At 46.5% G+C, this 72,089-nt stretch overlaps 1 protein-coding gene across 1 annotated transcript; it reads right to left on the reverse strand.

Annotated features, from left to right (window-relative positions):
* Window positions 1-18,836: 18,836 nt before the first annotated feature.
* Window positions 18,837-35,755, reverse strand: LOC119446234 (uncharacterized). The gene is made up of 5 exons (XM_037710611.2): window positions 35,586-35,755; window positions 34,302-34,380; window positions 32,012-32,193; window positions 20,213-20,464; window positions 18,837-19,153 (listed from the first exon to the last, which is right to left on the reverse strand). The coding sequence occupies exons 1-5, from the start codon at window positions 35,742-35,744 to the stop codon at window positions 19,085-19,087; spliced, it is 741 nt and encodes a 246-aa protein (XP_037566539.2). The 5' UTR covers window positions 35,745-35,755; the 3' UTR covers window positions 18,837-19,084.
* Between the last annotated feature and the right edge of the window lie 36,334 nt (window positions 35,756-72,089).

The raw sequence follows: 72,089 nt of genomic DNA on the forward strand, positions 1-72,089 counted from the left end.
TTCCGCTTATTGTGTCGCGAGTGTAAGCAAGCCAGACTAACCTGATGTCTCTTTCTTCCCCCGGTCAAGTGCATTCCCCTTGGCTAGCTTCTATCCCTCCGCGAGAGTGGCCGATAGACTCATTTTTACACAGTGGCAACAAAAGTGTTCCTGTGGCTCTTGTGCCTACAATTGGGGGGGATCTATACAGATGAAGAATCCGAAAGCGATTCAGATGTGTCGTGTTGTCGAGGGGTTCGAGGAAGATGGAGAGACGTCAGGTTTTACGAGCACGAACGAATGACACGTTTATTGTTACGCCATGTAAGTCTTTCTCCCCGTGAGCCCCTTGTAGCCGTCCCTGCCTTCCTAGCGGTGGGGGTCCAAGCAGGTATGTGGCGCCCTCTCTGGAAAGCGTTAAGAGTTCTCATGACACGACACCTTCCCCTTTTGAAAAGACAAGCCCTCAGCTTGCTCATAGGTTCAGGCGTTGCGGTGGTATATTGACTCGGTCACTGCGGGTGGTGTAGTTGGTTTCTTCTGCACAGCCCGTTCCTGCTTGGTTCGGTGGTGCAACTTCTGGCACCTCTTGCAGATGTGCTTTTGTGCGACGAACGCTTCCTTTGGCCGTTTGCACAACATAAGATCTCGGTGCATTTGACTCTCCAACGATGGTTCCTTGTTGTTGGCTCCCTTCTCTGATCTGGACAATTGTACCTGGCTGTAGCGGTGGCCTGTCTCTTGTTTTACGCCTCCTGTTGTATTGTTTGGCTTCTCGCTCACGAATGACCGCATTGTTTTGCCGGAACTTTTGCTGGTATTCCCACTTGGGCTCAAGTGTTCCAGGCAGAGTAGGGACGTTTGTTTTGAGCTTGCGGCCCATGAGAAGCTCAGCTGGCGAGTAACTCTCGGGTCCAGGTGTAGCTCTGTGGGCAAGAATGCTTTCCGCAACATTCGTGGATTTACGGTTGAAGTTCTTGGCAGTCTGAACAGCTCTCTCAGCTTCGCCATTGCTTTGCGCGTAATGCGGGCTGGAGGTCACATGTCTAACACCCCAACTGCTCACAAATTGCAGGAACTCGAGTGAGCTGTACTGCGGGCCATTGTCGGACCTCAATATGTCCGGAATGCCATAGCGAGAGAACAAATTACTAAGGAACTGCACAACATGTTTGGTTTGTGTTCCACAAAGCTCTTCCAGTTCAAAAACCTTGAGTAGTCAACAGCTACTATGTAGTTCCTCCCTTCGTGGTGGAACAAGTCTGTGCCGACCACTTGCCGCGGGCGTTCTGGGAGCGGTGTCTGAAGCAACTGTTCATTTGCCACAGGACGGTGCTTCGTGCAGGTTGGGCATCTCCTCACGTACGTTTCAACGTCCTGGCTGATTGCTGGCCACCAAGAAGACTCCCGTGCTCTTGCTCGGCATCTCACAACTACTTGGTGCCCTGTGTGTAGTCGCTGCAGAACTTTGCCTAATGAAGGGGGAAAGACTATCCTTGTGCCCCGAAGTAGGAGTCCCTGTACGACAAACAGTTCATCGGCCACACTTGCATACTTGCGCACCTCAGGTGCCAGCATTTCTGTTTTTGGCCATTTGCAAGTGCAGTAGTGCATGACCAGTGATGTCGTTGCATCTTTTTGCAGCTCGACCTTGGTCCTGCCCAGCATCTCAGTTGATGCTGGCAGCTGCTCAATGGTCAGAAGTTCATACTCTTCTATGACGGATGCAAGGCGTTTGCCGGAGCACTGCAGCGGTTTGCGCGACAAGACAACCGCTGCGTGCATGTCCTTTCCTGGTATGTGTGAAACTCAAGCACACGCATGCGAAAGCGCTGCAGTCGTGGTGTCATTTCGTCAATGCGTTTTGTTGAGAACAAAGGCACCAAGGGTTTGTGATCAGTCTCTATGCTGAACTGCAGACCGAGCACATACACCCTGAAACGTTCACACGCCCATGTTATGGCAAGTGCCTCCTTCTCCACCTGAGCATCCTTTAGTTCTCTCGGTGTCATTGCCCTGGAAGCATATGCCACTGGCTGCCGCTTGCCGTCATTTGTTTAGAGCAGAACAGCTCCCAAGCTATAGGAGGAGGCGTCAGCTGATATCGTCAGAGGCCTTTGTGGAACGCAGTAGCACAACACTGGTGTTGTTGTTAGGTCATCCTTGACCCGATCGAAGGCTTCTTGTTGAGTCTGATGCCAAACCCAAACTGCTTCATCCATCGGCAGGTCTCGCAAAGGTTTCGTCTTCTCGGCCAGTCCCGGGAGAAATTTTGCCAGCTGGTTGACCATGCCCAGGAACGACCTGAGCTCGGTGGTGTTCTCTGGCGGTGGCATCTTTCTGATGGCTTCAGTTTTCTCCTGGTCAGAAACGATACCCGCTTCATTCAAGATGTGCCCGAGAAACTTGACTCTTCTTTTGATGAATTAACACTTGCGTGCATTTAGAGTCATTGCTGCGTCCTTGAGCCTCTGAAGCACTGCTGTGAGGTTTGCGTTGTGCTCCGCCTGGTTCTTCCCAAAAACGACGACGTCGTCCTGGTAGCATGCTCTTCCAGGGAGTCCCTCAAGTATGCGAAGCATTTCTCGCGGAAAGAACTCTGGCGCTGTCGCAATGCCAAAAGGTAATCGCAGGAACTGAAATCTCCCAAACGGCGTGATAAATGTGGTCAAGTCCTGGGACACTGGTGCGAGGGGTGTCTGCCAGTAGCCAGAATTTGCATCAAGCTTGCTGAAAACTTTTGCATTGGCCAGTTTCGCCAAGTTTTCTTCAACTGTAAGCATGATGACTCTTTCCCGGATCAGCTGGCGGTTCAATTCAGTGTAGTCAATGTAGATTATGATCTCTCAATTCTGTTTCGATGTAATGAGCATAGTGCACACCATGGTGTCTCATGGTAAACCTGCCGGATCACTCCAAGATCCTTCATTATCTGTAGTTCTTGTACGACTTTAGGCTGGAGTGGAACAGCCACTCGTCGAGGCATTGTCACTGCATAAGGCGAAGCATTTGCTTTGAGTGTCACCTTGTAGACAGTTTACATTTTGCCAAGTCCTGTGAAGAGTTGGCATAACTCTGGTCTTGCCCTGTTTCTGGTCAATAAACATGATCTTGGCCATGTTTCTTGCTTCGCTTTGTTTGTTGGCCTCAACTGCCTCCAGGTGTGACAGTATGTCGAGAGCACGTATGGCTGGTTATCCCAATAGAGCTGTTTGCAAGCCTTCTACTACAAAAACCTGTTGCTGAACAGACTTGCCTTGCCATGCGATTGTTGCACTGAACATTCCCTTTGTTTCGATGGGTGTTATGCCCGGTCCGTAAAGTCTTTTGTCAGGAGTTTTCAGAGTCTGCATGCGGCTGCTGTCATACTGCGAAGCAGGGATTACACACACGTCCGCTCCTGCGCCGACTTTGAAGCAAACAGGACGACTTTTCACAAGTGCAATGATGAATCAAGGTTCCAGGGTGTCTGCCTCACTGACCTCACCAAGAAACACTTCCTCGGTGTTTGCTGTCCCTAATTTCCTTTTGCTGGATGCAAACGCCCTTTGCCCTGTCGGTTGCTGGCGTCCCGACAAGCATACTGTTGCATAGTGACCAGTTTTTCCACGGTTGTTGCACAGCTTTCCGAAGGCTGGACACTGCTTCTTGGAATGCTGCTGTGTGCTGCCGCACCACTTGCACAAATTTTGTCCCTTGAAGTTCACCGCTGGAGGTTTGGCTGGTTTCCGCGGCGCGCCTCCATGGTTGCGGCGTTCTTTTGACCGTCGCAGCTCCTCGACCGCAGCACCGCGTTCCGTTCCGTCGCGTAGCTCGTTCTGTTGCTTTTTGACGATTTCGGAGTTCCATGCAATTTTCACTGCAGACTGAAGTTTGACTTTCGAGTCTAGTTGCAGCTTTTCACTTAGACCGAGGTGCAAAAGTCCTACAACCAACCGGTCACGAATGAAGTCGTCTTTTAGTGAACCGTATTCACACGTTTCAGCGAGGTTGTGCAGGTCTGTGATAAACGATTCGAACGACTCATTCGCTTCCTACTTACGGCGATTGAACTTGGCCCTGTCGAAAATGACGTTTGTGCACGGTATGAAGTGTCCCTCGAACTTGCTTTTCACTCTTGCGGAGTCCGCGAGGTCGGCGTCTGTTACGCTTACTGACGCCAATACGTCTTTGGCTTCCTTCCGCATCGCGTACAAAAACGTGTTCACCTGTGTTTCTACATCACGAAGGCGAAGTCCTGACACAATGCGATAGCGTTCCCACCTCGCGATTCAACGTTTCCAGTCATTTGGGTCTCGGAAATCTAACTTCTCTGGCAGTTCGACGGCGAAAGGGTTGAAAAAGCTGGCGCCATTTTGCCGGCCCGCTGCCGCTGCTTGTTGAGCGTCGTTTTCCCTTCCGTCTGGCATGTTGGTCGTTTCGTGGCTTTCACCGGGTGCTAGGCGACCTCTTGTTCACCGCTGCCACCATGTCGTGTTGTCGAGGGGTTGGAGGAAGATTGAGAGACGTCAGGTTTTACGAGTACGAACGAATGACACGCTTATTGTTACGCCATGTTAGCCTTTCTGCCCGAGCCCCTTGTAGCCGTCCCAGCCTTCCTAGTGGTGGGTGTCCCAACTAGGGTGCCTCGATGCCAGCACCGCTGTTCAGGGTGGTGCCATCCTTTGACCGATCCCGCGCCGCCGCTTTCTCGCTGCGACGCGATCTTGAATCACATGAGCGGTTGCGATTGCTTGGTGCCGGTGATTAGTTCGAGACACAGTGCGCACGGATGCTTCGCTGACGCTTCTACTTGCTGGACAGTGTTCAGCCGCATGAATGACAAGCTTGTCAAGTGCATCAAGTCGATATGACGGGCTGTTGTGTTCCCAAGTGCACCGGATCGACGCGTAAAGGGCTTCGTTGTTTACGCTTCCCCGGGACCCAGAGCGAAGGAAGAGATCGGAAGCCCAAGTAAAGCGGTATCACTGGAAGGCAACGGATAGCTCCTACATTTGCGAGGTAAGTGTCAAGAAAGTTTAGACTATCGCACCGTGTTTTTCATTTAAACAACAAAGTATTCTCTGATCCTCGCTCACGTACCTACGTTCGCTCACGAACTAAGCACTGCACCGATGCTGTCTGAGCGAGCGCGCGTCGCATAGGCTTTTGCCGTTTTGAGCGGCGCCGTCTATACGAGTAGTACCCTTATTTTAAGGACTGACGAAAATGCTTCGCCGCCAAATACTCTTACATTAGCTACAAATCGTCATGTAAACCACCTATTTTACTTTTTCACGGGAAGCACACATCGCGTGTCTCTTGTTTCTTTTTTTTTCTCAGTTTCTTTTTTCGCTACTGGTTATTTGGGACTAAAGAACGCAGTGCTTCTTCTGGGGAGAGCGGCTGTTGTGTACGTGGTAAGCGAAGCATTGTGATTTTCTCTGATTTCTCAGCAGATATCTTGCGGATCTCAGGTTGTTACGTTATATAGCTGATTTTTTAGACGAATATATTTGTAGCGTGGTGCTCGTAAGCCGATGGTCATTCGTGCTCATTCCCGATCGTAGTGGGTACTGTGACGGTCTTTAAATGCCTGTGCACGGTATGCCCAGGTGTAGTAGAGTTAAGGGGCATCATGGGACCAAAATGTTTCGGCGCTTTCTGGCATGGTGTCTGTTGCAGCCTGTGCATTTCTTCGAAACGTGTGAAGCGAGGTAATACAGCTATACTTCTGCGAAAATGTATTTTTAAGCACTGTAATGGGTTCTCTGTATTTACAAGGGAAGTTTTCAAATCAATAATCACTTTTGTTGTTTTACTTCTACTTAGAAACACTTTGAAGAGGACCAGTACGAGGAAAAATCGACAGGATGGGCGCCGTCTGTTAAAGTCAACAGCCCTACATCATCATGGACTATATTTTCGAAGTGAAAAACATTGCTAATCTGTATTTGACTATCTTAGTTTCATTTAGGCTTTTTGTACGCGATATGTATGCAGTGTTGTTTATTTTTTCAATGTAGTTATCAGTGTTCTAATGGTTATTTATAGAATGTTCTGTACTCGCCATCGACGTGTTTGGCTGATGCGACGTATTCGACGGTAGCGGATGTATTCTGGCTGGATATCTTGATTAATATTACCCACGGTTGCCTTTTCTTTTTTGTATCCTTGTTTTCAATTTATATTGTGTGTAATAAGGTTGATGTACTCACTTGAACCCCCCCCCCCATGTAATGAATAAATAAAAAAAAACTCTCCCTATCCCGAATTGTTTGTGTCGAGCCTACCTTGCGAATTTTTTTTTTTTCATCTCGTCTTTCAACATAACCTTCAGGCGCCAAACAGTACATGTAATTTTTCATGTTTCATGATTGCCTGTACTAGACATTACTAAGTAAATGTATTTTGTGCATCGTTTGGTTTCTTGTGTGTACGACGCAAGATTAACACAGACAAGTTACGTTATATTTTTCTCTCCAGCACTAACTAAACCTTATTTTCACATCGCACTTATTTTTACACCAGCTTAATCCTGTAAGCACACAGTTTTGTGGGCAAAAAAAGCAAAATTGCGCGTAGATATCCTCAAATAATTGCAACGAACGCGAAGAGCACGCGCAACGCAAGGGAAGCTAACCGCCGTGCGTGCGTGGTTGGCTATGCTAAAGGAGGCGTGACGTGTAAACCAAAATACAACAGCGAAAAAGAAAAACTTCCACACACAGGGGGTCGCAAACCTTATATACCAAGCATCGAAGCGCAAAAAAATAGTGCGTATTTTAAACATACACACGGCATATTAAATGTGATTGAATTAGGCAACTTGGGGCATGTTCCCGGCGCCATACATTTACGTCTTCGACCTTCGACGAGCTAACGGCTATTGGTTATAAAGATGTGCAGATGCGATACCGATAAAAAAATCCTCATCAAGGCAAAGCACGTGGAAGTGCGCCGCGAGTAACACTATTTATGAACGCAAGCGTAGCTGAGTCTGAGCTCGTGTGATTCAATATGGCGGTGCCAGCGGGGTTGTCTCCACCCTGAACGGCGGCGCTGGCACCGAGGCACCCTAGTCCCAACAGGTATGTGGCGCCCTCTCTGGAAAGCGTCAAGAGTTCCCATGACACGACAAGGTGGAGCTTCGAAAGGCCTCCTCCCGGTTCCAAAAGATCACCGAGGTCAGCCAGTTTGGTCTCGGTTTTATTCTTTGCTGTTCATCGGACCAGGAGTGCATTGGAGACCTTCCAAACTGTTCTCAATTTGCATCGAATCCGGTGAGCCCGTTTATTCCACCACACCTTACATGCTCAAAAGGCTTAGTTCGTGGGGTCGACGCGAGCCTGCACCCCTCAGAAGTACTAGACATGTTTTCAGTTGCTGCAGCTGTATCCGTATACCGCTGTAGCCGAATTATTGAGAACAAGAAGTCACCTACGGAGTCGGTGATTGTTACCTTCGCGGGAACAGTTTGTCCAACTGAAATCAAGGCATGGCACCTGATATACACAGTAGAGCCACTCTCCCCAACACCACAACAGTGCTTGAAATATTGGTGCTACGGACACACTCTAAAAGGATGCAGGTCGATTACTCAATGCCGCCTATGCGGAGAGAATCACGACAGCACATTAAGCAAGTCTCAGGAAGAAAACTGTTGCCTATGTAATGAAGCACAACCTGCAGACTATTCGAACTGTTCTGCAAAGGAACGAGAATTAAGAATACTAGAAGTGGTGGAACGCAGGCGATGCTCATGTATGGATGCAGTTACAGAGGTTCAGGGATGATCCCAGGGCTACGCAGGCGTAGCAGCTCGTCACACCGTTAGTATGGATGTTTCTCTATCCAAGGCCATAGCAGAGGCAGTAGAGAAAGCTATGGAAAAGGCTATGGAACGACTTGCAACAACTCTTTTTGAGTCCTTGACACAAATAATGTCTAGTCAGATGGTGCAGGTCATTGGTTAAGCCTTTCCCCAAGTTCCTGCATCCCAGGTTGCAAACGTACTAAACCTAACTCAAAAACAAACATCGTCGTCAAACTCGTTAGCTGACTCCCCTTGCGCAGGACCTTCTACTCATGTAGAACGGAAGGAACCGGAACCCCTAACGGAAGATTATGAAGACTACCAGGATGTAGACATGGAACACAAAAGTCTAAAACGCACACGATCTCCTCCCCATAAAATTTCTTCAAAGTCAAAATCTAAAAAATACGAAAAAGTGAACCTCTCCAAGAAGGACTTCTTGAAAGAGACTATTTTAGATCAGGCGGTTTCCGTTACCGTACTATCTTCACCATAGGCTCTGTAAAAATCTTACAGTGGAATTGTGGTTCAATTCTTACTGCTACTACAGATCTATCGTATATTTCTTCCCAATTTTCCCCAGACATCATTATCTTACAAGAAACCTGGCTTTCAAATGGTCAAAAATATTCCCTAAAATATTATCGACTGTTTCGTTTGGATCGGCCTGCCAGAGGTGGTGGCATTGCTTTCTTGGTTTTAACTAAATTTAGTCACAAAGCAACGATATCGTATCAAAAAATGTCTACCGAATGTAAAATTGTAGCATTAGATATTTCGCTCCCAGACTGCTCCCCTTTTACTTAAGTTAATTTATATTTCCCAGCAGGAGTGCAGGATGCATTTTCTCTAGACACCGTATTACCTTCCTGCAGAAAAGACATAGTATTCGCTGGTGACTTTAATTTACACCATGTGTCTTGGGGTTTTAAAACTGATTCAGATGGAAAACGCCTGTGGGAATGGACTCTTGATAATAATCTATCTTGTCTAAATTCAAAAGTTACTACCTTTGTTCGCGCACAGTATCAATGGGCTATGGATCTCACTTTCTCCAGCTCATCTTTAGCTATATCATCGTGGAATACTATATACTGTGCTACGAACAGCGACCACCTTCCAATTATTTTTCAAATTGATTTCTCTGTGATTTCTCTTAGAAGGAAAAATAACTCATTTCTAAACTATGACAAACTTCAAAAAGACTCAAGTCTTTTTGAAGTCTACGATGCTTTCACGTACGGATATGCAAGAAAATATTAGGGCTCTGAACCTCCGTGCAGTTTTAAAGCGTTCCGCGAAGAATGCAACAGTTAATTCAACCTGCAACACAGATAAACCATTAAGCCCGTGGTGGAATTCAGATTGCGCGAGGGCCCACCGAAAGCGAAAAGCTGCCTGGAAGGAACTTCTTTGTAATCAATGTCCAAAGAATTGGAGTGATTACCAATTTGCTGCTGCATCTTTCAAGCGTACGATAGCTAAAGCCAAAGATTAGTATGATATGAATAAATTCAAGTATCTGTCTAAATCAAAAACCAAAAAGCCCTTTTTACGTTTTTATGCTCTCGAAAAATTATTCCAGTTCATGCAAATATTGACCCTTTTGTGCTTTCGCCACGTGAGTTACCCGAATTATTAGAAAATATTGGAAAACGACTGGAAGATAGGTTCACTTCAATCATTCCACCATACATAGTGAAACCGTTACCACTAGAGGAATTTAGGGAAGTCACAACACAAGAACTGGCGGATGTTGTTCGCTCTCCGCCTTCGTCCGCACCAGGACCAGATGGAGTTACCACAGCCATGATAAAAATTCTGTATGAATTGTCCCCACAAGAAATTTTGAATATGGTAAATTACTCTTTAAAAAATGCATGGGTACCTTCAGAATGGGAACTTACTAAGGTAAATCCGATACTTAAAAAACAGGGAGGTGAATATTAGTTAGATAATATTAGACCAATTTCCCTCACATCAAATTTAGTTAAACTAATAGAACGAATTTTGAATTGTCGAATTACGACCTATATTTCTGAAAACCTAATACTTAGCCCCTGTCAAATTGGTTTTAGATCTGGGTGCTCGATTTGGTGTGCGCACATAGAGAGTCGCATACAACTTGCTCGTCGCTAATTAGAATATTCATCATTAGTGAGCCTTGATCTAGCAAAAGCTTATGATTCCATGGAACATGGCATACTGATAAAGCAATTAGAGAATTACAGGTTTCCGAATTACATCACGGCGTGGCTGTCAGAATTTTTAAGGGAAAGAGAATTCTACTGTTTTCAAAACGGATGTTCGTCGTCTAGGTATAAGCAGCAGAGGGGAGTACCACAAGGATCAGTATTATCTCCTGTTTTATTTATTATATTTTTAAGCTCCTTTTCGCTGCTCCAGGACATTCTTGTATACGTTTATGCTGATGACATCGCGTTTTTTGCATCGAATGATGACCTACATTCACGTTATCATATGTTACAGAATTACTTATCTATTCTCGAAACTTGTATTGAGACCATACATATGTCTCTGAACGTTAGTAAAAGTGCTCTCCTTCTCTTTCCATTAGATGTTCCCGTTCACATTTCACTGATGTATCGTCAAGTGTTCATTCCCCAGGTGGATTCTCTTAAATATCTTGGAATTACATATAATGGAACACTAAACAGGAAAAGCCACATTGAAAACGTCGCGTTTAAGGCAACTCGGACTGTAGGATGGTTGCGCAAAATCAGTAACCGACGATAAGGGCTGCGAAGAAACACATTATGGTATATAAAATGTACGTCCGACCAATCATGCAATTTGGGTGCGTCTTGTTTTCTGGCTGTGCAGCTTATAAAATTAAGCCTTTGGTACTATTAGAAAGGGAAGCTCTGCGTTTGTGCCTTGGACTCCCTAAGTTTGTCGCGAACACCGTTCTGTATATGGAAGCGCGATTACCATGTTTAATTAGTAGGTTCAAAATCCTTACTGTCCAAACGTACCTAAAGTTTCACGATTCTCCTCAAAGAAGATCAATGTATGTTTTCATTATTGAACCAAGTACTTTTTAAATAATCATTGGTCCCGACTGCACACCCCTCAGATCGTATTCGTACAGGCACAGCTAACACCACTGAATGTACAAAATCAATGTATTCACCCAAAAAGTCAATCCAAGAAAATCCTCCAAGCTGAATTTGACGATATTTTCCCCTCGAATGCTAAACTAATGCCATTCCAATATTTAAATGACTAATTAGAAGATTACCTCTCTTACCAGGAAACAAACAATATAATAGCCACTGACGCTTCAATGTAAAACGAGAAGGATGGCGTAGGCATCTTCTTTCCTAATCTTAGTTGGTCCTTTTCTATTCGCCTTCCGGATTACTCGGCTATTTTCATAGCAGAATTATTGGCGATTGTTTTAGCACTGCGCAAACTACCCCCGAATCAATCATCAGCTGTCGTAACAGACTCTCGGTCGGTATGTGCGTCGCTTTCCTCGGCAACGAATACAACTACATTAAATCTGCTTGAAAATTTAGTGCCTACAACGTTACAAAAAATGAATTTGCTCTGGGTTTCTGGACACTATGTTTTATACATAAATGAAATGGCAGATTTATTAGCCAGAACATCTTTAATGTACCTGCGCTTCATATTTTACCGGATACAGCTTACGTCACTGTATCGAGATTCAGAACGGTTTGCATACGAAATGACTTAAGCAAATTATCGCTGATCCCATCTACAGACTTTCAGCATTTCGGTTTTGGCTTGAATAATCAGTGGTGTCCTTCTCGGCAGTTAGAAGTTACATTCTCCAAATTACGCTGCCACATCCCGGAATTGAATTTCTATTTACATAGAGCTTGTCTGACGATGTCCCCTCTGTGCCAAAATTGTAAGGAAATTGAAACAATAGACCACTACTTTTTATCATGCCGACGTTATTTAAACCAGAGAAAGATATTACTCGAAGCTCCACTCTGCAAAATTGGATTAAGATTAAATACACCAGTATTATTATCATTTGGGGTCTCCATCCTCGGCGATTGTCACGGAGACATTTGTTGCGCAGAGTTTGAATTTTCAACTGGAACAAGAGGATTACCCTGGTAATTATTGCAATTTTACTCGTATTATACCTACCAGATCAGTATTCACTTCACTGAAATTTGTTTATCCAAATTCGTTAGTATCATTGTATTTTTTCTGACCTTGATAGTTACCTCACTTTTCACCCTTCAGTTAGTCCGACAGCTCGTTGGCACACTATTCTAGTTATACCAAATTTTCTTTGTTTTTGTTTTTGCCTTCTTTGCGTTTCTCATTGTCAAAAAAAATTTTTTTAGCTACCTACTGCTGCGGGATTCTTGGCCTATCCCCCTCAGTGGGTGCGAGCCATGATAAAGGATCATCATCATCATCATAAATCTTTATTACGGTCCCTCGGAACGCGCGTCAGCACGTAGCGGGCCGCGCCCACGTCGGTACAGAAAGGCCGAGCCTCTCTGCTGCGTCGCGGGCCCGATGGACAGCCCATATAGCTGTGCTTCAAGATCGGGTATGCTTAGGGCAGCCTCCCATTTGGACGACGTGACATCGTCGCCATCGCGTAATGCGGCGCACCGCCAGAGCACATGTTCCAAGTCAGCTAGGTCTGAGCATAGCTCGCAAACATTGGGCGATTGTATCTCTCGATAGATTCTGTGTAACATTGCGGGGTTAGGGTATGCCCCGACCTGGAGTAGTATGAGTGTTAACGCCTGTGGTCTGCCTAGTTTCCTATGTGGCGGAGGATATCGTCTCCGTCTCATGTAAAAATGTTTGGTAAGTTCGTTATATGAGGAGGGAGGGTCCCGATTGTCCATAACCGATATTCTACACAAAATCGTACAGAGCCGTCTTTTTTTCGTAACAAGGATAACAGGAGATGCCCATGGACTGTTTGAGGGTCGGATCACTTGGCGGCGAAGCATTTCGTCCACTTGTTCATTAATCACACGATTCTGCGGCAGATAAGCGATATGGGCGTTGCTGCATTGGCGATTGGGAGCCAGTGTCAATATTTATTTATTTATTTATTTATTTATTTGTTTATTTATTTATTTATTTATTTATTTATTTATTATACCTCAAAGGCCCCAGAGATGGGGTATTACATGAGGGATGTGCTTAGTTTAACATGACAGTGATTCGAGAGCAGCCTTGAAGTGATGTGCGTCGGAGAGGTGCGTGACGTCGGCAGACATACCGTTCCCGTCCCTTGCGGTTTTCACAAAATTATCGCAGACGGGAGGTAGTCTGCGCCGGGGGAGGATACACAGCTTTTCTGTGGTTAATGCGGCTGGACTGACGATGAGCTGGTAATATAGCGGAAATCTGTAGTGGTGAATGATAGAATTTGTGAAAAAGACACAGTCTAAAAATATGACATCGTGATTCTTGATTAGTAAGGCCGGCACGGGTTTTTAGTTCAGAAACGATCGCATTATAAGAATATTCAGAGTAAATAAACCGGGATACACGGTTTTGAACTCATTCAAGTGTATTAGATAGCTTATGTTGATGAGGATCCCAGAGAGAGCATGCATATTGTAACTTATGGCGGACATATGTAACATAAGCTAATAATTTCACTGATGGAGGAGCAAGTCTTAGGTTCACGCGGAGAAAACCCAGGGTTCGATTCGAGGCACTGGCTATGTTAAAGACATGATGTGACCAAGTTAGGGTAGTTGAAAAGGTTATGGCGAGGTACTTATATGAGTCAACGGATGATATTTCGAAACCGTATATGGTGTATTTCCCTGATTGGGGATGCTTTCTCCGATCGAAAGAAACTAGTGAGGTTTTGTTTTAGTATTTAAAGACATCACCATAAGTTACACAATAATTCAATGCGTTGTAGGTCATTTTGAAGCAAATCCATGTCTGAAGTGTTAGTTATGCGTCGATAAACTACACAATCGTCTGCGAACAATCGAGTATTAGAAGATATCTCAGTAGGAAGGTCATTAATGTAAATTACAAAGAGTAGAATGCCAAGCAGAAGTGAGCGCAGGAAACGCTGCCTCGCATCCTCGACAACTACAAGGAGCCGGCGTATACAATGGCGACGAAACGGGGAGGTTTTTCCAGATGTTGCCCTCCAAGACGCGTGCACTGAAAGGAGACACGTGCAAGGGCGGCAAAAACAGCAAGCTGCGCCTCACTGTGTTTTTGTGCGCCAACATGGACGGGAGCGACAAGTGCTCCGCATTTGTCATAGGGCATTAAGAAAATCCCCATTCCTTTCGCGGTGCTGTCACAGAGGATTCAAGTACGCTACCGTAACAATCGCAAGGCATGTATGACGCGAGAGCTTTTTCGCGAGTCGCTGTTCGAGTTTGATGAGCGCATCGAGCGATCGAAGAGGAAGGTGGCGCTCTTCCTGGATAATTGTAGTGCCCACCACTCCATGTCCAAGCTCTCAAACGTGGAAGTTTTTTCCTGCCTCCGAACACGACGGCAGGCTTGCAGCACATGGACGCCGGCGTGATCACCAATTTTAAGGTGATGTATCGTCGCCACGTGCTGAGCACGTTAGTCTTGTTGATGGACATGGCCGCGCGGGCAAGCAGTCATTTGTAGGAAGGTGGTGGGGAGGAGCACTGGCCTTCCCGTCATTATAGTTATCTCACAACAGCTCTGCCAACCCCCTATTGTGCTTTTTTTTGGCGCAACCCATTTACAACAATTATCCGTTATAAAAATGCAATTTTCGTGGCACTTGAATATTGTTATAAGTGGAATCGACTGTATTACTGCAATGCATGCAGCAAGAAATTTACAATGTTGTGTCAAACAGCGAACAATCGTTTGCCCTCATTTCCGGGATGCCATTCGAAAGGAGTTGGCCGTTTTCGTGATCGCGAGAGCATTCTCAGTGATACATAATTGCTAATTTTGAGTTAAACGAAAAATACATGTGTGATATGAAGGGCAGAAAAATAATTTTATTCTTCCACTGCACGTGGCCTCTGAGATGGCAGCGGCATGCTGCGTAGCGTAGTCTACCACCACTGCCATGGGGTGCCTTGACTTTCACTGCCACGTCACTCAACTTTTGGCCAGAGCTTTGCCCTCTTGGATTCCAGAGTGCTAGCGGAGACGAAAAGAGAGAAAGTAGGGTATTATTGGTGTGATAACTGCACTTAAAGTTGAAGGATTCGAAAAATGTTTGCAGCATGAGGTTCGCGAGACATCCTTTATAGTGAAGCCATTCTATGATTAGTTGAAAAAACTTCTATGAATAGTTAAAAAAACTGCTTCAGGGCCGCTTTAAAGGTGCTGTAATTTTTCTTGGCACTCTTGAGGAATTGAGGCTTTGCGCTATAATCGTGGAGCAAAAAATTAGGACACAATATATTTGGGTCAGTACTCCTTTAACATGCCGAAACTGCAGAGACAGTTACCATGGGTGCTGTGTTGGAAGGCTTCAAAATAACGTGTTTATTTTATTATAAGGCGAGGTTTTTTGCCAGAATTTTTATCCTTTATGTCACCCCCCACCTTTACGTGAATTTTGCCTTTCAGTGTGGCTTCACGGCAGCACGCGCCTCGTTGTCGTGAAGCCACACTATAAAATGAAAGGCGCGCTGCTGTGAAGCTAAAGCTAAAGGCAAAATTCTTATGTAACCTGCACTTCGCGTGTTTCAGTTCATTTCATTTCATTTTATTTCGGCATTATGGTACATTATAACATGTACAAAAATGCTGGGGGCACAGACTAAAAGCCAAAAAAGGCTTGACGGGGTCTGTACCCGATAATTGCACTTTGACAGGGGCAAGAACAACAAAAACGTTCCTAGCTTACAATGGCACAATGGCAAAACTTACAATGCCAAAACTATACATCGGAAAATAAAACTAACAGTGTTGAAATTAACATTGAAAAGCAAATATATACTTTTCTGCACGACACCAAAATTTATGAAAACTTGGAGAAACTTTCCAGTACAAAATCAAAACTTGATAGCAGCTGCATTACAGAAAACAATGCTGGTTGTTTAAAAGAGCAGGCAATGTATATGCGATCATTTGTCGGCCATAATTAGTACGGGTCCGTGGCGTAAACCAAAAAGTGATTCCGCGCGTGTCATAAACATGCAATCTTTCAGTCAAATTAGCAAGTTCTTTCAAGCACAGATTGTTTGTTTTAATGCCTTGTTTGTAGCGTTTTATTAGTAAAGATTCGTACAAGTCGTCAACAGGTATTACGTTTAGATTTTTACAGAGGGGCCTTGTGTGCGCGTTATACGGAGCATTGACAATCAAACGGACAGCCCTTTTTTGTAATCTAGAAATCCTCAGAATGTTGGAAATTGTGGTGGTTCCCCAGACTAGGTAGCAATAGCACAGTTTTGAAAGGAAAAGTGAGTTATACAATAACAGTTTTACTTTCTCAGGCAAAAGAAAACGTGTGCGCGATAATATACCAACCGTGCGAGAAAGACCGGAACAAACAGAATCAGACTGCAAATCCCAGGACATGTTTTCATTAAAGAGTACACCAAGACATTTCACAGCAGGAACCACCTCAATTTTTGATGGACCAAGAAAAAGCGCTAAATCAAAGTTGACTTTCTTGCTTTTAGCTCTAAATAAAACCGCTTTTGTTTTTGACGTATTTATAGTTAGCGAGTTGTTCAAACTCCAGGTATGCAGTTTCGCGAGTACGTTATTTGCTCTGGTTTGAATTTCCGATAAATCTGATCCTAAAAAAAAAAAACTAGTATCGTCAGCATAAACTATAAATTGGGTATTTTCATCTATTCTTACTACGTCGTTAATATATACATTAAAAAGTAGAGGCCCTAGGATGCTTCCCTGCGGTACTCCGCTGTTTAGGGACCGAAAGCTTGATTTATAGTTATTAAGTTGTACCTGCTGCTTGCGATCACTCAAGTAGCTTTGCACAAGTGTAAAAAATGCCCCACGGAATCCGTAATGCTGTAGCTTTTTTAAAAGTGTGGTATGATTAATCCGGTCAAAGGCTTTTGAATAATCGATAAATATTCCAACTATGTAAAGTTGACGCTCAAAACCACCTAGTATGATTTCTTTTTGAAGAAGTAACGCGGATTCTGTGGAACGTTTTTTACTAAAGCCGAATTGAAACGGCGTTATGATGTTATGGCGACTCAAAAAACTATTCATTCTTATGTGTATTAACTTTTCAATAGCTTTGGAAAAAATGGGCAGTATGGAAATAGGCCTGTAGGTTGATACATTATTTTTGTCACCGCCTTTGAATATAACGGTAACTTTAGCAACTTGTAGCTGTCTCGGGAAATCGCCAGAAGAAAAGATTAGATTGATCACATGTGTTAGGGCTGGCGCAATGATGTCAAGTACGTACTTGACCGGTCGAATTTGTAGATCATCAGGGTCGGGGCAGTAGCTATTTTTGAGGGATAAGAACATTGCTACAACTTCTGGCTGGGAGACGGGAAACAAATACGCAGATTCACGTGTTCTCGAAGGCATATATTCCATGCAGGAAGTATTATGCACACTGCTTGCGACAGAGGCAAAAAAATTGTTAAAAAGGTCAGCTAGCTTACGGCCAGTGAATGTATCGTTATTTAATTTAATCTCAGTGGGGCCAGTGTTTTCTTTAGAATAACCTTCTAACAAAGAATTCAGCCTTTTCCAGACAAGTTCCGGTTTTCTAGATACTTCGTGATTAAACAAGTTATAAAAGTATCGCTCTTTTTGTCTGCGCAAAAGGTTATTTGTTTTATTCCTATGTTTCTTAAACGCTTGTAAATCGGAGGCGCTTTTTGACCTAAGGAACCTTTGAAACAGTGCATTTTTATTGATGACAGCCTTCAAGCATTCCGAAGTAAGCCACGGCTTTCTTGCCTTACGGGGACGGGTCTTTTTGATGTAAGGAAAACTTACGGTGAAGGCTGTTTTAATTTTGTCTATTAGTAGTTCATACGCGCGAGTTGCGTTATCACTGCTATAGATGGAGCGCCAGTCTGTAGCTAATAAAATTGAACGAAAACGCTGCAGCGTCTCCTGGTTTACGTTACGGTATGTGACAGACCTTTCATGATTGTTTTTTGAGTTTGGTTTGTTAAAGCTTTGTATTATGTATATGGGCAAATGGTCACTAATATGTGATCCGAGAACTCCTGAGTCAATTGTCTGATTTTGACAGTTTGTTACAAAAGCATCAATACATGTTGACGTACTTTACTGTATACGTGTCGGTTGTTTTATCACGTTTACCAACGCATTTACTACGAGCATTTCCGTAAGTTGAGCCTGTGGCGCTGAGTTGCTCAAGAAATCAATGTTAAGATCACCTCCCAAAATTAGTTTGTAATTATTGTCGTTAATCCAAGCAAGAAATTCGTCTAAAAAAGATAAAAATGAAGGTAGCGTCCCTCCAGGTGGGCGATACATAACTGATAAAATACCATATATGCACTTTACCGTAAGAATTTTGTAATCATCTGTAATTCGAGAATAATTCGAGAGCAGTTCGCTTTCAAATCTGTCTTGAACCATTAACGTAAGACCACCGCCTTTTTTTACCGCGTGTTGAAGCTCCCTTGCCCCCACCGCCTATTTCATGGCCACCATTTTGCATTTTGGCTGTGTTAATAATTTAGTACTTCAGGCGATCCCCGGCAAGTCTCAATAACCGTCGGCTACTCTGTATCGCCTTATATTGGTGTGCATTCTCCAAGTTCTTTTTCTTGGGTCTCCCCAATTGCACCCTCGCCCTATAATCAAATAAATATAGTAATTTGGACTATATTGGGTTCTTTATTGTATACTTAAAAACTAGTAATTAAACGTACGTCCTTGCGCTCAGCAGCAGACGCCATAGCCGGTGAGCTACTCGCACCAGGTGCATCATTCATATTTTTTCCACAGGAGAGATCTGCATGTGAATTTTAATAGGTTTGATTTGCCTCAATGCACAAGTCTGCACTCATACATTCAAAATAACACAAGCACAATGTACTGTGGCTCACAAGCGGGTTTTACTTTGCCATATGCAGTACAATGAGCCTGCTCACATGTCCTTTATTTACACTTACATCTTTAAAAGTTGGACGTGAAACAATTTGTTTGAAATAATTGCCCTAAAGTGCTGGTTGTTGCTGCCGTGTGGACTGTGCATTCACTGCTATCAAAATGTCCCAGCTTACATATTACACCACCATTAAAATGCCTAACCAAGAGGTCTGTCAGAAACATAAATTAGAATTAAAAAAGAATAGCAGCATTGGTTTTTGTAATCCTCACTCATTTTGGAGGACTGGGTGGCTCATCAATGGATTCGACAATTGAGCTGTTCACAGCCAGGTCCTTGGCCTGAAACAGAAAGCAATATTTTATGAAATAGCTGTTTCTGAACATCGAAATACAAAGTGGAAATTGGATACCTCTAGAAACACAATTCTCACATTCCACTATAATCAATATTGTGCATACAATAAGCACTTCTTGGTGGCATCACGCACTAGTTATCACCAAAACAGGCGCTGGTCACTTTGTGCAAGTAAGGGAATGGTGATACGCTCCATATATTGCAATCCTCTGTTCTTCTCTACATGTTCATGAGGATGACGAATAGGTCAAGCAGTACGCTGCTTCGCATTCTTAATTGACAACGCGTTTGACTGTAGACAGAGAATTCAAAAGTAGGAAACTTTTGATCCAAAAGGCAGAACAGTGCCTGTATGTAGATTATGAAATTGACACCAGTAAATGAAGCAAGGATGTTTGGAGCTCTACTTTTCACTGGCTGAAACTTACACTAAAGATTAACCCTAAACTGTTCACACAAGGTTCCATATCACGCGGGATTCGAACAAATTGTTGACATTATTTCTGGTATTGGGAGTACATACATAGGGATGGAGGGGGGATGAAATGTTGCAGTTATAACTAAATTATAGTACCCATGAATTAGTAGCTGTTCATTAAACTATTCACGGCTGAAACTTCAATCCAACATACCAAAAATACAACTATGGGCTTTGGCCAATAGTTTTCAATGCTTAAATAAGCATTTTCGGGCATCAAACTCAGCATAGCATATATGATATATTGGGCGTTACGGGGTAATTTTTGTACCACTTGCTGTTCCTTTGGCTGTAAGTTGATACCAGGCTTCGCTTCTAGTTTTGCGGTCACGATTGTAATAACGTTAACATCATTCTGAAAAAAAGTTTTCTGAAATGTGCAACACTAAAGCTCAATTTGCCTTCTCTTAGTAGCATTACAATGTATGTGTGCGTGGGAGTGAAGAAAATCAATGAGAGAAGGAGCAATTTCTAAAATGGAAAGCAGTACATGAGAGGGAACAGTGTTGCCAATCTTGAGATCACACAGTTCCACCAATTGACCTTGAACTCGCAGCAAACCTACCTCAGCAAAGATTCGGCTGAATTCTGCAATAGCCTGAGGCGAGCTGAAGGCGGCCTGGAAGTGGCGTCGAAGAATGGGGTCAATCGACATATCCACAGCGGACCAGTAGGCATGGAGGCGCTCTGTGCGCAGACACGTCTGCACTGCCACAATGGTGTCGCACAGCAGTGACCCATCATCAGCGATGACCCGGATACGTGCACCAAAGCACGAATTATCATACACCATCCTCAGGTTGCCCATCCCAAGGGACTGTGCACACATAGAAAAAGGCAAGGTACATAGGGAAACATGTTCAGGCTGGTAATACATATCAACATATAGGGCACAGCACAAAAAAGAAAGGCACAAAAGAAAGAAACAAACAATGGTCCCATGTTTGTTTCTCTGACGTTTTTGTCTGTGTGCTGCGCCAATTCATTGCCACATCACAACTGTCTGCAAGCTACAATGGTCCCATTATGTTTCAATTCAATGTTTCAATGTTTCCATTTAGGACTCGTACCAAACATGTTCCTTATTAGACAACCTGAAGGTTTGTCTAAGTTGGTTGCACAGGATGGAGACAATGACAAAAAAATAAAGCACAACACAAAGCAGAGTTATTGCTGCACTATGAACTTTGGAGATCATTTACCTATGCATATGAATTTCCACCCTTTTGCGAAATAACGCCATTCAAAACTTTATCATGATAAATGCCATACTTAAAATTTAACTGCACTAAGACAGAAACAAGCAATGTGAAATTACCTAAAGGCATAATTTGAGGCCAGTGCACATAATTGTACAAGTATATCTCACATCACACTCATGCCGAAGCATAGACGCCCTCTGCACACTATATGGCATGATAATTCTTCAATGCAGGGGAACGTATACGCAGAAACAATGCACACATAAATCATAGAATACATAACTTTTGCATTCTATGCAATTATTGATAGCATTCTGATGGCACAAAAAATTGGAGGACGCTTAAGCTTCACCTTTAAGAGTGGAACGCGATAGCATTATTGGGCGTTGTTCGCATCGCATTTTTCTTTATGAGTAAGCTTCACTGCAACACAGAACGTGGGAAAGCCAGCTTCACCTTTAAACAGAAATGCATTGCTGGGAAGACGTTTTTCTAGGGCCTATATAAGTCGTCCTACATTAAAATGTGAAGGCCCTAGGACTTTCTTATTATTTTAATAATTGCTTGCTATTGCCCCGACACGCGCGCGTGTCCAAGACACAGTAGGCAGGCTAAGTCCCAATTTGACCTGCCGAGCATGCGAGCGCCATCTGGATAGGATTTTAGCAAGTAACCTACCCGAGCGCGCCGCTGTTGATATGGTAGAAATGCTGAAAAGGGGTTTGTGTTTCAGTTTCCTCGTACCAGAATTATGTTAACTCGTGCATGCAAATTAAAATCCGACGCCACCATGACTGTGGTTTGTGGTTAAGTCGTACTTTACCATTTCTCTGAAGAATTTTACTGCGAGAAATGAAATTTTTGTGCACTAACACCTTGCGCCGCGGGGAGGGCCTGCGCGGTTGGGGTGGTTCAGGATGATTATCTCCGCGACGGATGCTGGCGCTTACGCCAACACCGACGCTGCATTTTCCGGTCACAGGCTCTTAACTCTTTCCGTACCGCGCCTATTGGGCATCCCTAGCAGTCTATCGATGGTTTGAAACGCCGCTTTCGAGACCTTCCGCGCCGCTCATGGACATACTGCACTATCGGACGTGAACGAGGAGAACCATATTTTAGTTTTCCAAGCACTTCGCTTTTTTCCCGGGAGGCGGTGATTTTTAAACGCGCTCCGAAGTTTCGCGATGGTCAAAGGAGTACGAAAAAAATGGCCGCCCGCTATCGATGGTTTGAAACGTTCGAGACCTTCCGCGCCGCTCACGGACACACTGCGCCATCGGACGTAAAAGAGGAGAAACTATATTTTTCTTTTATAAGCAGTTCGCTTTTTTCCCGCCTGGCGGCGATTTTTGAACACGCTCCGAAATTTCTTGATCGTCATAGCAGAAAGCAAATATGTTCCGCTCCAAAAACGGCACGCGCGCTTCAGGAGATCGTAGATATTGTGATTCCGCTGCCGCTGCGGTTGATATCATCGATACATCGAATAGCAGCGAGTCAGAGGACGCTGAATTTTCGTCGGACTTTAGTCTGAAAGCCACGACGACGCAAACCAGCCCGGAACATCGGCGGCCGCAGCCTGGCACACCCCACTGTAGTGATTGCAGTTAAATTTTTGTAGCGGAGTACCTGTTCAATTAAAAATTCAGATTTTTTTGGAGATAGTGCCTAATAGACGGCAATACGTTTTGTAGATCTCAGAATTTTATTAACATTTTTTTCTTTGTAGATTCAAGCTTGTCTTTACAAACTTAGTTGTTCAACATACAATTTTGATTTTAACAATTTATATCTTTTTTATGAAATCTCGTCAATAAAGCTTTTATTCGTGAAAAGTGCGTTAATTTTGCTTTCTCTTTATGTATTGTGTTATGTAAACCGCATCGTCGAACGCACCTCTCCGGTCAACTATGTCATAGAGCCGCTTACACCGACATCCGACAAGCGCCGCCGTGAATGGGATGTTGTCCACGTTCACCGCCTGAAACATTACTATGACCCGCTCGTCTCCACGTCATAAGTCACCAGGATGGCATCGCTTTTGCACCGGGGGCAATTGTAATGCAGAAGAGCACAGGTACAAAGCCAGCCAGATCGTCTGCTCAATGCCTGGAGTGCAACCAGCAGGCCAGCCGGATCGCCAGTGCTTAACACTGGTGTGAGCCGTTCGGGAAACCAGCCATTCGGGCAACCAGGGAACCAGGTGACCTGCTCTGCGTCACCTGACTTCTCTGTTACGAACAGACGCTACCATCTGAACTGTTCAGTACATCCCTTTAAAACTGAAATATTGAGTGCAGTAGTTCCTTAAAAAAAACATCTGCCATAACATACAAAAATACCTATTTTCTCTATGGTAGGGAAAGAGTTAACGCTGTCACGTTAAAAGAGGAGAGGGCAAAATAACTCCAAGACCTCCTCAGCAATAACGTGCAACACTTGCTGTGCTGCCCAGCAGGTAGCACTAACGACTCGCTTTAATAGAGTTGCTGTATAGGCTTGCCTATAGAGCGAGACTTCCAGAGTTGCATGTTTGTTTTTCACGCGCTGCTTGCGCCGCCTTTTGGCGAGTGCTGTCGTGTGGAAATCCAAAGGTTAGCAGGGAAACCAACTGAACAGATGCAATATATTTGCTATTCTGGTTTGAGTAGTGCTGAGAGCACCGACACATGAATTACTGTTCGTCATATTCACTTATGCCACAAAAATGTTGCCTTAGTGTTCGCAGTATTTTAGAAAAATGTCGCAGTTTCGCCCGAAAGGCGAAGCATCGATTGCGATAGCAAATTAGTAGAGCGCTATTCGGAGTAGGGATAGTAGTTTTATCGGCTGCATAAACTAGGACACATTGGCTTACTAACTGAATTAACAATCGTGGTGTCAGCGCGAACAAGCAAACATGAATAGATCACACTGAATGACCGCAGCCAACGACTGTCAAAACGCTGGCAGCAAGCGCAAGTGCGCGCGGCCTGTCGCTTCAACGGAAACTGAGCGGCAAATGCACAGCCCATACAAAGGTCAGAGCCGTGTGGAGATAAGAGACGGTGCGGACGACCGCCTGGCAGAGAAGTTGTTGGCAGAGGAGAAGCTGCCCCCCCCTCCCCCCTCTTCCCGTTTCTTGCTTGCGCGTGGGAGATTGAGTGGCAAGATACGCCTTTGGCGCCGGAGTACAGCGCCGCCCCGCCTCCCTCCCTCCCATACCCCAACGGCCTTTCGCGGGACGGTCGCGTTTGCTTTCCGCCGTCCGTTCGCCCTCCATGATAGCGCGCGTCCCCTGCGCGCTTTCGCTCGCGCCCTTGGAATCCATACGGAACCTCACGGCGACGGCGACGGCAGAAATCCGGTTGAAGTGTCCATATAATTGCTATCTCAATAAAATTACAATCCTCGTTGGATGCATTGCTGTCAGGGAAAGGCGTACATGTGTCTATCTAAACACTTTGCTTCACATAGTTCCATGTGCATTGGATTAGAATACTTATTACATTTACAGTCAGCTGATTTTTTGTACAAGCCGGATAATTCAGACGCCTTCGAGGGGCCGCCCCGTACCCCACCCCATAGAGATCAGAACGCCTGAAATTTCGGACGCAAGAAACGTTCGCCGTCCGATTGTATAAACTTTTTGCCTCGATAGCAGGTCCGAAACGGCATTAATCGCAGCCACCAGCACGGCCATTTTCATTATCTCACCACCTCGAACCGGCGCTGTTGCACACAGATCCGCTTGCAACCGTAGCCACCACCGACACAACGCTAGACCTAGCTACTTCGACGTTCGCTACCAATCATCTTTCTGTTCGGTGCTGTGCTTTTCATAGAGAAAATTCGCTGGTGTTGGTAATGGCACCGACTCCGCTTTTGTAATCCTCGCCAACGGCTTCGAAGCTCAGAAAGCGCAGCGCATTACATTGTGCTGGTTCCCGAAAGTCAACTTTGCCTTAATACAGCAATTTTTTGCGGTGAAGCATACCAAGAGTAGGAACGGGCAATTGTAACAGGAGACTGTATGTTTCCCTTAATTACACACGCGTGCACCCAGAGTCTCCTATCACAGTACGTGCACTGATATGCCTAATATGTTCATTGGCAGGCCTTTAGAGCTATTTCGGATGGGCCTGTAGCGATTTGAGCCCTTGGGTGCAATAAAAGGCGTGCATTCATTTTTTCAGACTGCGCGATTTCACTGACGTTTTCGCGGCCCCTAGGGAGTCTCAAAAATCGGACGTTGACTGTAGTTACAATGTTAAGCGTTCTGTTCAAAAGAAATTAGGCAGACCACTACGGGAAAGCATAACCAATAAAAATGTTGGCACCCTTGCGCCGACAAGTAAAGAGAGCATTTCTGCAGTTGATTATCTGTCTAGCATGTCTTATGTAGTCCCGTCTAGTCAAACACTGCTTCCTAAGCGGCGAATGAATAAGGGATTCGCACATTAGGAACGATAAATTTCCACTACTGTGCAACCTTTCAGATGATAGTCGGTGTTTGTGTTGCCCGTTTCTGTCTTCTTGTGTCCATGTCTGCACGCCCAACCTTTTTTACATGAATCCCTACGAACTAGCTCTACTCTCTGTCATTCTAAAGAAATGCTATCAAGCCTCATTGTAATAGCAGCAACAAGAATAAAGTGCTGAAGCAAGATCCTTTGGAAGCTTTTTAGCCTGGCTCCTGCAAGCCCAAGGAGTGGCTCACATAAAGAATCGCAATAGGGTGAACCTTCGTGCTATTCTGTTCCTTGCCAAAGCGTATACAGGAACAAAAGCTTCAAATTATATTAACGGAGAGCAGCAATAGTGGCGATTAAATTAATCCCATTGTGGCGTCTTACGTGGCAAAGTCATGGTCTGATTATGAGGCACGCTGTAATAGGGGTTCCGAATTTTGTCCACCTGGGGTTTTTTAACGTGTACTGTATATGAGAGTATTTGCATTGCATCTCCCGCAAAATACAGCTGCCGCGGCCGAAATGCAACCCGCGACGTTGAGCTCAGCAGCGCATTTCCATAGCCAGTGGGCTACCGCAGCGGGTGTAACTGACAAAGAATATTAAATGCGCAAATAAGCATGCGTCTTGTGCTGCACACAAGGCAGTCACAACGATGCGGAAGTGACACAAAGCTTTGGAACACAGCATATTTAACCACTGGAGATGCAATGATGCAACACTGAATTTCCACACAATCATGGACAAGCTGATTTATAGGCTGTCCTGTTAGCATTTCCACTTTCGCTCATGGCACAGAAGGCAAGACAAAAGTGGCTTCTGTGGAAAACGAGCACTGCCCTACAACCAAAAACGGCCTGTGTAGTTTGTGCTACACGTATAACTTGCTTGCACTAGCGATATTTACCGTATTTACTGGAATGTAACGGGTCTGCGATTGTAACGCGAGCGTCTACTTGCCAGTCACAGGAAATAAAAAGAAAACTGCGAATGTAACACAAGATAACGGAAGAACTGGAACCTTTATTCAAGAAATCACAATTCGGAAACACGTTCTCTTCATTTATCGTCGTCATCTGAGGTGGAGACAACCTTTGTTACGTGGTATTCTTGGGCGACCCCTTTTGGAGATAGTTTCCTTTTCACAAAATTTTGCGTGACTCGGCCCCAAAAGCGTTCCCGACAAGTGTTTTTGGTGCCGTGACGAGCTGAGACTGGTGAAAGAAAAACTATCTCTGTAAGTGATTGCGCGAGACCAGCTCATCTTCGAGCTTGTTCTAGAATAAGTATTTATTAAGAGGCCGCACAATCATATCGTAGGGGCCGTATCATCCCACTACGAGGTCCACACAATTTAGGTGGGCCTCCTGCTGGTCCTGCGATGCGCGAATCCTTCATGTCGAGCCACCGAGCCACGGTGGAGTTTCCCTCCTTCTCAGCCATCTAAATTGCCCGTCTCTCGAAGGGGGTGTCATATCGAATGCGCTACGTCATCTTAAAGTCACGAATAAGCCGAGTCGAAGCGCGAAAAACCAAAGGATAGTGCAGCACCGTAATCGTAACCCCAATCGCAAGTACAGCGGAAAATGGTGCTTTTTGTTGGAATCGACAAGTGTAGACTTCGGTCAACTTGCCTATGAATTGGATCTAGACATAAAGGCACAGGTTGCAAGCGTAACGCTAAAACCGCGGAATTTAGGACATTTGTTTTAATATTGCAAATTCTGCCGTCATTCGAATGTAACACGAGGGTAGAGTGCATGCAACAAAAATCAATAAAAGAACTTGTGTAAATTGAGGAAATATGGTAACTGCATTTGTTAGGAACTTAAGATCTTGGACATACAACTGCAATGATATAATGATTGCAAATAAAAACGTTTTAAAGTACGAACTAGCGCACTGGGGTGCTATGCAGGATGCGCTGAGTTTGGCGAAACTCGGGATCTTCACGAGCTCTGGCGACGCCCCAGATTAAAGAACTAATGATAACAAGACAAAGTTTGTCCGTCGGCAAGCCTCAAGTTTCATTGGTTTATCTAGATTCACTCTAGGTGGCTATCATCTCTTGGGCGTTGCCATATGGGCGGTCGACAAACTGGGGCTCACGTGATCATACGGTCGGTGCATGGTCGCACCTTCTTTCACTTGTCTGTCGTTCCACCGAGTGCATTATAGGCACAAGCATGTGATCAAATAAGTGTATTTAGTATGATAATATTAGTCACATTAATGTGGGTTATAAGCATTTTAAAATTTACAAGATGTGCACTGAACGTGTATTAGACTAATTTGCCGTTTAATACGTTTCGCGTTATACCACGAGGGGACGCTCGCCCTCCTCTTTCTTCCTCTGGATTCGATTGGCGCGGCTCGCTACGTGCTTGCGCTAGAATTTCTGAGCACAGATCGGTGTGCGCTGGTTTTCGCACTAGGCTTTTAAGAGATCGCTCGTTGCTCCTTCTCTTTCCTCTGGATTGAATTGCTGCGGCTCGCTACCTGCTTTCGCTCCCATTTCTGAGCACAGATTGGTGTGCGCCTGGTTTTCACATTGGGCTTTTAACAGATCTCTCGTTGCTCGCGCTAAAGTAAGGCTGCGAAACGAATGAGCGTCTGCTAGCGCAGTAGTGGTTTGCCACGGGCTTACCGTGTAAGCACTCACGAATGCCGGGAAGCACTCATACAAGGGTCAGAAAACTACGCTTTATTTTTTTTTACTTTGTGATGCACCTTCAGACGGGCTAGCACCGAGCGATGGTTTTGAACAACCGCAGGAAAGAGTCTTTGTACTGGGTTGCCCGAGCGATCCGTGGCTTCTAAGAAACGCAAGAAATGATCTTCGCAGCGTACGTGGCGGTTAATTGATTACCACGACATCTATGCCAGGAATGACTCCAGCAGCGGTGCAGTTACCCTGTCACCACCGCTGACGAGGTGGCGATTCACTTTTTGACAATAAATTTCTATTTTTTTGCGTTTGAACGCTCGTGATGAGGCCCACAAACTTCACGCTGTGGTTGACTGTCTCCCAGTGCAGATTGAGGCTCGCCTCGTTAGCATCCACTAAATTTGGAATACAGTTCTATGGGACTCATACGTTACTACAAATAAAGGCCCCTGCTTGAACATTGGCTGCAATAATGGCTTCGTCTCGTCGGTGGACCTTGAAAAGTCGCAGCACTCCTGTGGTAGCGCAGACCATGCCGAAGACCCATGGTGCACGATCGTTTAACATCGCCGTAATTTTGGCGACTTGGTGGAACGTTGTCGCCCTTCATCAGGAGGCCTCGGTTGTACTTTCGCTTGCCGCGAAGACGGCACTCGTGAAATTGCACTATCTTCCCGGGGCCCCCGAGTGGAGGTCGCGCCAGCAGCTCGTCCATCATGACCTCATGGTCGTAGTTCTTCCATTCGGCGATGGCATGCTTCGATAAAGGGAACAAGTAGCTGGCCATCTCCTTCAACAGCCACACATCTACGCTATTGCTCACGTAGTACGTAAGCCAAATCACTTGCCGCCTAAAGAGGTGGACGTTCGGACGGCCGAGGCGGTCCGTGTTGGCGAAGTAACTTCCTTCGCCTCTCTGCCCGTATAGTGCAGCGGTACCGTGTAACTGCAAAGACTGCTTTCGGCACCTTTTGCACCGGAAGGCAGCCTGGCGCCCATTCTGAGTATTCCTGTACAATGTGACCACTACAATGGGACCAACCAACCACAGCTTGGCTAGTCCGGTTGGAACCCTAGGTGCTTGCAGGTGCCCCAGTACTCCAATGATGCCGCCGGACCTGGCCTGGCGCTGGGACACGGTGGACGCACGGCGCTCGAAGCCGGAGAGAGCCGAAGCGATCGCACGAACTCTTCCTCTGCAGCCTAGTCACACCAATCTGTGCTCCGAAAGCATAATTTGCCCACCACGCTGTCTCCGCAGACGAGAGCTTTCGCCGAAGTCGCTACACAGCCAGCGCACTGACGTATTGGAAAGGCGAAAATGACGTTGAAACTCTACGTCCGTTATGTAGGTGAACGGGTCCAGACGGTCTATTGACGCTTTCTGTCGCTGGATACGATGACACAGGCTGCTGCTGCTGCCACTGCCATGTTCCCGAGTTCAACTCGGGGAGGGTTTCGCGATGTACGAGTTTGGCATGAGTTCGCCTGTCAATCAAAATCATAGGTCACGCCCCACGCGAAGCATGTAACTCTTGTGCGCGCACCCGCCACAGTCGAGCCAAGCCCAACTTATTGTTCGGCAACAGTGACCCGGTGCTGAGCAGAGAGGCATCAACAATCTTGACATGTCTTGACCGCCGAGATAAAACACGCACAACACACTGTCATCGGTGATGTACTGAGCGCCCACTATCGCTGGCTTATACATACGCGTATATCTTCTCGGGCTGTGATGGCCCCACAACATGGCTTCATTGCCTGCACTGTGGCGACGTAGCACACAGCAAATAATTATCGGCACGTCACTGTAGCTACTTGCAAGGTGTCGATGCGCCGTGGTGAACAATGATGCTGAGGAGTGCGTAGTGTTTTCCAACGACAACGTATCGCAGCTGTCATTTGAGATGACTGATCTGTCATCTGTACCGTCATGTATCGGAGCGGTCGTGTCGCTAACACGGTCAGCGTCGGGCATCGCCCGCTTTTCTAGACCCATTACGCTGACATTTCTTCATCACAAGCACTGCACACTAAACAGTTGCAACACTTTCCTGCATTCGAAGTCTCATTTCATAACTGCACACTAGAGCCCTCACATGCCAAACGCGATTGTTGCGGTGTCGTTACGATATCCATCTGCGATCGCTGTTAGCTCCAGCACAAAGAATAGGCAAGCACTTTGGTGTGCACAACACACTCAAAATACTGCGTATATGCGCACAGAGGCACCTTGACTGGGCAAGCAATGAAAAGCAATTAATTGTGACGCTGGGCAGCTCGCTCTTCACAATGCATCACGGAGGCTTCGCGCACAGAAATAAACATGGTACCGTACAGCCATTTTGCAGCGACAGCCGTTGCTCCCCTCTCTATGGCTAGTCTCGTTTTTCGTTGGTAAAGCGGCGGCCTTAATAGCTTCAGTGAAGGGCCTGCGGTGAACAGCCATGCCGCGGCGATGCGCTGCCCTTCCCCTAATAGACGGGGAATAGTCAGATCATTGTCATGACTGACTTTATGCGTCATTATCGCATCGATTTTATCGTTTTATCGACAATAGCACTGCAACGCCCCTGGCGACTTGTCACCGTATGAACTCCCTCGTGTGTGCGACCCTCTAGAATGTATCCGCTTGTAAGCTGTCGCCTCACTGTCGCCACTCACGGCAAAAAAGTGCACAATCTAATAATTCGTTCGATCTCCGTTTGCCATCAGAAATTTATAACATTCAAAACGAAAAACCGATACTTTAAGAAATAAATTGTTCGTTATATTATTTGTTGTATTTTAAAGTATTCGATTGAAGGAAAGTGTAGATGCAAGAATGCACAGCATGTGCCCTGTTCGCATTCGACGGAGGATAGAAAGATAATGCCCGAAAGAGGAGGCACGCCCTTGACGCGCCCGAGAAAGGCGTGGCAAGCGGCTCACGGCAAGTGTGCAGATAGACAGTGGGACAGTCACGGTATTGCTAAATTGTGATAATACGTTGATAACAATACGCGGCGCTGGCGCGTTTCGTTGCGCAGTCTTTTGTGCTTGAAACGCCGCGCAGGGTGCGCTCATGTTGTCATACGCGGCTTTATCTCGACATTTTTTTTAGCCCGTTGTTCTTGCGCTTTCCTTGCTATCTCCGTTCACTGACTGCCATCGAGCAAACTCGGGCAAAACTCGTGCGAATGAGAAACTCGGCACATCCTGCATAGCACCCCTGATCCACATATTCAAGACACTCATCAGGTAAATTGCACCTTGGGCCTTCAGAAAGAATTGGGTATTCCTACTACGCAGCAATGCATGTGCAGTTGAAACTCGATTTAACGAAGCGATGACCACGCTCAAATTATTTTGTTAAACTGGGAAGTTTGCGAAATCGAGAAAGAGATTTTTCGGTCCTTCGAAATCCAAAATTGTAACGTAGCGACACCCAAAAGCTACTGCAGCATTGTATTTGCCGCTAGCCAACGCATGTGAAAAGTTCACGAGGGTGGCCCGAATTCCTTGTGCGATGCAGGCCAGGCAGATGGTCACGTGAAGCTATGAAAGGCTGCCAATATGCATTAGTTTCATTAATTAGATTTGATCACAGCATTGAACCGTAAGGGTACCCGTCTGGGAAAGGAAATTTCTTCGTTAAATCAGGAATTTCGTAAAATCAGGTTTCGTTAGATTAAGTTTTCACAGTATGTGTATTGTATTCTAGGAGCTACATCTTCACGAAATACGCATGAAAGTAAAAAAAAAGTTTGCTGAATGTGGTAGCGATTAGCAGGAACTCAATGTTAACAGATGACGCCGTGACTGACTGGCAAGTCGCCATAAAAGCGAGTCCCAGTTTCTTTAATGCGTTAAATCTTCAGACTGTGCTCACATGTAAGCTTTCCTTCCAAGACAAATGTGCACTGATGCGTTGCAAGTAGGAATTTCTCGCTAGTCTGCTAAAGGACGAATTCAAATATGCTGTCTGAACCATAACAACTTCAAGTAACAGTCCTTCAATTTTACAAGAGTAATTGTGCCCTGGAGGCAAGGGAACTTACCTCATAGGCGCTTGTACCTGGTCTCTGTACAGACAGTGTGACCCTCCTTTCAAACATAATATCTTCCCCATGCTCATCATCTTCGTCATCATCCTCATCGTCTTCAACTACATCCTCTTCCTTCTTCCTTATCATGTCTTCAACTTGCTCTCGCTCCAGGTCACCGTTCCTTTCAGAGCCAGCTGTGCACACAATCACAACATGGTACAGTGCCGTAGTTCATTCAAATAGTTGCTTCCATTGATATGGTCACTTTCAGATAATGTCGAGCAAAATTCATTCTACAGTCGCCAACCAATAAATAGGACACCGATGCGCGAGCGTGCTTGATTATTCCGACAGCTCAATGGTACCTAGTAAATGTATAAGGAGGACCGAAATTTAAGACACCTCACAGCTCGCCATGTGCTAATTCTGACTGACTGTGCAGCTGTGTGCTAATTTGGCAACCGATTCGAGCAGAAATAGTGGTATTTTTGTTCTGATGTGTCGCTGGCAACGTAATCGACCATGCTTCCAGCACTCGAAACCGAACTAGAGAAGTCTGATCGATCTAGTAGTCACAGACCCTGCCCAAACCACAGGGAAAGCCAAGCCATTAACTTGTAAAGGCTGCATTTGCTGTTTATGCGATTTATAGTCACAGTTTCATTCTGCTCTTATGCACCGTTCGTGGCTGTCTGATCCCGTTGATAACGAAGGCAGAGTGTCGCTCTGACCTCTGACTTAGTGCGAAAAACGTCAGAAGAAATAGCATAAGAAGCATGCTTCGCTAGAAAATCTTGAGCACAGACTGTCACACAGGCAAGTGTATGTGCGCCTAGCATTGCATTGACAAAATTGGGCTGTATTCTCGAACAATCACTTTGGCGATATTTCGCGCGACTAGCGCAAGACACATCAATGGGCTGCATACTATCTGATAACATGGTGTGCTTGGCACTGTGCCAAAAATGCTATCGCTCGTGGACGCCGATGGATCTCGTGCTAGTAAGGCGAAATTGAACGTATACCCAAAAGTAACTTAGCTATAATACAGCACAGCTTTTTTTTGCCACTTGTGGGATAACGTCACTTATTTTCTGGCGAATCCGGTATTTCGGACTCCTGATTATTCAGACCTTTTCGCAGTCCTCGTCGAATCCAAATTATCGGTTGGCGACTATGTTTTTACGGTTGGCACTTTATGTTTTCATAAAATCTGTTAGTGATACTGTTAATGCATGATAATTCCTAAAATGTAAGTAATTTAGACATGATGCATTGTCGACTACAAGGTTCTCATGTCGTATCGATTACCATTTTCAGGAAACTGGACATACTGAAAACAAGATCGCCACAATATTTTGTTGCTACAAAGACTGACACTCAGAGGCTTATGTATGTTGGAACGTCAACACACAATTATCTGCAGTGTTGCTTGCCTTCATGTGCCCACAAACACTGTCACAGCCCAAATATTGGCAGAATACTTCCCCATGGTGCTGCGCCAACAAAACTCTATACGGCCCACGTTATGAACGAATAGCAACAAGAAAACGACTACTAAGCAGTTTTGCACTGCTCCCCAATGTTGGGATGATAACAGTGTCTTCATTCCCTTCTCCTGACGCTGTAGACATTCCTAAGTTGGTAAAATTTATAAGCAACAACTCAATTTAATGAGGTCAAAATTGTAATAACAAAGCGAAGAAGATGAACAAAACCATTCAGAGAGTGAAGGGACATGTACATTCTTTCCTGGCCACAGTGCAGGGATCATTGATGCAATAATGGTTGAAAACACCGGCACTGCTTTTCTAACAAGGGCAGGAGTGTTGCAGACTGTTTTCATACTACGTGCGCCAACGAAAACCACCAAAACGGCATTAAACTGCACTAGTGAAAGGAGTGTTAAAAACGCAACACAAAATGCTACTCAACAGCTGAAACAATGAGCTGCTTGAAATGCATACAAAAGCGGAAGGAATCCAAGCTCAGCATGAAGCACACTCTCTTAAAAACGATTGAAATTTCAATATGTTAAGAAACGCAAGGTCAGAATTGCAGTGTACACATTTCTTTGCCTTAGTACAACTTGCCACTGTTTTCCAACACTCATACAGGCACTGGCAGTCAAGAAATATCCCATACCTGTACCTCTGTGCATACAGGGTAAAAACGCCACTTCACTACTATGTAGGCATCACGCAACTTTAGCTCCACTCACAGCACATTGCTGACAGGACTCACAGCCTGAATTTAATGCAAGCTCATAGAAAAAATTAAGTATAGGAACAGTAGTTTTTACCTGGTTGGCTTCCCCTCTCCCCAACAGCCAGCCTGCACTCTTCAAACACTTTGGCAAACTTGTCCATAACTTCTGCATTCTACAAAGGCAGCAGTCAGAGGGAACAGGAATAAAGAAAGAGGAAGCAAAGATCAACTGTCTTATTTCTCGCCATGAAATATTAAAATTTATGAAATTGTTCATTTTCCAATCGAGGTTTCATTGAACACATTCAATTACACCGTGATATAATGTTGGTAAAATCGGCAATTTGTTCGTTATAACAAAATTCTGTTATACTGAAATTGGATTTTTTAATGCAGGTGAGTGGTCACCGAAATATTTTTATTACGCAGAAGGGGCTGCAAAATTTGCTAGATTATTGGGCAATTAGAAAAAAATTGAATGAGAAAAAAATAAATTTTCGTAAGTTGAGAGTCGGCGACAAAATATATGTATTCATGCCATACCGACGATATCTTCACATAAGCAGTACGAAGCAAAGCCAGCCACACTTTCGCGTCTACTCCACCATTTGGCTGATAGTGCCGTCCGCAGTGGGACACTATCACGAAGAGTGCCGGCAAAGAGGAGCAAATGCTTCGTTTGCCTCTCGCTTCAACACGTATCGGAAACTCGAAATTATGCAATCTCAAATACAAACGCGGGGAAAGAAAGCACACATGATGGTACTTCATCTCCGCACGCCCACTTTTTGCACACGTGGCAGATTACCTCTAAAACAGGGTGTGTGGCCAGCGCATGTGGTCAGCCACTAAAAAAAGGAGACGCGTCTCGTGACTGAGCAAACGACGTAATGTTATCAAGCGCACAATACAAGTGTTGAGTGAACCGCAGAATGCAGTGCTTCACTATCTCTTGTGCTGATATAAAACAATGCTGTGCAAGCACCATTCTCGCTAGCAGTCTCAAGGACATGCTCCAAAATATGTCAGTGGCCAGTTTGACAAGAAGACGTTAACTGGGTGCCAGCTTACCAGCATCTCGGGAACAACTATAGGAACATACACTGATAGTGCAGTTGCGCAGTGTCATAGTTGCAAAGAAATGTCGCAGAAAACATTAGAGGGATTTTGGCCTTGCAACTCTCTACATTGTTGTAAACAATATGGCAGCCATAGCATTGCTCAGCCATGACGATGACATAGAAGTACAATTAGGTCTGTCACAAGTGAAAATTGAAGTATAAGGTTTGTCTCCCAAATACACTAAGCAATTGAAGCAAGAGGAAAGTCAATTACTACCAGGTTGGCTTGTGAATACGGTAAGCACACAATTCTGTACCTTGAAGCGGACGGCAAAGGTTTCTGGAGAAGTCTCTCCTTCAGAGAAATCCAATGCGAGCCATGTAAGTGAGGTGGATGAAGTCGACATTGGAGACAACTTTGTGAACTCTGTGATGTAGTGATTGCAGGCAATTTTGTGCACCTGCTCTGTCCTCATGAGCACACGGAAACAGCCTAAAAAGAGGAAGAAGAAAGAAAAAAGGGCCAGTATGAGTGACTTACCAATCTCAGATACGATGGCTCGAAAGTGCATAGTTCAACATATATCTATAAAGTCCAAACTGCTCCATCGTGCTGAACATTTTATTACATAAAAGCTACAGCTGCCTTATATTCAGCTCTACTCATGAACACCTCAATCTCTAAGAAAATGACAGTTTATAATATTACTTTTACGTTATGTACCTTCCAAAATGCCCACAGCAACAGGACACATTGATTTGAAGAATAATTGAAATGGTTAACTGTGCAATAAAAAGAACTTATATATATATATATATATATATATATATATATGTGTGTGTGTGCGTGTGTGTGTGTGTCTGTATGTATATATATATATATATATATATATATATATATATATATATATATACATACTTATGGAACGAATCAGAATACAAAAAGTGAAGAGAATTTATGATTAATACCATGAACCCATTGCTAAGCTTTCCTGATACAAATCCCCACACTTGCCACACTTGCGTACCACTCACACTATCTGGTTGCAAAGTATGTGAAAGTATTTCAAAAGGTTCGTTTGCAGAAGAGCTATCGGCGTGCATGTCCATACCCTAATAGCGCCGTGTATGTGAGCGCACGCAAGAAAACTAGATGTTTGAGTGCTTGCCAGAAAAACCTAACGAGTCAGAAAATTGCAGTAATTCTTTGTTCCATTGCCAATGAGGGGCAATCAGTTGTCGCGAGTCTCCTAGAAAAGAAACAAGGCATGGCACCATCGTCCGCATACGGCGACATCGTCTGTATGTGCCAACACTACTGTGAGCAATAAACCAGCAAGCATGTAGCAGTGACCCTTTTAGAGATTTGAAACCTGATAGACATCAGTTTTTGCCAGCGCGACGAACGGAAACAGTCCACAAGACGAAACTACAACTAACCACTGCGTTCCTGCACACGCTCAGATCCTTGAGCAGTTGTCAAAATAATTCCTCTATCCACACAGGTGGCAGCGCTTGCTGGGCAACAGAGTTGAAAAATTGGCGCGATTTTCAAACATACAGATGGCACTGTAAATATACATCTACTATTTGGGACTTGTTTGTGGTGCCGTATATTTACGTCTTTGACTCTCGAAGGGTGCTGAAAAAAAAAGCTTCAATGTATTGGTGACCTTTTACGCCTTGAACTGTGTTAGGTGCAGTTTACAAAATGGAGGCTGCCTGCCTGTGCAATAATTCTTTTTAAATTCGAAAACCTTTATACGGCTATTACAAGCTATGTGAAGGCCCATACAAAAACAATGTTCCCACAAATAAGTATAATGTGATGCTTTCTTTCAAATGCGACAAATTTTGTTTGGGTGAGATGAGCAGTTTTCTAATGAATTCAAATGCACTGAATAATTGAATGTAAGGATGGCTCTTACATGGTCTTGTTTTGTGCTTCAGGATCTTGATGTCACCTATCGCTCGCTCCTTCCAGTGCTTCACCTGGCTATCAAACACAAACAACTTAGCCCTGTGACAAAACAGTTGCTCCTCATCTTCTTCCCCAGAGCGCAGCTCCACGAGTTCTGGCAAAGGTACCACAGGCTGGAAGTATATGTCTACACTCGGCGCCACATCATCTGCACCTGTCACCACAAAAACATCAAACAGACAAATCCTTAAATTGCACTCAAATTCCCAACTTCGTGGCCAACATACAAGCATACAAGGAGAAAAATAAACAACACAAGAGAGGTTACCAATCTTCATGAACATGGACCATCAGTTGTGTGTTGGCCTTGTAAGGCACAACTACTTGAGACATTAGGCACAGTCAATGCTTAGCGCATCACAAATATCGCTGTCATGCAAAATTTTGTTTGCCTGTCAAGAATAAACACTAAGATTATGATGTACCAACTAAACACTAAATGAACTAAACAGCAACATTACATCTCCGAATTGCTGTCATCTCGAGTAGTCAAGATCGCAAAAATTGTGAGTTTTGCGTTGACATTTTGCAATCGACAATTTCGGCAGCTCTTACTGTACTGTAACATCGGCCCTGTCACTCAACAACAGGTATCAAGCCTGTGATTTTCTACGATCGGCAAAGCTTAGCTGAAAAAGCAGGGTGATCCATGTCAGGCCACCTAAAGCTAGCGTACAGTGCTAGAAAATAGAAAACTGGCATATGTGGCATATTTATAGTGGCGGAAAATGAACACGGAGCAAGAAGACATAGTGGGTACTATCTTGTGCTTGTCAGCCAGTACGTTTTCCGAGTGCTGTATTTATGTCATACTACTATTCAAACCAAAGACACAGGGCATGTTGCCGTAAAGTCTTTGTTTCAACTGCTGGCAAAGCACAAAGTGCATGAGACTGCTCTATGACTGCGACAATAAAGGCCACCTGACGACGGTGGGCTTTAATGTCAGGTGTAAGGAAAACAACAAGTTTCTGTAACATCAAGCAACTGTTGTGGTTGCTGGCCACACAAAGTTACGTTCAGCTAAATTTGCTCGTGTTCAAAAGCGCAATGCTATAGCCACTTAACTACTGTGACGACTGAGAATCAGATCACCACATACTATACTCCATCTTAGAAGTTCCCTTCAGCACTGTAAGCCTGCTGCTAGAAGCGCTAGCTAGTTTAATTGCTGCTCGGAGGGCTTAAGATGGTTCTTTTTCTTCAACCTGGTCTCGCGGAACGAAAGGGATAGCACTTTGTCAATGATCGTCGCTTGACCAGCGAAATACAATGGGAGGATTAAGGGCCAGTGGTGGGCGCCCATCACGGCGACGGTGCCGAGATTAGGCAGAGGTGCAGCTCATGACATGCCAAATACCTGACACGTGGTGAGGCGAGTAGAGCCGGCTGGCACTGAGCAAATGTAGAGGGTGCGTGACGACGCATTAGCACCCAAGGGTACACAAAGTGACCTAAAGAAGAGGCAATATCGGTGATTCGTCACGTACATCGCGTGCAGGCGACCTGATAGCAAAAGCTTCGATGTCCATGACTGTCGCTGGCTCCTGATGTGTGCGTGCCGGGCGGGTAATGGGCACGGAGAGCGTGAACGCAGTGTGCATTATTCACCACGTGCACATTTTGCGTGGTAACCGCCTTTGACAACCCGTTTCGGAGACCGTGGCCAATTGACCATTGTGAAAAAGTTTCTCCGAGCAAGCATTTTACAAAGGAGGGGTACGTGAGCCCAAAGTGTCGGTTGACAGGTTTCATTGACGTATGCCCGCAGCTACTGCGCTATCATTCTTTCTAGTAAGTGCGAGCGGGGAAGGGGTCACACCAAAGGTCAAGCACTTTGGCTTGCATGAGCTGCCGACTTGTTAGGATTTTATTGAGCCCATTGTGCTGGCCGCTGTGGCTTTCCCAGGGAGCACGCATGCTATGCACCTGTCACCCCCCCCCCCCCTTTCTTGGAACGTTGTTGTTATTTGTATGTTGTTTTGGGGGATAGTGAGAAAGATACCGTAAAAGGCGGTAGAGGAAAGGGCGCTTGGAAGAAGCGCAATGCTGGAAGCGCCGGCGAACAAGACTATCCTAGTACAGGATTAGTGATTGGTGCGTCGGCGGACCACTCACAGCCACTCCGTGGCAATTGGGTGGTAAATGCTTGGGGCGGGGCACCGAAGGGTAGAAAACGTGGCCCCACTGCCCCGTCCAGGCGTTCTGGACAAACTGCGGTGCTATGCACCATCGACTATGTCGATATAGGGTCGCCCTATGTGTACCAGTTCCGTCTTATATGTGTACTTGTAACTTCATGTAAAGTCTTGTAAATCATTCTAAATAGAAAGTGTGTTTTGTTTTCGTCATCTCTGCCTATTCAATCTCGGAAGAAGCACCCAGCGAACCCGTCACCGCTATTCGTAGCGGCAGAACTCCTCACTTACGTACATCGTCTCTGGCGGTGCGTCTCGGACGCCCAAGTAGAGGAGTGGAACCAAGAAGAACCGGAACTTAACTAGCACTCTGGAGGCTACCGGGTCCTCAGCTGATAAGAAGGACTACAAGCCCCTGCACATGTATTCCTCCGCGCTGCGCCGTCTGCTCAGCGTCTCCACGGCGTCTGCTCGCCGTGCGGTCGATACACGTTCATTGCAGTTATTGTGGCTGGCTTATTAATGTAAAAATATACTAGCAAACAATGAAACAAGCAACTACGTCAGGTATTCGAGGAGGTGTGTAATCTTAAACGTCGTGCCTCATAATCAGAACTGGTTTTGGCATGTAAAACCCCAGAAAGAAGAAGAAGAATCTTAAACGTTACTAATTATGTAGCAACATTACAACTTGACATTTCCTGCAAAAAAATGCAGTGCATGCTCAGTGTGATTTATGCGCTGCCGAAGATGGCTAAGCGCTCATTGCGGATAACCTAATTCTTGTGTGCTTCACTTTGCGCCTTCCAAAGCATCTGAGCAGATATTTAGAAAACATGTTAAAATATTTATATAACTCGAATTCACGTTGTAAATTTTCATGTGCGTCCAAAAAGCACCGCATATTTTAGGACACGTGCCCTAATTCACAACTATCCCTGGCACCCACAGTCTTCCTCGTTCATGCTAGCATCCTGATAGGAGATTCTGTCCTCCCCGTGGCTGACAACGACCGGTTGCTGGTTGTCGATAAATTCGTCAAGAATGTGGTCCATTTCCCTGACCTTGTCCTCTTCGTCGATGACATGCATAATTTTTCCACTTCTGTGCAGTGACTTGTGAGGTGGCGTCCACAATAAGCTTTTTAAGTGCTTTCAGTTTGTAGACTTGGTTTGTGGAAGCTACAAACCGCTTAATATCACTCCCAACCAGTTTTGTTGGGTTTAGCTGGCAGTGATATGGTGGCAGTCTCAAAGCAAGATATCCAGCAGTGATAGCAATGCAGTCAATATGGAAGTTGTTGCAGTCAACTTTCACTGCGTCGATTAGCTGCATCAACTCTACTTTCACCATATCTTCATTCCAAGGAATGCCATTTTGGGAAAGCATGCTTGCATTTCTGTTTTCAGGCAGCTCATGCGCGGCACTTTTTATTGTCTGACCGAGTGGCAGGGAGCACTGTCGAGGACAATCGCACTGCCTGAGGGCAGGCGCGGAAGCCGCGTTTCCTGAAACCACTTCCCATAGTGGTGCCCGTCCATCTCTTCGTGGCAGTCTCCTGTGCTATTTTTTGCTTGAAATACTTCTCCTGCCCCTTGAACAAAACCGTTCTCGTTTCCGCAGTGCGTCACAATCATTCGGTTCCCCTTACCGCTGGGATTCTGCAGGCCAACAGACAGTCCACACCTCTTGGCTTGCTCTGCCATTGTCACACTCTCGTCGACACACACCCGATTCGTCGTGTATCAGACGTTAGCCCATGTTTCGTCTGTGTAGAAAATGGGCCTACCTTGGCGACGCACTTCTCTGATTTGACGCAAGTACTTGTGGCGCCACTGAATGACGTGTGTAGCTTCAATAAGAAGCGCATGACAGTACCGTTTTTAAAATCGGGACCCGATCTTCCAGAGCATGCGATGCATTTTCGATGATGACAGTGAAGGAAGCGTTTCATCTGCGTTAGAGTGGTCGGTAAGCTTCTTCACTGTAGGTATTTCATTTCTCTTGAAATAGAAATGGACCACTCTTCACAGGACACCCAAATCGAACTTGCCGACATTTGTTTTCCTATCGGGACCTTTGCCGCCATGACGTAACTTTGTTGGGGATGTCACTTTGCCATTTCTGCAAAGTTCAGTGACCCACTTGTAAAGGGAGCGTTCGCTGACGTTTGTCAGGAGTGCAGTTCTCTTTATAACCGCGTTAACGCTGGTGCACTTACCGAGTTGTCTGCGGACCACACAAAACACAGTTACGGCCACCAACTTTGCCTCCTTCGAAAGATACGATAACTTTGAGATGCAACGCCCCGCGGGTGACTCACTGGACGCCATTTGTGGTGTACACACGTGACGGACGACACAGCGCACACGGATTCAGGCGTCCATCTGGGTGTGAAGAGCATCTAGACGACGAAGGAAGAGTGCACATTGGAGCAGTCATCAGTGCAGATTGGAGCAGTCAAATTGGTCATCGCGTAGCGCCATCTGTCGAGGCGCGTGGAAAACACTCAACAGATTGCTTCCATGTGCGCATGCGCTGAGTGGCGGAGGCCGGTAGCGACGGCAGCGCGGAACCGGCAAGGCGGGACGCATAGAGCTTTTCGTCTGCTAGAAACGTGGGCCCTCGTCCGCCTCAATGTGACAACAATGAAACAGAAAAAATATATGCGCAGAAATAATAAAAGCGCAAATAAACACGCGGTATCGCTTTTATGCACGTATGCGAAACATTTTTACATGTCTTTAGAGGAAACAGACCACAAATGATGCTGTAGAAAAAGACACAACAGAAGTACTTGTTTTTCACTCCTCAACATCTGTGCAGCTGTGCAACAGCTGTGCAACAGGACAGTGTTTTGTTCCCGGCTGTAAATCTGGGTACGGCAAAGGACGCGAGTAGTTATCGCTCTTCGCGGCGCCATCTGACAACTACTGCACCAGTGGCGTCAAAAAATTCCTCAAGTAAGCGAGTGCTTAAAGCAATGGAAAAGGTATGTGGGCGACACTTCGAGAAGCAGCTTATTTTTGATAGTTACTTCAGCAAAGAGAAAGGCGATGTCCTGCTATATGTAAAGAAAGTGCCTCGACTTGGAAGCGGAGCCGTTCCTTCAATTTGTTTAGCGAAGCCTGGCGTAGCTCAATGATCCTGAATGCCAGGAGGAACCATAAGATGCCAATGCGGAAGGACGAGAGGAGCTCAATTTAAATTTGTCTACAACTACACACAGTGCAGGTGCCTTTCCTTGTCCAGAGCCATGCCGTAATGAAGACAGAGAGAAAGAAAGGGAAAGAAAGGCAAGGAGGTTAGCCAGTGTAAATACCGGCTGGCTACCCTGTAAATTCTCAGCCTTGCCTTCCAGATGATTGCCCCAGTTATGCAGACACATAATCAGAGCTTCTCTTGTGAAATTATGAGCAGGAAACACTGGCAGGAATTCCCAATTATTAGGTTTAATGAGAATGTGGTGATTCTGCTCGCAACAGAACCGGGTGACACGAAAAGCACCGCGAGAAACAAAGAAACAAGCGAAGCATCTTAGCACTTGATGTGTGCTCAGATAAAAAAGAGTGATAAACGTCAGCTTTTGCATAAAAGCTTCTTTTCGCGGTCGTCTGTCATTGCTTGAGACCACCCGAACTGCCGCTATATCGCCTTACCATTTGATATAGTTTTCTTTCCGTCTTAGTTTCCGTAATTTGTTTATTTTCTGTTCCTGTGCCTTGTAAAGTTCCATGTAGGCCACCTGACAAATGCCCTGCATTTGGCCTGTATGAAATAAATAAAATAAAATGATACATGACTTGTTTCTCCAGCTAACGTCACTCCGTGAACCGCAAGAGCTATGCGCGCTACAGGCGTCAGGGCGTGCGTGGAGCAGGCGACAAAACGGATAGGCAAGCAGGCGCCGCGAGAGTCCCGAGCTTGTTATGTTTTTATGGCTTAGCTCAACCGCGCCTTTGCTCCCTCGATTTGTTGGGCCCGCCTCTCCGTTCCAGGGTTTTTGTTCATTCGTAGCGCCATCTGGCGAACACGCTGTAAAGCAGGAACCGGCGTTTCAGAAGGTGGCCCTTCCAGACGAGCGGAATCGGCGATCCTGTCTTATCTTACTCCGTGTATGGGACACATAGAAAATATCAGCATTCACACGAAGAGGTCAAAAATCAAGTGAATTCATATGAGGCGCGCATATAGGTATAGTTTTTTGTTTGGGGGTCTTTTATGGGCTGAGGCAGCCAATAGTTCTCAGTTCGTATAATTAAACATCATTGTGGTTGGAGACATCGTCTTGCAGACGGTAGTTGCGTGACGATGTTGCATGACGAAGCTGGAAGAGGCAGCCGAAGCTGCACTCTAGTGCCTCGAGTTTGTTATAGCCATTCCAATTGGCGCTGTAAAGGACTGGTTCATGGTTTGAATTTTACGTTGTAGTAAACGGAAGGGTTTCGCGAACAATGCATGCCTCGTCATAACTACATAATGATTGTCGGTTGCTTCCGTTGCGGGAGGTGTCACCATATTTTCCATATAGACCACTTCAGCCCACTATGTAACATTGCATGGTATGCAATTGCTTGGCTCATGATCTTAACCACGAAGCTTTTCTTTCAGGTAACTGCTATACTTACATGAAGCGCACTCGTGTTAACAGCCATGTAGGTTGCTTTTTCTGGGTGGCTGTTTCGGAAAAAGGTGAAAGTAGTAGCAAATGTTTTTCTTTGAGCATGCGCGCCTAACTCTTGTTTTTACGCATTACTGCAGCATCCACTTTGAGTAGAACAACTCTACAGAGCGATAGGAAGCTTGACGAAAGCGTCGCAGGCAGTATCCTATTCTAACATACTGATTTTTATATAATATTGGCACCAAATACTAATATTGCTGTTCCGTGTAAAACGGTATGTCTGCTATAACTAAGTACTAAAGGAATCTTAAGTTTGAAGCGAAGTGTCGTACAATTAAAATTTTTGCAAACTGAATTTTCAGACAGTGTTTTGACGCAATATTTATGAATAGACACGGCGCACCTCTGCGTTGCAAAAGCAGTAACCCCTGCAACTCTCTCTCTCTCTCTCTCTCTCTCTATATATATATATATATATATATATATATATATATATATCGTCTATATGCAACCAGCACATTTGCACGATTCACGCAGTTTCGAAAAAGAGACTGCACTTTAGGCGTGACAGAAAAAAACTGTCACAGTTTCGCCCTAGGGGCGAAGCAATGAAAGCAATGTCATACGAAGTAAGGTGAGCGGCTTTGGTAGCAATATGAATGGTAGTAAACATGAGCTTATTAAGTAAGCAGGTGTGCTGCGGCGTAAGTAGACCAACATGAAGAGACTCGATCACCACGAGAAGGCGCATGTGAAACGGTGGTGTTGATGAGAAGCACTTCCCGTGGGCAGCGCGTGCGAAGGGACACACCTGTAGCGCTGCACTGCCGATCCGGGCAGCATTGCATGTGTAGCGTGCGTTGGAAAATGTGACCCGACTATTACTAGCTGAATGAACAAGCGTGGTGTGAGCGCGCACAAACAAACACGAATCGATCACACTGAATGACTGCAGACAACGACTGTCAAAACGCTGGCAGCAAGCATACGCCGCAGCGGGCGAAGGTACGTGCGGTCTATCGCTTCAACGGAAACTGAGCGGCGAATGCACGGCGCATAAAGGTCAGAGCCGTGTGGAGATAAGAGACGGTGCGGACGAGCGACAAGCGCGGTTGTTGGCAGAGTAGAAGTGCGCCCCCCCCCCCCCCGCTCCCTCCGGCGCTGGCTTCCTGCTTCCTTGCTTGCGCGTGGGAGATTGAGTGCGTTCACTCTCCGTGATAGCGCGCGTCCCCGCACGCTTCCGCTCGGGCATACGGCGCGCGGCGAAGATTTTATCTATAGGGAACCTCACGGCGACGGCGACGCCGACGGAAGAAATCCGGTTGAAGTGTCCATATAATTGCTATCGCAATAAAAGCAGCCGAAACATGATTCAGGAAGTACGGCTGGTACGCCCTGTACACCCAGCATGCACGAAGCGAACGAGCGCGCGCGGCCGGCGAGTGAGCCGGAGCGACCGGCGTCCTGGCCGTGACGTCACTCGGATAGAGGGCGCCACTCCAGCTTCTCGCCGGTAATAGGCACAAACTGTGTCGCTTGAGATGAAGCTAGAAATTTTGCAAGACTCATGAAGTACGTGCTCGCGCTACCGCGCAGTCGACGATATCGACAATTCTAAAAACCGGGAGCGCCACTATCATGAAGGCTAGAACCAGTGGCCATGCCGATCAATGTAAAAAGTAGGTTTTGTGCGCCAGGGCGAAACCCCCAATCCGTGAACCGACACAGTGGAAGCTGCTGATATTACCAAACACTGGGAGCATGTCGCTACCCACTCGATCGAGGAGTTTCTGAGTTCAGATAGCGCTGCCTCGTTCTGCGAAGAGATCTTCGACGGTGCGATTGTTGTCGCGACAGTCGGCGGCATTGAGCGACTGAGGCGACGACAGCAGTGGAGGGTGGTGGTGAGATTCAGAATGATTCGTCTTTGACGCCGACCTCGATGCTCACTCAAGGCTCACTGTCGTCGATCGAGTCGCTCATTGATTTCATGCACGCTAAATTATAGCCGCCAGTGTTCGCGCAGGAGCTGGACGCGATGCCCACCGCAGTTGTGAACCTGAAACTTCCGCGAAAGCAAGCGCAGATTTCTATTTCGGCGCGCCTAACGCTTGAGACATTGTTTAGAGGTATAAATAAACATTTATGTTTCACAGCCTACTTTCTACAACGTAGATTTGTTATCGCAAGTGGCAAATTTGGTTTCAGAGCTACAAAGGTATGTTCGGCAGCTTCTTATTGCGATAGCAATTATATGGACATTCCATGCGGATTTCTGCCGTCGGCGTCTTCATCGCCGTGATGTTCCGTATGAAGTCCAACGGCGATGAAATCGTCGCCGTGCGCCGTTTGCTCTATGTGCGAGTGAAAGCGCGCGAGGGACCTGCGCTTTCACGGGGAGCGAACGCACGGCAGAGAGCAAACGCGCCTTCTTCCATCGCGCGAAAGGCTGTGGGGGGACGGGAAGGAGGAAGGGGAGGCGACGTTTAGCTGTGGCACCAAATGCTTGTTATATAAAAACGCTGTGATGCGAGAAGGTGGTAATGCCTTCCGACGCTAATCGACGAGTGTCCCATTCTGATCTCGTAGAAAACCTCCGAGCCGACCCCAGAGGCACCGGCAATAGTCACCAACGCCGTGCGCGTTCGGTGTGAACGCGGGCAAAACGCCGACGGCGTCGACAACTGTTCAGCGCATTGCTGGTGCTGTTGCATGTCCAAGTTTATACAGCTGATAAAACTACTATCCTTACTCCGTATAGCTCTCTACTAATTGGCTATCACAATTGATGATTCGCCTTTTGGGTGAAACTGCGACATTTTTTACAGCAGTCCATAAATAGGGATGATCGGTTATAACGACTGAATTTATCATTCTTCTTCATATCGTAATAAGTGGACTGGACTGTGGTTGATGTTCTCATATGTAATGTTCCTGTAGTGAGTCTTCACATGGAGTCCACGTTCTGCCAACTTGACAAAACTCACTAAAGAATTGAAAATTCTTAATATATTCTGCAGCTGTTATGCTTTTTATGAGACTGAGTATGCAAGAAATGAGGTGAAAGTTTTCAGTAAACAGAATTAATTGGTTTCTGAAAGGGTTAACATTGGCCTTCTCGAGATAATTAAAACAGGTCTGGCTAACATGCACGCATGCACTTGACCCCCCTCTGGTGACCCCTCTAATCACAGGGTGCCTTGGCAAAGGTTCAGATGCGCGCCATCCTTGCAGAAAATGCCTATTTTCAGACTGCCATAGGAAGATTTTCAAGCAAAAATGGTAGCTCACAATAAATGATTAAAGTATTTCCAATATAAACATGTGCACCTTTTTATTTCTTCTCAATGAAATCCAAAAATTACCTGTGCGGTGGAATCGAATACTAAAACAAAATCACATTCGTTGTGCAACAAGGTGTATCAAGATGCAGAGCTAGCATAGCCGGCGTTATTGCCATCACAAGATGGCGACAGACGTGTCGCTTTCAGTATTTGATGAAAGGTAATTGAAAATAAGTTTTTACATGCCAAGCTAGTGGCGACAATGTTTTTTTGTTTTGTTTTTTTTTTGGGGGGGGGGGTGGGGGAGTTCAGCGGACATCAAAATTTGCAAATACGAATTGAATTCAAATACCTAGCTTCAAATATTGAATGATATTGTTGCAGGAAGAAAGCAGGCCCACGAGTGTAGAAGAATACCTATTTACAAGGGGAGTATATGGCGTTGAGGCAACGGCCAGAGTCTTCGTCTTCCTCTCGTTCGCGTCACCTTCTTCTTTCCCTTCACCGTAACATCACCCTCCCGGTGGGGTTAGCTCCGTCCCGGTGCAGGTTATGGAGCGTCGCTTAATGGGGGGACATAGGGCTTGATCCTAGCGACGTGAACAACATCGCTGATGACGTTGGGAGGCACTGAAGGCTGACCGACTGGGGCGATCTCGTATGTCACGTTGGACAGTTGTCCTAAGGTCTGGTATGGACCAGAACAACGGGAAAGTAGTTTTTCCGACAAGCCGACGCGACGTGAAGGCGTCCAGGTGAGGACATGGGAACCAGATGAAAAATGGTGGTCTCGGTGCCGAAGTTCATAGCGTCGTTTTTTGAGAAGCTTGCGAGACTGTGAGGCGATGACAGGCGACCTCTCGGGCCTGGGCGGATAAGGCAATAGCATCGCGGGCGTAACCAGTGCTGGGTGATTGTACTGCGGAAGGTAGCAACGTGTCGAAGGGCAACGTGGGCTCGCGGCCATACAAAAGGGAAAATGGGGAGAATCCGGCAGTATCGTGACGGGACGAGTTGTAAGCGAAAGTGATGTACGGTAAAGCGCCGTCCCAGTCGCGGTGATCGTCGGAAACGTACAGGGCCAGCATTTCAGTTAGTGTGCGGTTGAGTCGTTCGGTGAGGCCGTTCGTATGAGGGTCGTATGCGGTATTGAGCTGGTGTTCTGTAAAACAGGAGCGGAGCAGATCATCGACGACCTTCGAGAGAAAGTAGCGGCCGCGATCCGTGAGTAACTGGCGAGGGGCGCCATGGTGCAGGATGACGTCGTATAGTAGGAAGTCGGCGACATCTGTAGCGCAGCTGGTTGGCATCGCTCGTGTAATGGCATATCTCGTGGCATAATCTGTTGCTACAGCAATCCATTTGTTTCCTTTCATAAAAATAGGAAAGGGGCCAAGGAGGTCGAGGCCCACACGGAAGAAGGGCTCTGTAGGGATAGCAATTGGTTGAAGCAAACCAGCAGGAGGCATAGCAGGCGTCTTGCGGCGCTGACACAGGTCGCAAGGAGTGACATAACGGCGCACAGAGCGATTAATGCCGGGCCTGAAGTAGCGGCGCCGCAGGCGGTCGTAAGTACGAGTGATGCCCAGATGTCCAGCAGTAGGAGCGTCGTGAAGTTGCTGGAGCACGGCCAGTCGAAAGTGCTTTGGGACAACTAGGAGGAGCTCCGGGCCATCAGGACGAACACTACGGCGGTATAAAGTTCCATCGCGCAAGGTGAACATCCGCAGAGACGGCTCATTAGGCGAGGAGCTTAGGCGTTCCACAAGTGTTCGAAGAACAGGATCTTGGCGTTGCTCTTCGCCAATATGGAGAAAGCCGGAGAGGGACAGAATACTGATGTCCGAGTCTGCATCGGTATCGTCCGGTTGATCCACGGGATTGCGGGACAGGCAGTCAGCGTCTTTATGCAGGCGCCCTGACTTATACATAATAGAAAATGTATATTCTTGTAGACGCAATGCCCAACGTGCAAGTCGTCCAGTTGGGTCCTTCAAAGAGGAGAGCCAGCAGAGGGCGTTATGATCGGTTACGACGCAGAAGCTCCGATCGAAAAGGTACGGCCGAAATTGCGCGACCGCCCATACGAGCGCGAGACATTCCCTCTCAGTGATGGAGTAATTTCGCTCGGGCATGGAAAGTAGGCGGCTGGCATAAACGATGACACTGTCGTGGCCCTGTTGACGTTGAGCGAGGACAGCGCCGATGCCATAACCACTCGCGTCAGTTCGTACTTCAGTAGGCGCAGAAGGGTCAAAGTGTGACCAAATCGGGAAGGTTGAAAGCCGCGCGATCAGGGCAGAGAAGGCTTACTCCTGCAGTGGTCCCCAAGAGAAAGAGATATCTTTCTTAAGAAGGTCAGTGAGAGGGTGAGCGATGTCGGCAAAGTGTTTCACAAATCGCCGGAAATAAGAGCATAAGCCCAGAAAACTACGGACATCGTTTGTTGAACAAGGTACAGGAAAATTGTACACGGCGTGGACTTTCTGTGGATTAGGTTGGATTCCGGCGGCGTTTAAGAGATGGCCAAACATGGTAATTTCACGGCGACCCAAGTGGCACTTGGAGGAGTTTAGCTGAAGGCCTGCCCTGCAAAACACGGAGAGTTTGGTCGTGAGGCGCCTCAGGTGACTCTCAAAGAAAGACGAAAACACAATCACATCGTCGAGGTAACAGAGCATGTAGACCACTTCAAGCCGCGCAGCAGAGAGTCCGTCATGCGCTCGAATGTAGCTGGCACATTGCATAATCCAAAGGGCATGACTTTAAATTGGTACAGACCGTCCGGTGTGACGAAGGCGGTTTTCTCGCCGTCCATCTCCTCGACGCTGATCTGCCAATAGCCGGAGCGGAGGTCAATTGATGAAAAGTATTGGGATCCGTGAAGGCAGTCAAGAGCGTCGTCAATGCGAGGCAGGGGATAAACATCCCTCTTTGTTATCTTGTTGAGGTGACGGTAGTCAACGCAGAAGCGCCATGAGTTGTCTTTTTTCTTTACTAAGACAACCGGTGATGCCCACGGGCTACTGAAAGGTTCAATGATGTCCTTGTCCATCATCTTGTCGACCTCTTTCTGGATAATGGCCCTTTCTGTTGCGGAGACACGATATGGCCGCCTATGAATGGGGCTGGCGTCACCGGTGTTGATGCGATGCGTGACAACAGATGTCTGACCAAGTGGACGGTCATCCAAATCAAAGATATCCCGATAAGATGACAGGAGGTGACGAAGAGCTGTTGTTTGCTCGGAAGGAAGGTCAGGGGCGATCATCTTACAAACATCGTCCGCAGGCGTCGAGCACAAAGGAATGGGTGACAAAGGTGCGCTAGTACTCAGGAAGGATTCAGAGGCCAAAGAAGAAATCTCAAATTATTCCAAAGGAGTGATAAGTGCGACGGCAATACTGTGTGGCAGCACATGCGTCGAAAATCCAACATTGAGGATGGGTACCCGAGCGCAGTTTTCGAGGATCCGGATTAAGGTGCTCGGCAGGGCAATATGGCGTGACACGTCAGTAAGCGGGGACACGACGTACTCGCCATCAGGTACGGGAGGATAGGGCGTCAAGAGGACATTGGTAGCCGCCTGTGGAGACAGCCTTGCAAACTCAGCAGAACATAAGCGGGGTGAAGCACAAGTTGTTGCGTCTGCGTCGGCAGGAAGCGGCAGATCCAGCTGTACAACACCTGCGGAGCAGTCAATTTGGGCAGAGTGTTTCGAAAGGAAGTCGAGGCCGAGAATTAGGCAGTGTGGACAGTGCTCAAGGACGATAAATAAAACAACGCTATAATGGCCCGCAATGGTCACACGTGCTGTGCACATTGCAAGAACAGGGGAAGTATTCCCATCGGCGATTCGCACAGTGCACGGTACGGCGGGCGTCAGAACCTTTTTGAGCCTTCGGCGGAGAGCAGCGCTCATAACTGAAATCTGCGCTCCTGTGTCAACGAGAGATGTAACAGGAACACCCTCAACTTCAATGTTCAGTAGGTTTCCACGTGTAGGTAGGGTCAACAGAGGATTTGTGGGCCGGGTCGGAGTTGCAGCTTCACTTCTGGGAGCTGCACCGCCTAGTTTCCCGAAGAGAAGCGACCGGTTGCAGATGGGGACGAAGAGCGGTGAACGAGAGGCGAACGGTACCGACGGCCTTGCGGAGCAGGGGAGCGGCTGGATCTTGGTGGAGCACTGTCGGCGTTGATGTTCCTAGGCGGCGTGTAGGGCGAGAAAGTGCGATTGTCTGTTACTTGGTGGTAGTGATTCGGAGACGACCACCGAGGAGACGACGACCAGCGGTTACGGCAATGACGGGCTATGTGTCCAATACCGGAACAATTAAAACAGATGGGTCTGTCATCCGCTGTGCGCCAGTCGGTGTGGGGTTGCGGCGGAGTGGCGGAAAGCTTTGCGTCTGGGAGCGAGCGGCCGGAGAAATCTGGTAGGTCTTCGTATGGCGGACCGAGCAGAGAGATGGAATGCCCAAACTCGCTATTTCTTCCCGAACGACCGCTTGTATAAGCGAGATAGCGGGCACATTTTCCCGACAGTCGGAACGAAGTGGAGCCGGAGCCATGGCCTCAAGCTCGCGGCGAACGATACGCGTTATATCTTCTGATCCTGTCGGCTGAACGAACAGCGGCGTGTCTTCGCACGAAGATGTCGCGGCAGTATTGGGCAGTATGTCAAAATATGGAGCGACGCGGCGGCCTTTTGCTGGTTCGAAGCGCCGGCACTCCCTCTATAATTGCATCCACAGTGGTACAATCCTTACACATCAGGAGATTGAAGGCCTCGTCTGCAATACCTTTTAGTATGTGACCAATCTTGTCCGCCTCGGTCATGGTGTTATCAGCCTTGCGGCAGAGCCAGCAATTCCTGTGTATGTACACGACATAGGATTCTGTGGACGTCAGAGCGCGGCATGCAAATTCTTTTTTTGCTGCCAACTGACGACCGACAGGACTGCCAAACAGGTCTCGCATTTTTTCTTTGCAGACATCCCAGCTTGTTAGGTCAGCTTCATGCGTATCGTACCATTGCTTCGCATTTCCTTTCAGATAAAACATCAGGTTTGCTAGCATCATTGTTGGATCCCACCTGTTGTTGTCGCACACTCGTTCGTACATCGCAAGCCAGTCCTCGTTGTTAGCGTTGTCCGTGCCACAAAATGTCCCCGGGTCCCGCAGAGGAAGTGAGGATGACCGTTGGAGTGGACTGCTGAGGCGTTGCCGGTTGTGTCGGTTGATCTGCCATTGTGGCGGCAGGTAGATGACGTCCACTGCGAAGTTCCGTGATTGTACCCAGCACCTCCCACCAAAACGTTGCAGCAAGAAAGCAGGCCCACGAGGGTAGGAGAATGCCTATTTACAAGCGAAGCATATGGCGTTCAGGCAAGGGCCAGAGTCTTCCTCTCGTTCGCGTCACCTTCTTCGTTCCCTTCACCGTAACAATATGCGAATGCATTTATCAGCAAGTTTGGTTCTTTTAACATGTTGAAACATCGCAATTACATTTTTAAAAACCGAATTAGACTAGTAAGCCGTTAAGACTCAGAGTGTATTTGGCTCATGTTAACTTGGAAAATTGAGTATTTCCCACTAGCTGTCTGTTCTCGCCAACCTGTGCCTTATTAATAATATAACATCAAGTGGCCATAAACCCAAGAGGCATCTGACCCTGTATATCACACATCACTGCCGTCACTCATCGCATTTTCTGTCAAGCAATAAAGCTCAGATTGGGGATGGTGCTGTAAAAGAGTGCACCCTTAATGTTCGCAAACAAAAGCCCCTTGCTATTGAGAAGCTGGCTTTCCCGCAAAGCTTGGATGTCCAGTACCTAAGCGTGCACAAAATTATCCCACTATCTTTCCGTCTGCTACAGCTGTTTAGCTCCAGCTCTTGCTACTAAAGACGTGCTCCCGGTTTCAGATTACAGTAAAACCTCGTTAATTCGACCCTCGTTAATTCGAAAAATCAGATAATTCGGACTCGTCCTCTGGTCCCGGCCGGCGTATGCCTCTACCGATGCAATCAAACTCTCATTAAGTCGGACGCATTTGGCCGCACATTGATTAATTCGGACAACTATCGGAGATCGGCGACCGAGGAGCGGTGCAAAAGAGCAAGAACAGCGCTAGCGTCCAACCGAAACGAAGCGGCGGAGTCCGCATTGCCATAGTCATCGGAGTAAATCGTACGTAAATGACAGCAACGCCGCAACGATTCTTGCCTATTTGTGTCTTTAACGGTGGTTCCACTCCGGCGGCACGAGCCCCCCGTTTTCAGTACTTTTGGAGCAACGGTGGCGGCTCTTCTACTTAGGATATGAAGTTGTCGTATAAACCATAAAAAGCTTAATTCTTGTAGATTCCAACTATATATAATATAAAGAAATTGATTGGTGTGATTTAGAAATAAATGTTCAAGAACAAGCATGAGATACATGGTTTTTGCGAACTGTGTCTCAGTTGTGACCATATTTAGAAGAAACTACCGCACTTACTGCATTTCGGCTTGCTCTGTAGCTTTAGGACATATTTATCTAGTTCCTAGACGTAGCAAATTAATTTTTAATTTTTACTTTTTGGATAATTTGCTTTTGAAAATTGCCAAATATTGCAATCTTCTGTTGTAAACAGCCCGGCAACTACATGCTCAAGGAAGCTAAATTTTGGATAAAGTAGAGTTCAAAAAATTGCCATTTAGGAGGAAAAATTTCATTTGTGTAACTTTATTAGTTTTCCTAATAATGCGGCCGAAAATAAGCAGTATATAGAATTCTGGTTTTATTTTTGCCCAGTTTTGCGGGAAGGTAATAAAGCTGCGAAGCTGCGCTTTAAAACTAATAAAGTTACATGAATGAAATTTTGTGTCCTAAATTGAAATTCCTTGAACTCTACTTTATCCAAAATTTAGCTTCCTTGAGCTTGTAGTTGCCGGGCTGTTTACAACAGAAGATTGCAATATTTGGAAATTTTCAAAAGCAAATTATCCAAAAAGTAAAAATTAAAAATTAATTTGCTACGTCTAGGAACTAGATAAATAAGTCCTAAAGCTACAGAGCAAGCCGAAATGCAGTAAGTGCGGTAGTTTCTTCTAAATATGGTCACAACTGAGACACAGTTCGCAAAAACCATGTATCTCATGCTCGTTCTTGAGCATTTATTTCTAAATCACTTTAATCAATTTCCTTATATTATATATAGTTGGAATCTACAAGAATTAGGCTTTTTATGGTATATACCACAACTTTATATCCTAAGTAAAAGAGCCGCCACGGTTACTCCAAAAGTACTGAAAACGGGGGGCTCGTGCCGCCGGAGTGGGACCACCGCCTTAAAGGCTTATTCTTGCGTTTGCGGCCGCGCATAACACCGTGTTGGCCGCGGGCTTTGATAGTTCCGTAGTCGTCATCTACGATCGCGTCGATAGCGACCGCGGTTTTCTCCGTCGCGGTTGCGGCAAACAGTAGTTTCGTTTTTTATTCGGTACGCGTGTTGGCCGCGTGCCTAAAAAAACTGCGCAGTCATCGGTGATCGCATAGATAGCGACCATGGTTTCATTCGCACTTGTTCCAGCGTACGGTGGTTTCGTTTTAACTCGGTGCGTGCGTCGCCTGCGTGCCTTGAGCACCACCAAGTCGCCATTCATAATCGTGTCGATAGTGGCCGCGGTTTTCTTCGCAGCAGTTGCGACAAAGACTTGTTTCGTTTTGACTCGGTGCAAAGCTGTCGAGGAAGAAGAGCACCGGCTATCTCACGATTATGTTTTCGCCAGCTCACTGGCGAAAACATAATCAGGATATGCGCGCGATAGTGCAAAGCGTGTCGCAAATGAAGGCGCCCGCCGCGGCCGTACTGCAAAGGAAGTCACGAGGCCTCAATGGCCACTGTGACTCATTCAGATGACGAGAAATTCAGCTTCCGCTCTGCTTTTGTGCAAAATAGCAACCGGAGTTGCTCACTCATTTATTAAATAAAAGCGCGTTGACTTAGTAAGCATTTGCTTATTGTTTTCTGGATACCCTCGATAATTCGACATTCGGTTAATTTGGACATTTCTTTCGGTCTTGTGAAATCCTAATTAACAAGGTTTTACTACATCACAAGTGTTGCGCTTTCTAACATGGCAGGCCTGATGTTACCAAATGCTCACAATGCATGTAAAATAGTCCAAAACTGTCGCAGACCATCAGTTGATCCAAACAGATGATGTCACCCTATGTCCCACTGCTAGCCACATTATATTTGATGCCTGCCAAGTAATTTCTACCACCAAGTTTTTTCTTTCCACCTACAAATTTGCCTCAAAACAAGTTTTCTTCACATACGTCTCCCATCTTTCTGCCTGATCTCTACGCCATCAGTTTCAAGTAACATCACTCGTTACGGATTGGCTATAAACAAATCTCTAAAGCATGGGTTCTCAAAGGTTCCGCAGGCCCCTCCTCGGGGTTCCGCGACCACTAAGTTTTCCCTGGTTCCGTGCTCGCCAACTGGCTAACCGACGTGCGCTCAATCCATAGAGCCTCCATTACCCATTCCCGAGTGTGAAAAAGCACCATCACAGTGCGTAACAGAAACGCGCGCGCAATAAATCCGCCAGCAGCTTGTGGCCTCCCAGCCTCCGGAAACGGGCAGCGCGCCTAAGCTTTTGCGCTCTCGGAGGTCGTAACTTACCACCATGCGCATTTCTCCGGTTGGTAAATCGGGCCGATATCGTGCGCGCTGATGTATACGTCGAAGGATTACAAAAATAAATGCGCGGAACACAGCATATGCGCGACGCAAAAGAGAAAAAACGGTGCTAGCGTCCAACGTAAACGAGGCGGCGGAGTCCGCATCCGTCTGCATCACCTTTTGTCGTCAGCGGAAATCGGACGTGAAACGTGTCTTGGAGCAACGCCGGAACGCTTCGTGCCTAATTGTGCCCTTAAAGCCTTTATTCTTGCGTTTATCGCCGCGCATAGCACCCCGTTGGCGGCGGGCCACGTGCCTTCATAATTGCGTAGTCGCCATCCGTGGTCACGTCGATAGCCACCACGGTTTCATCCGCAGCGGTTGCGGAAAACAGTAGTTTCGTTTTGACTCGGTGCGCGCGTCGGCGGCGTGCTTCAGAACTGCGTAGTCACCATCCATGGTCGCGTCGATAGTGACCGTTGTGTTGTGTGCACTTGTTTCAGCAAACGGTAGTTTTATTTTGACTTGATGTGTGCATCGACCGCCTGCCTTCAGAACCGCAAGGTCGCGGTCCATGATCGCGTCGATAACGGCCGCGGTTTCGTCAGCAGTGGTTGCGGCAAACAGTACTCTCGCTTTGATTCAGTGCAAAGCTGACGAAGATGAAGCGCGCCGGCTACATCGCGACGGACGGACTATTTGTTGGTGACCACGGCAACAAAATAATCGGGATGTGTGCGTGGCAGTGAAAAGCGTGCCTCAGATAAAGACACGCGCAGCGCTATATATCAGTCAAAGACGCGGAGCGCTATATATCAGTCACGCATATCACTCACGATATTACTAGAATGGCATCTTCCGCACGGCTCTTGTGCAAAATAGAAACATGATTTGCCGATTCATTTAGTAAATAAACGCGTGTTGAAATACGAGGGCGATCCGATAAGTACTTAGCCTCACCGCGAGAGCGCGACGTTATCGCATGAGACATATACTGACGTTGAGTACCCTCTTAGAGGGACACATGCAAAGGTCCAGTCGATTCGGGCTCGCGGTTTTGTTTTTGGCCGCTTGAGGAAGAGGAAGCAGGTGATTTTTCGTGTGTCCATTAAAAAATGGAAAAAGAGCAACCTAACCTAACCTAACCTAACCTACTCGTAGTAAGCATTCATTTATTGTTTTCTTGATACCCTCGATAATTCGACTTTCGAATAATTCGGACATTTTTTGCGGTCCCGTTGAAATCTTAATTAACAAGATTTTACTACTCAAAGTAGAGTCGGCACTAATTCTAAGACCTCTTGTGATGAAATGTTATAATTAAGACTCCCGTGTGACAAGCACTGAAAGCCGTCGTTCTTGCTCGGCACATGTCTTGGTTGCAATCCTGTCTTGTCTTGGCTCATAACGATTGCATCCAATTTGGACCACGGGCGTTGCACATCACCGTCAAAGTAGCCTGCCGAACACCATCAGTGGCCCCAAACATGTTCCAACGCTAAGCCTAGCCTGTCTATTAAAGGGGAGGGGGTTCCTTGGCACTTCATGAAGCTTATCAGAGTTCCCTGAGACCAACATGCTTGAGAACCTCTGCTCTAAAGTGTGCTGCTTCGAGAAAGTCCAAGTGCTGAACAAGTGCATCGACATGAACTCACCATCATCCTCAGTTTTTGACTTGCCATTACTTGTCGTGGGCGACTGGAACAGCTTGGTGCCTGCTCCAGAGAAAAGTGACTGCCCAATTTTGGGAGCCGGACCTTGGAATCCGAAACCTTTGCCTGGTTGTTTAGCCATACCAGCAAAAGACAGTTGTGCAACTGTACTAAATAGCTCACCAACACTGCCTTCATCTTCCAGGCTGCCTGTGGTGCGGTCAGCTGCAGACAGGTGCGGTGCATCCTTTGTTGATGGAGATTTCTCAAGGGCGGCAGGTCTTGATGCTTCCAGTGCTTCTGCAAAAGGAAGTGAAACAGTGATGGCCACAGTGTATTCCGTGCTGATCAAATAATCCTCACCATTGTATTGTCAGGCTTTAACCAACTACTTCCTGTTTAACATCACTGCACTATGTGCACGACACCACTTTTATAGTAAGCAGAACCTTGGTAAAAGGAAAACATTAAAATGTAAGAGCCTCAGGGATGGAAAAGCAAGCTCATTAGGGCTTGCATTCACAATACTTCTCTTACACCAGAGCATTTCACAATTAGAACTCATAATGAATATTGTCTCATCATGGTGACTACTACTGCCATGAGTGGCCAGCTGTCGGCCACACCTTATTAAGAAACTCTCTTTCATTAGAAAGGTTTCCTCAATATGGGTCAGCTATCTGCAGTCAGTGACAAGTTCTGTAGCAAATACACCTCAAGAAAACCTGAATACACGTCAAACTGATCATCGCAACTTATTTGTGTGTATGGAGAATTCTCATACACAGGCCAATCATCATTACTCATTTACAAGCTTTCCGCGTGACCATGGACACATTTTTGTTCCCTGGTCACTTTGTCGCCTTGTTTCCCTTCACCCTCTGCCGACAAACATCTGCTCGGTGACAAACAAATCAGTTCTAAACATGAAGCTGGCCAGTGCGTGACAATGGTTTGTCTGTGTAGCCTACCTGTCGCTAGGCACTCATGCTGCAACACCAGTGGCATATCCCGGCATGCGTCTCTTTGCTGAATTTGGTTACTTCAACAGTGCTTCATATTTCGTGTGCACACTTTTTGTTCTAACGAGCAAACAGCTAATAACAGTAGGAAAATTACTAACTTTTTTTGTTGTCCCCGTCATCACAGCCTCGACATCCAGGACAAGGCGTCTTCGTCTCGTAAAGGAAGAAGTTGTCAGGAAGCTTCAGTTCCCGAGCACGTGCCACGTCGGCGGGACCGGCCGTGGCCTCGAATATAATTTCTACCTCTGCACCACACAGGCAAAGAGCAATCACCACTGAAATAGGGTAACAGCCTATTTCATGCATCAAATGGTGGCGAAGTTTTCATCAATAAAACGCACAATTTATGTGTTCAACATTGTGTACCATCAGTGGTGGTGCTCATGCAGAGCCACACTCCATAAAAGACAATACTTATGGTCGACTCACCGTCATCCTCCTTGGGGTCCTTGGCTGTGGAAGCGTTGCCCAACAGCGAGAGCACCACCGTTTCTTTAGCGGCGCCACAACGAGCCTCTGGTGAAAACCCACCAGGAGGTGTCTTGGAAGAGCTAGGACTCCCTCCTGTGTCGCCATCTAGCCGAAATGACAAGGTGGATGCATCCACTGGTGTTGTCGAGGCCTTTGTCAATGGTTTGGTTGGCTGTAAACATGAAAAGCATGATGTAAATTACTTATGGGTTTGTAATGTCGTGGTCTGTAAACATAAAAAAAAGCATGGTGTAAATTACTTATGTGCGGAGACTGCCAAGCTGCGAGGAAGTAACGTGTGGGATTGCGCGACTCTCGCGCATCACTTGATGCGAGTCGGACTTACTTGATTTGTCGCGCGCCCATGTGAATGCTCTATGGGTAGTATTTCGGCTTGCAGGCATTGCCGTATGAAAAGTGCAATAAATGCCCTATTGATTGTTTGTACTACTGTGTTTTGTACACAGAAGCCTCGTGGGTGGTCCGAATTCTTTATGTAAATAGCTTCTTCCATCTCTTCTCACTCTGGGAGTCGCGGCTCTGGGAGCCGGGTGGCCGTGGGCCACTGGTGCCTCTACGGGCTGACTGGTATTGTGGCCTGGCTACGGGCGCTCCGACACCGTCTGGGACAGTGGTTCTTTCAGGCGATTGCTGTTATGGCATTCGTGAAGTATTAACATACATACGGTGACGCGCCGTCGTGTTAACAGCCACGAGCAATGCGTTTTCTGGGTGCCTGTTTCAGAGAACGGTGAAAGTATTAGCAGACGTTTTCTTGCAAAATGCTGGCCTAACTCTTAATTTTACGCATTAATAAAGTAGCCATATTTGACTAGAACAACTCACTATAGTAATAAGAATCATCAAAAAAGATTCGCTGTGCAGTTTCCTTCTAACACGCATTGATAATCTTGACATAACATGCCAATACCAAGATTTTTCATCCTCGTAAAATGCAATGTCTCTCATAGCTAAGCACTAAGGGAATGTTAAGTGTTTCGTGGAGCATCATACACAGCTTCGTGTATTGAAATTGCAGACATTCTTTTTACGTAAAGTTTATGGACAGACACTGCGCATATACGCATTGCAAAACCAGTAGACCCTTCAATGCTACATAGCTTGCGATATCCACGCCGCAAATTTTCACGAGCCGCGGTTGTGAAGAAGAAACTGCCGTTCAGGCATGGCAGTAAAAAGAAACCCACATATCCTTCCATAAGTGCAGCTCGAGCCACCAATACCCCAAGCATGCACGAAGGGAACGAGCGCGCGCAGCAGCCGAGCGAGCGCCGTCCTGGCCGTGACGTCACGCGCAGAGGGCGCCACTCCAACTTCTCGCCGCTAATAGTTAAGGCCTGGTGGTCCTAAACATGTTCTAGAACTGACAATCTAGACAGGACGTTTAAAAAAATCGAAGCTGGGTTTGAACGATCTTGTAGGCTCAAGCCATCTGCTCTAATCACTATGCCACAGCTGCTTTGGGCAGTTAAGCACATAATACTAGCACCGAGTGCCGAAAAACATTTACACTTTTTTGTCACACTCATCTTATGCACCATACTGCAGCATCCTGCTGCGTTCACTGGGATGAGATGCTCAACCGTCTCGCACCTCCCGACGTACAGTTTGACTTTCCTGTGCGAAACACGCACAATGGTTGAATTTGGTATCGTAGCTATGCAGCTGCGATAAAAAAAGCGAGAGCCACCTGACGGCGTGGATAGAATTAGCACAGAAGGAACTCGTTTCCTCCTCTTCAGCTGCGAAACAGTTGTGAGTGCGGGTGAACAACATACTCGTTGGTGCTTTTGGCAGTAATCGATAGGTAATCGATAATTGAAAAATAATCAATAAATTTCGGATAATAATCGGGATGACTTGGTAGTGCTTAGCCTAGCCAAAATACGTGGCCTATACCTGCGATAGCCAATCGATAGCCAATCAATAGCTAATCGAAAATTGATCAATAATCAATAAATTCCGGGAAAGGCTGGCGAAGACTTAGTAGTGCTTAGCCTAACCCAAATACGTGGCCAATACCTTGGGATAGTCAATCGATAACCAATCAATAGGTAATCGATCAATAATAAATAAATCCCAGAAAAGCATAACCCGTAAGGCCAGGACCAGCTAGGTTCTGATCAGCTCCTCTGTTTCTTTAGCCTTAATTGCGTCACTAGTGCAAGCTACGCAAACTTTATTGCGAAAGCAATTATATGGATACTCCAAGCGGATTTCTGCCGTCGCCGTGAGGTCCCGTATAAATTCCAAGGGCGATAAAATCGTGGCCGCGCACTGTATTCTGTATGTGCGCGTGGAAGCACGCGCGGGTCGCGTGCCTTTACGGGGAGCCAACGCATGGTGGAGAGGAAACGCGAAGTCTTCCGTTGAACGAAAGGCCGTGGGTCGATGGGAGGGAGGAAGGAGGAGGGGGCGACGTTGCGCTGTGGCACCAAATGCGTATCTTGCGACCGGGTGCAATGGGAACGGGAATCTCGCAGGCGAAAGGAAGAATGCGGGAAGGCATCGCGGGAGGGAGGGCGTGCGGCTTCTGCTTGCAAACAGCTGCGTACTTGTACTTCGCGAGGAGGCGGGCAGTCGCACTCACCGTATCGTGAAAGCGATCTGCAACACGGCTCCTACCTTTGTATACGCTGTGCTTTCGCTGCTCAGTCTCCGTTGAAGCGATGAACCGCACGAACATTCGCTCGCTGCTGCTGGTGCGCTTGCACACGCCAGCGTTTTGACAGATGTCATTTGCGTCCATCCAGTGTCATCTATTCATGTCTGCTTGTGCGCGCTGACACCACGCTTGTTATTTCTGTTAGTAAGCGAATCTGTCCAAGTTTACACAGCCGATAAAACTACCATCCCTACTCCGTCGTATAGCTTTTTACTAATTTGCTATCGCAATTGATGCTTCGCCTTTCTGGCGATACTGCGACGTTTTTTAATGCTGCCCATTGAGTTAAGCTTGTGCACTGCGGTGAAGTTCGACAGATGGTCGAAAGGGGCAATGTCCAAAATTCCAGGGTATGCTGGGCGCGCTGTCAACCTTTCGCAAAAACGCAACTTCGCAACCCGATCAAAGCGATCAGCCCTAACAAAAATAGTTGAAGCGATGTGAAACCACGATTCAATCGCCATATAACGCCGGCTTTAGAGCATAATATAGGAAATTTCAAGAACCCAGACTTGCCATTGTCGTTTCTTGCGTCCGGAGATTGCTTGCTTGCCTTTGAAAGTGGCTCACACCCACTATGGGGGATGGGCCAAGAATCTGATGATTTAAGAAAAAAAATATCGGAGTCTAAAAAGGATCACTTTTGAGAAATTTTGAATGGCTAAAGGACTGAGGTCAGATAAAATTTAAGAATTTAGCAAGGAAATCGTCCTGATTCCATTATATACCCCAGAACAGCTGCACCAACATCCCTATGACAATGTCCCAGAGAAGAGGCACCAAAAGATAGAATATCGGGAATTGTAATATTCAATTCAGCAATGTGAAATTTTCCTTCTAAAGCATGCTTCTTAAGGAGGAAAAACAGCGGCATGACAGGAAGAAGTGTTCGATTGTTTCCTCTTCACCACAGTATGAGCACGAGGAGAGCGCCAGACCAGATCAATGCAGATAAGAGTTTAATGTAGGAATTCGACTCCGGAATTTGGTAAAGAGGACTTCAAGTTTTCTATTACGGCAGAATTGTCTTTTCCAAGGAAATAGGAGGTGTCGATAATAAGTTAAATTTGTTAATGGCAGGTTCCAGGAGTCTTGCATGACTGCCCGTCTCCTGAACTTAGCAGCGATCATGAAAGCTGATACAGGAAGAATCGGAAGCATTGGACCACTAAGGGCAGCACTCGCCAAGCTGTCAGCTAATTCATTGATAACTAATCCTTTGTGACCAGGTACCCGTACCAATCTAATTAGTGTTAAGTGAGAAGGTACACGACATTGAAATGTACGTCAAATCTGTGAGCCACTATTTGCAGTGAGAACTGAACATAAAGACAAAGAATCTGTTACTATCACAACTTCCGAGATTGATGAGTGCACTTTTCGTAGAGCTAATGTAACCGCCAGAAACTCAGCTAGAAATACTGGTATGTAGTCTGGAAGTCTTAAAGAGGACGACCTGTCAAAAGCGGAAGAGAAAATTCCAATTCCAGATTTTTCTTTTGATTGCGATGCATCTGTCGATATGACGGCTTTTATTTTTAACTCCAATAAGTGATATTCCAATAGCCCATTTATTATATTCTAAGAGAGGTGTTTTTGTTTGGATATATATCGCTGAATATATTTTGGAGATTATCTCTCTGACTGCAAATAGGAGGGATCTCACATAATCGTACATCTAAGGGACCAACTAGTGCCTGCACGAAAACGTCCTGAGGAGTGTCGAACCGAGGCCAGGAAGATTGAAAAAATATTGCAGGCTGAGAAATAAAAATGATCTGTAATTTTATAGGTAATTCATGCATCTTTAAGAATGTTTGGACCGTTAATAACCGGAATCTGCACAAAAGAGATGGCTTGGTAGGGGCCATCTTCATCGTCTTAGCTCGCGCAGTTTCACGCATGGACTAGCACGAGCCACCAATAGCCCAGTTTCTTAACTCGAGGCGGATCACTGCAATTTTTGGGACAATACATTTTACAAAAGAGCTAGTCCAGCGAACGACAAAGTGCCGAATGTATTAAACAGCATTATAAAACGATCTTACGTATAACCTCAGTTCCTATTCGACATGAAGAATGCAAATTCCCTCCAGACTGTAGCGTAAATATATAATATACATAACGTACACTAGAGTGCGTGTTCATACACAAGAAGCTCGAACAATAGAAGAAAGAAATCGCTGGCCAATCTCCCTCTGTGGGTACGTGTCACTGCATTTCAGTTCATCATCATCATCATCATCTCCAAGCATCGTAAATGACCAGCTTAGATTCGATTCGCCGTCCTCCCGGTCAAAGTACCTGCAAAAGTCTTACGAGTTCAAATCGCATAGCTATAGCTAACACTAAAGATAGTAAACAGAGGTGGAGCAAAGGGACGCTTGGATCGTAACACTGTTTCTTGGATTAACAAGTGTAACCTTTGTTGAAAGTTAGCGCTTGTCCTGTCTCGACTTCTCCCACGTCCTTACTGCGCTATGGTATTTGTAATATGATGAATAACAAACATGCCCAAACGTATTCCCTTCTGAAGCGTATTTCTAGTACGTAACTTGGGACTTATGTTCCTTCGTTTTACTCGCTGCCTATGCTGAAGTTCAAGCTCGACCTCTTTCCTTGTGCATTCACTCCAAGAACGCCCCTGCTGTAATTTGGGCCCTGCTTGGTGGCTTTCCTCCGTCGATCAACCAAGGTATGAGGTCGTGCAAGATCCTTCGTGCTGAGTGGCGGAAACAGGCTCGGTTCTACCGGGACTATTTGCATGCGACTATCTTCAGCGATGGCCACTTGAGACGAGCCAGCTATAAATGGCGTGAGGTTTGCGTGTTGCTCATCCATTCTACGGAGGCTTTGTGGCACCGCGTCTTGGACAGCCTTCGTCCCTTGGTGCCTCGTAAGCTTTCGGCTTGTGACAACAGCTTGCACACTTACCGGAAGACGTCCGCAGGACTCTGTGCCTGCCTTGGTCCCAAGATTGCAGTCCATCCGCGGAAAGATGCCGCGGAACTTCTTACCAGCGTCCGGTAAGTGGCAAGGCGGGCGCCGGTTGACGAACGCGATTCCTGTGTGTTCTAGGGAGTGAACGTGCTCGCAAGTTGAGGCCAGGAGCGTCCAGTTGTCCGTCTCAGACGAGTGGCTACCTCTCTCCAGGAACACGGCCTATGCGTACTGCCTGCAGATAAAGAGGGAGGTTTTGCTGTGCTCAAGCATGAAGTGTTCCGTGGCAAGGCCTCTGCAGCTGTTAATGCCGTCTTTAACCCGACCCGACAAGTGTCGGTGAAGAAAATTAAGTCGCGAGCAAAGAAGCTGTGCAACAACTCCACCGAATGAACGTTGTAAAGCAAATAGCTGGCAGCGATAGTGACTATCTGGAAATGATTCTCTGAGCTAAGACTCAAAAGTGGAATGTCGCTTCGGCGTTATCGTCTCTAAATCTGGCACTTGGCAAAAGTGCGTTGCCAACTTCTTGCAGACAAAATTATGGAGTTTACGTGACAAAACCACGATCTGATTATGTGGCACGCCGTAGACTCTGGAATTACAGCACCCGTTACCGTCCAAGCTTTATCATACCACCAGCCCGCATATCTCATCGTACCGGCCATGCCCTTCAAGTCGTCCGGCCACGCAGCCGCACTGCTACATTCTCCGCCTCCTTTTTTTCACGCGCAACATCCGATTGGAATGACCTTTCCCACAGCATTGCCGCTATCACCTGCCCAACATTGTTTCTTCAAATTGTTACAGAGTACCTGTCGCGGAATTGACATGTGGTTACCTTTGTCAAAAAATTTTTCCTTTGTATATCCACCGCTTATGTAGCACCCCCCAGAGGGGTCATTAAGGTAATAAAATGAAATGAAATAATTTGGACCACCTGGGGTTCTTTAACGTGCACATAAATTTAAGTACACGGGTGTTTTAGCATTTCGCCCCTATCGAAATGCGGCCGCCGTGGCCGGGATTTGATCCCGCGAACTCGTGCTTAGCAGCCCAACACCATGGCCACTAAACAACCATGGCGGTTGTTTTCTAGCAAATGAAGTTAAATTTACTTGATGTGGTGGACACGTTCCTGACTAGAGCTTATGCTGCTGTTATTGATTTCTTAAGCACTGATACTGATTTCTTAAGGTTAAATGACCTTAAAAGGTTAACCGCTTAACTGTGGACATAAAATATTTGTTTTATTCATTGCCGCATGAAGGGCTGCTGTGCTGCGTCGAGGCTGCAATTGATGAGCACGGTAGTGTCGATTTTTCAGTGCCTGTGGTGTGAGTAAGGCTGGTAAACTTTTCGACCTCTTATGTGATTTGACGTCAACCTTTTTTGCTTCTGACAAGAATATTGACCTGCAAAAGCAGCGGTGTCTGTAGAGGTTGTGTTCCGTTGCTTCTATGTTGCGTTTGTTTTACTTTTTCAAGCGAAGCTTGTATATATACCCTAGCCTGCGCCGGAAATGCAACGCTAAATCTACTATGGCTCATACCCGCATTGGTTATGCGGGTAGGAGCCAGGGACAAGAAATAAAGGAAGAGAGAAGGAAGGAAAGAAAGAAGGAGCAAGTTAGGCGAAAGCTGCGCCGGCGGCGGATCCCGTGACGCGCGCGACCAGTCAAGGTAGTTTGGTGTGTCGCGGGAAGGGAAAGGGGGTTGGCGCGCGCACCGCCGGGCTTCCCTTGCCTCAGATCAGTTTCGGCGCCCGGATGGGAAGCCCGCGCGTGGTGCGTTCCACAGAGGAGCAGGTTGCATTTGAGCCACGGGTCCACGAACTCGCTCGGGAAAGGGCTCGTCGTCGACGTGCCCATTCTAGCGTGAGGGCTTCCGAAGCACAGGCGAAACCCGGAGCCGCGGACCTCGAGTTTCAGGAGCGCGAAGTTGAGGCCAAACGTCAGCGTAGAGCTGCCTACCCTGAGGTTAGGGCAAATGAGACGGAACGGCTGTGACAGTGTCGTCTTGACATCAAGTTTCGCTTACCCCCATTTCCTCAACAGGGGAAGGGCTCTGAATTTTTAAAAAAGTTTTGCTCGCATGGATCACTCCCTCATTAATATTTTCACGATGAATAATAATATAATAATATTACGTGGTCATAATATCAATATTGTGAGCATTATATTACCCCTTCATCTTCTTCATCTGTATATACTCATCATCATGGCCAGCGCCATTCGCTTCAGCGCGCGGCCTGCACAATAAACCGTCGAGGTTGAACAACTGTCTCGCAAGTGGTGGAGAGTGCTCTCGATCCCTTGGTCCTCTACGACTTCGAGTTTCCCTGGAGCTTCGTTCCGGTCGCCGCTTGCCCCGCCTTTCCGCCACCATGCCCCAAGAAGATCCACCAGGAGCCCCCAGCGTCACCGTCTCTGCCCCACCGGCCGTTCCTTCATGGAACGTCAGCACGCGGCAGCGCGATCCCACCATTTTCGCTGGCCTTCCTAGTGAGGACGTTGACGACTGGCTGGACAATTATGACCGAGTGAGTGAGTCTAACCGGTGGGATGATTCTCACAAGCTTCGGAGCGTCGCATTCTACCTCACTGACGTTGCCAGGACTTGGTTTCTTAACCATGAGCGCTCCTTCCCTGACTGGGCGGCTTTCAGACACCAGCTTCGGCAAATTTTCGCCCCCCCCCCCAACGTCCGCTCTGAGGTAGCCAAGAAAAAGCTTGATGCACGCATGCAACTTCCCGGGGAAACATACACCTCTTATATCGAGGACGTCCTCGCCCTTTGTCGCCGGGTTGACGCAGCCATGACTGAATCAGATCGTGTTCGTCATATCCTCAAGGGCATTGCCCACGTCGCGTTCAACGCACTGGCCATCAAGAATCCAAATACCGTCAACGATGTTATCGCGACTTGCCAGCATCTGGACGCACTGCGGGCCATCCGTTTACAACCTGTCGCCTGTGACACGCCTCCTTCCTCCGATACGGACCTGCGTGTCCTGATTCGGAATCTCATACGCGAGGAGCTCCAAGTGTACGGCCTGCGCAGTCCTCCCGTTCTTCAGCCGCAACCTTCGGTTCCTGGCTTGCGCGACATCATCAAAGAGGAGCTGTCCTCCATGACCTGCACTGTGGGCTGTGTCCCTCCTTCGCCGGCGCCCTCGTATGCTCACGTTGCGGCTATGCAACCAGCGTTCGTTCAGACAACGCCTCCTGCTCCTGCTACTCCCAACCATCTGGCGACTCTGGCACCTCGTGCACCTGCCACAGCATATTACCTTACCCGGCCTTCGCCCCGCCCCATTTGTTATTACTGCAGTATTCGCGGGCACATATCGCGCTTTTGTCGAAGACGACAACAGGACGAACGCCGTGGTTGCGATGTTTACGAGTGAGACCCATTGCCTCTTCCAAGTCCCTACCAGCGCCGGCTTTCCCAACGCTCACTTACTCCGCCTCCAAATCCCGAAGAGCCTCGCAACTACCGTCCATGGCGCCGCCGCTCGCCTTCCCCTCTCCGACGCTCGACATCACCTCTGCTACCGGCCTCCCGCACTCCTGACTACCGATCGGAAAACTAGATGGTGCAGTTTTTGGAGGGAAAGCTGCATGGCCCGCACAGACTACGATTCCTCCAGTGTGCCCGGCCAATACATTATTAGTGTGTGTAGAAGGTGTACCCGTTCCTGCATTGATTGATACGGGCGCAGCTATTTCTGTTATTCACGCTGACTTTTGCTCTCGTCTACGCAAGGTTACTATACCTTACAATGGAGCTATTCTACATGGCGCAAATGATGTTGTGATTCGGCCATCGGCGCAATGCACAGTTCGAGTTTCGATTGACGGGATTCGCCACCATATTCAGTTCGCAGTGTTGACTTCCTGTGCTCACATGCTCGACGTCTCTTTCGTTGACGTCCCCGGGCCATCGTCCACATCAACGTGTGAGCAATTTGTTTCGCGAATTACCCAGCGTCGCCAACACGCCCGCCTCAACACCGACGCCAGTCAACAAGACCGCAAAACTCGCTATGATGCATCCCACCGTGTCGTTTCCTTCCAGCCTGGAGACGAAGTGTTGCTGTGGATTCCAGTTCGCGTTCTTGGTTTATGCGAGAAATTTCAGTCCCGTTTTTTCGGGCCTTAGACAGTTCAGGAACAGACTTCGCCAGTTAACTATCGTGTCGCACCCGTTGTTACGCCTTTGGACGGCCGCTGCAGTACCACAGAGATTGTGCATGTTTCACGTTTAAAGCCTTTCATACGGCGTTCGCCGCCATAGCCAGCGGCCAGGTTTGCCGCTTCCATGCGCGGGGGTAATTGTGTGAGCATTAAATTACCCCTTCATCTTCTTCATCTGTATATACTCATCATCATGGCCAGCGCCATTCGCTTCAGCGCGCGGCCTGCATAATAAACCGTCGAGGTTGAACAGCTGTCTCGCAATATTAATATCAGTTACCAACCAGCCCAACTGTCGACCTTAAAGGGGTTGAAAGACCAAATTTTGAGGCTTTAAAAAGCCTGCTGTAGGCTTCCTCTGCATGGAAGACCACTCAACATGAAGTGTCGGACACAGCATACGTTTACAGTATATTTTAATTCGATTCCAAAGAGTGCCTAAATGCTCGTTCTCGCGATTGAGACCCATCGCTAGCGCGATTGACACCATCGTCAGTGTGTTGGAAGCGTAACGAAAGTTTTGGTGGCGTCATACCGCATTAGTGACGTACAAGCGGTCACCCACAGCACCGGGCAAGCCTAGAGAGCCTCGAGTCTAGAGTGTAGTAAGCCGCATAGGACGCAAACTTAGAGTCGGAATCAGAGCTGCCACAGCTAGCCATGACAACTGTCGGCCTGGCTTTGTTTACCTTCGCTGGTACAGAACGTGTGTGCGAGAGCAGACGATGCAGCAGTGCCTGCGTCACAACTTTGTGGGTCCACGAGGCCAAGCTTCTTGGACAGTGACGTCACTGTCCAACTCGGCGCCCAGAAACCGAAACCAAAAATCGTTCACATAAATAATGCAATATTAAATTATTTATCGATAAGATATGAATCTTCGAGCGTCTATGATGATGCTTAGAGCAATAAAAACGTTTGAAACAAAGAACGCGCAAGCCACAAAGTCATGTCTCAACCCCTGCTGCCTCGCGGGGGAGCGCCCTCGTTTCATTCGCTCGCTCATGGCTTTCGTGCTTATATATTGATCGTTCGGCTGATATATTCCGAGTGTTTTAGCACAGCCCGCTCTAGTTGTGGCGTATATAGGGTGACGTCACGTTTGCCGCACGTTGAAATGGGAGTACATATAAGTACCAATTTGGGGATTCTTGTTTATTCATCATGTAGAGGACAGTATGGCGCCTGGGAACGATATAGGTGATTTCTTCATTCGCCACTTCTATGCATCCTGCACATGAAAATGGGATAATTGTTGGTGGTCTGTCGCAATGGTGCGTCTAGTATGGTGTGGCTCAGGGAGGAATTAGTCACACAGTCAATCAATATCAAAACACCGAAAATAGACACATCGCTTTCTGGGTTTGTTCGTCTACAATATAGCCCATTCTCCGGTTCTGTAACTAATGCGTCCACGTCGGAGATTAAACTACAAATGCAAGTGTAATGCATGCCTAATAAGATTAAAAATAGTGTACCCAGAAAAGCAAGTGACAAAAAATTGCCTCGACGACTAATATAAAACAATTATATCATAAGTCCTTGTTATCCAAACAAAATACATGACACTCATTTCAAGTTTCGGTACTATGATGTTCGATTAATTACTATCCGCACACATAGCAAGCCAATGAATCAAAATAATATTTCAATGCGTGCGTGTCTTGTGTTACATATGATACGATATTCAGAAAATTGTTACGCGTGGGTCTCGTGCCTTACGCTCGTCATATGTCCTCCTCACCTTTGTTTCAACTGTGTCAATTTTGAGGTGAACCTATGGTGACGTGGTCGTCCTCATTCGAATCCTTATGTGGGACTCTGTGTGGATATCCTTCAAGGATTTCTAGCCGAGAACCACAGCAACAACAGAGCTAGAAGCATCATTCCTGCACCACTCACCTACCGCCTCGGTATCCCGCCCTAAAACACCCCTTCAAACCACTTAATTACTTTTTATAAAATTTCGGCAGCACCCATCCTTCGAGAATGTCGATGTTACATTGATGATATGTAGCCACAAACCGTATTACCACTGCAGAGGCGCGTTACATATGAGGAGTGTATGCAGCCTCGTTCTTCTCTCGCGCTTCTCACCGAACGCACTATGCCATCTAGCGGCCGCGCCACGAAGTGCGCGCGTGGTGCGTGTGTGAATATTAAAACAAGATTGTCCGAGTATATACCACCCGGGTTCCATTCCGCCCAGTATCAGATAATTTTTTTTCTTTTGTCATTGAAGAACAGCACACAGCTGCAGTGCCCCAACTTTGCATCAAAAAAAGGTTCATTGAAGAGCGGCACATACATAGTGTCACCCAGTAACCCAAGTTGATCCAGCCGTTAGTTGGTTACAGCAGCCTAATGCTATGCCCATATTAGACCATTACTGCCTAGTGGCTCAAGTTGGCGGGAAAATGGTTACATAGAAAGATAGTTCCCTGAAAGTGCGTGAAGTTCCCAAACAATGCTCATTGCATTAAAGAAGCGTTCTCCATCAAACTTCGAGGCTGGCTCCCCTTACCCCGTCCGCAAGAGGACGAGGCTCAATCAATCAATCAATCAATCACTATATTACTGAGTTCCCAGAGGGGGCTGCGAGGCAGACGGAAGTATATTATTTATAGTTAATGCGGAGCTCCTTGATACAGTGTCATTCATAATTAGGTCCGCCGGCAACCAAGTAGTAGTTTAATGATCTGAAAATGAAGAGATGTCGGCCGGAAAATGGAGCATCTGGCCTGCTACTCTACGTAAGGGAAGGGGAAGAGGGGAAGAAAGAGGGTCACAATGGGAGATGACAATGGGAGGAACAAGGTGAAAGGACACATTGCATAAATATCACAAAGTTTACATTGTCAGAGACGAGGAAAGGTAATATATGCACTCATAAAATTCCACGCAGTTACACAATGATACCTTAAAAGTAAGAGGCAGTGTAAACCCAAAGGTTAAAGTGTGTGCGGTTCGTCACTTCTCGGCTATTTCCGTCTCCCGCCCTGACACATACGTACATATATATAGGAACCGACGGTGAGAAGCAATACGTAAAATGTGCTGTTCCCCGATTCGGCCGCTAATTCCGCTATTATATGGCATAATAAACTAGTCGCGCAGTTCCATCTATTTGAACAGCTGGAACTT

Source organism: Dermacentor silvarum, chromosome 1 (assembly GCF_013339745.2).
Source record: "Dermacentor silvarum isolate Dsil-2018 chromosome 1, BIME_Dsil_1.4, whole genome shotgun sequence".
NCBI classification, from domain to species: Eukaryota; Metazoa; Arthropoda; class Arachnida; order Ixodida; family Ixodidae; genus Dermacentor; species Dermacentor silvarum.

Excerpts from the sequence above, each read along its gene's own strand:
- LOC119446234 (XM_037710611.2), bottom strand. The coding sequence starts at position 35,744 with ATGAGGACAGAGCAGGTGCACAAAATTGCCTGCAATCACTACATCACA. Across the intron at positions 20,465-32,011 it reads CAGGTACAAGCGCCTATGAG|TCCCTTGGGATGGGCAACCT; the intron begins GTAAGTTCCCTT and ends ATGTGTGCACAG. Across the intron at positions 19,154-20,212 it reads TCAGCCGAATCTTTGCTGAG|GCCAAGGACCTGGCTGTGAA; the intron begins GTAGGTTTGCTG and ends TTTCTGTTTCAG.